General features: G+C 43.2%; 1 protein-coding gene across 2 annotated transcripts; it reads left to right on the top strand.

The window, feature by feature from the left end:
* The first annotated feature begins 19,961 nt into the window (after positions 1 to 19,961).
* Positions 19,962 to 57,264, top strand: tmem183a (transmembrane protein 183A). Of its 2 annotated transcripts, XM_055654517.1 has the most exons (8): positions 19,962 to 20,168; positions 31,725 to 31,814; positions 37,088 to 37,255; positions 38,670 to 38,826; positions 45,653 to 45,833; positions 51,264 to 51,344; positions 52,388 to 52,543; positions 53,695 to 57,264. In XM_055654517.1, exons 1-8 carry the CDS (start codon positions 20,108 to 20,110, stop codon positions 53,878 to 53,880), a joined length of 1,080 nt encoding a protein of 359 aa, XP_055510492.1. In that variant the 5' UTR covers positions 19,962 to 20,107; the 3' UTR covers positions 53,881 to 57,264. The 2 variants fall into 2 exon arrangements, with proteins under 2 accessions (XP_055510492.1, XP_055510493.1); XM_055654518.1 differs by lacking the exon at positions 37,088 to 37,255.
* The last annotated feature ends 14,825 nt before the right edge of the window (positions 57,265 to 72,089 follow it).

Genomic DNA, 72,089 nt, shown 5'->3' with positions numbered 1-72,089 from the left:
CAAACCAAAGGCAACACAGCTTTAGCATTTCCAAAGTATATTTTCAAACCATATTAAGGACACTGACAGGTCAGTAAAACCACTCACAGTTTAGTAGACATGTGTTCAGTGTTATTCACAGCTCAGACTGAGAGACGTGACCCTCTCATTCCCCCATCTTGCAGAGACTTACTGAGGCACTCAACCCTTCCGGGTTTTATAGTGCATCGAAGGGGCATGGCCTTCAGGAGAGAGAATCTCAATATTTTTTAAACACTAATAAATCATTTATTTGTCATCAATGGGAAAAATCCTCTTGTCCTGTGCAGCGGAGGGGGACTCAGAGTAAGATCGCCAAAAATCACAGCCGTAAGTGGCAGCGTTTATTCTAAAATCAATATACAGAACAGCAGGAAGTGGTCAAGATCAGACTTTTAGTAATATAGATAACCACTAACATATTCCCCAACCATTTATCATATTCTCTTTACTATATGTGTATCATGCAATTACTTTAGTTTCATTGAGAGTTAACACTACAGTTTTTGTGTGTGCTTTTGCTCCATTTGGTGCAAGCTGTCATCAGGGATTCATTGTAAACATGGTGTTCCAGCTCAAAATAACTACATTAATTTTACTTTCAATAAACCTTACACAAAATAAATTATTCAAAGATAAGCTCAATTATATTATGACAATATTAAGAATAATCTGCTAAACACGATGAGGCTCCATGACTGTAACTGCATAGAAAATGTCTCATTAAAATTATATATAAAAATGACACTGCAGTATGATCAATAGGATGGACCTTGATTATGTTAGTATCACAGATCAATCATTTCTGAACACGAGTGAACGTAGGACTTTCTAAAACACAAGTTTAAACATACCCAAATTTAAAAAATGGAAAGAAAATAGGCAATTATTTGTAATCTTAAATAAATCTGTTCTTGTTGTAAGACTCAAGCCCCCTGGTGGTGATGTGCAAACACACTGCGGCCAGGTATTTAACAGATTCAAACCCGTTACGTCTCATCCTCCTTCACCTGAACACAGGTGCAAAGACTCATTGAAACCGCGTTCAGAGTTTCCAACATATCACAGGCTTTAAAAAAAAAAAATCAGTTTCACTTACATAATTAACCTAGAAACCGCACTCCGTTTAGTAACATAAACCGGTGCTATCAATAGTCAAGGATGCACTGCTTTATTACATTCAACACTCATATTATTCGCTGGCAGCCCATGTTGACCAGATTGTAATGAGTACACAACACAAGACAATTTAAGTATTGTGTCATTATTAACCGACACGCAAATAACAAAATAATTCCCTTGCGATCCCAGCACCCGGTTACAATCCCAAGAGAAGGTTTCACTCAGCAGAACTCCGCAATGTTGGTTGCTTTCCCATCTCTGTGGTTGCTTTCCCCTCTGTTCCCCCCTTCTCTCCCCGGTGCCTCTCCGCCCATTACCTGAGGTAGAGCCGAATTCAACTGGCGCTGCAGCAGATCCCTTTCGTGTGCCACCTCTTGCATCTTCTCCTGATTGACGGACAAAGTTTCCTGCGTTTCCCGCAGGTTCTCCATCAACTTGTCCCGCTCGTCCAGCATGTTGACCATCAGCTGCTCGAAATTGGCGTCCTCCGAGCCGTTCTGCGAGCCCCTCTGGTTGAGGGTATCCTCGCTGATGGTCGGCATCACCTCGCACATCATCCTCCACTCCCACACTCGGAAAACCAACAAGGTGAGATCTTTCTTTTTATTTTTCCGCCCCCCCCTCCCAAAAAACAATAAAATACAAAATTATGATGACAATAATAATGATGATGACAACGCCGGCGGCTCTACATGGATTGAAGCACCGGTCAGTGAGCTGCCGCAAGGCCGCCGCCGCTCCCAGTCACTCGGGCAACCGGCGCTCGCGCTGCTCCCGGGCTCTGCCGCCACCAACTGTCACTGCGCGTGCCGCCCGCCCGCCCGCGCCACTGCGCCTGCGCTCACCTCCCCGGTGCGTCACCATCGCCGCCTTCTGCGCAGATCACACACTCCAACCCTCCCCGTAGACAGAGCAAATGGATGGGTAAGGAATGTGCTCATTGACTTACCAATTGGAGGAGGGGAGGAGGGGGGGAGAGAGATAATCTCTGCCAACGCCTGGGAAACAAAACAATTCTATCAGTCTCTTCTCCCTATGCCCTACAAATTATTTCCCATTTAACGTATCTATCTAATGCTTCCTTAAAGTATCTCTCGACTTTCCTCTTAAAGTATCTATCCAACCCCACCCCCCTACACCAAAGAAAGATAAAATGCTGGAGTAACTCAGCGGGTCAGGCAGCATCTCTGAAGCACATAGATAGGTGACATTTTGGGTTGGGACCCTACTTCAGACTACTTTCTATCCTTTACTCCAGATGCGTAAGGAATTAAAAGTATTGTATTTGAATGCGCGAAGTATAAGAAATAAAGTAGATGAGTTTGAGGCTCAGTTAGAGGTTGGTAGATATGACATTGTGGGGATTACCGAGACGTGGCTGCAGGAGGATCGGGCCTGGGAACTTAATATTCAGGGTTATACATCCTATAGAAAGGACAGGCAGGCGGGCAGAGGATGGGGTGGTAGCTCTGCTGGTGAGGGATGGAATTCAGTCCCTTGCGAGGGAAGACATAGGGACTGACGAGGTAGAGTCACTGTGGATTGAGTTGAGGAATTGCAAAGGCAAGAAGACACTAATTGGTGTTATCTACAGACCCCCCAAATAGTAGCCCGGATGTAGGGTGTAAGTTGCAGCAGGAGTTAAAACTGGCATGTAGCAAAGGTAATGCCACTGTGGTAATGGGGGATTTTAATATACAGGTAGACTGGGAAAATCAGGTTGGTTCAGGACCCCAGGAAAGAGAGTTTGTAGAGCGCTTTGAGTGGATTCTTAGAGCTGTTTGTAATGGAGCCGACCAGAGAAAAGGCAATTCTGGATTTGGTGTTGTCCAATGAACCAGATTTGATAAGAGAACTCGAGGCGAAGGAACTGCTCGGAGGTAGTGATCATAATATGATTTGTTTTAATCTGCAATTTGAGAAGGAGAAGGATAAATCGGAATTGTCAGTGATGCAGTTGAACAAAGGGGACTATGAAGGCATGAGCGAGGAGCTGGCCAAGGTAGACTGGAAAGGGATCCTAGCAGGAATGACAGTGGAACTGCAATGGCAGGAATTTCTGGGCATAATCAGGAAGACGCAGGATTATTTCATTCCAAAAAGGAAGAAAGATTCTAAGGGGAGTAGGAGACAACTGTGGCTGACAAGGGATAGAATAAAACTAAAAGAAAAGATGTATAACACAGCAAAGAGTAGCCAGAAGCCAGAGGATTGGGAAACTTTAATAGGACAACAGAAGGAAACAAAATGGTCAATACGAGCTGAAAATATGAAGTACGAGGGGAAGCTGGCCAGGAATATAAAGAAGGACAGTAAATGCTTCTTTAGATATGTTAAGGGAAAAAAAAAGTCGAATGTGGGTCCCTTGAAGGCAGACACGGGTGAAATTATTATGGGGAACAAGGAAATGGCAGAAGAGTTGAACAGGTACTTCGGATCTGTCTTTACTAAGGAGGACACAAACAAATTCCCAGAAGTACTGGAGGGCAGAGGATCTAAGGGGGTAGAGGAACTGAAATAAATGTTCATTAGGCAAGAAATAGTATTGGGTAGGCTAATGGGACTGAAGGATGATAAATCCCCTGGGCCTGATGGTCTGCAGGGTCCTCAGGGAGGTGGCTCTAGAAATAGTGGACGCATTGGTGATCATTTTCTAATGTTCAATAGATTCAGGATCAGTTCCTGTGGATTGGAGTATAGCTAATGTTATCCCATTTTTCAAGAAAGGAGCGAGAGAGAAAACAGGGAGTTACAGACCAGTTAGCCCGATTTCGGTGGTGGGAAAGATGCTGGAATCAATTATTAAAGAGGTAATAATGGGGCATTTGGATAGCAGTAAAAGGATTAGTCCAAGTCAGCATGGATTTATGAAAGGAAAATCATGCTTGACTAATCTTCTGGAATTTTTTGAGGATGTGACAAGTAAAATGGATGAAGGGGAGCCAGTGGATGTAGTGTATCTAGAATTTCAGAAAGCCTTTGATAAGGTCCAGCACAGGAAACAGGTGACTAAAATTAGAGCACATGGTATTGGGGGTAGGGTGTTGACATGGATAGAAAATTGGTTGGCGGACAGGAAGCAAAGAGTAGGAGTGAACGGGTCCTTTTCAGAATGGCAGGCAGTGGCAAGTGGAGTGCCACAAGGCTCGGTGTTGGGGCCGCAACTGTTTACCATATATATTAATGATTTGGAAGAGGGAATTAGGAGCAACACTAGCAAGTTTGCGGATGACACAAAGCTGGGTGGCAGTGTGAACTGTGAAGAGGATGTTAGTAGGTTGCAGGGTTACCTGGACAGGTTGAGTGAGTGGGCAGATGCGTGGCATATGCAGCATAATATAGATAAATGTGAGGTTATCCACTTTGGTAGCAAAAACAAGGGGGCGGATTATTATCTCAATGGGGTTAGGTTAGGTAAGGGGAAGGTACAGCGAGACCTGGGTGTACACCGGTCACTGAAAGTTGGCGTGCAGGTACAGCAGGCAGTGAAGAAAGCTAATGGAATGTTGGCCTTCATAACAAGAGGATTTCCATATAGGAGTAGAGAGGTTCTTCTGCAGTTGTATAGGGCTCTGGTAAGACCACATCTGGAGTATTGTGTACAGTTTTAGTCTCCTAATTTGAGGAAGGACATCATTGTGATTGAGGCAGTGCAGCGTAGGTTCACGAGATTGATCCCTGGGATGGCGGGACTGTCATATGAGGAAAGATTGAAAAGACTAGGCTTGTATTCACTGGGGTTTAGAAGGATGAGGGGAGATCTTATAGAAACATATAAAATTATAAAAGGACTGGACAGACTGGATGCAGGAAAAAAATTCCCAATGTTGGGCGATTCCAGAACAGTCACAGTCTTAGAATAAAGGGGAGGCCTTTTAGGACTGCGGTGAGAAAAAACTTTTTCACCCAGAGAGTTGTGAATTTGTGGAATTCCCTGCCACAGAGGGCAGTTGAGGCCAAATCACTGGATGGGTTTAAGAGAGAGTTAGATAGAGCTCTAGGGGCCGGTGGAATCAAGGGATACGGGGAGAAGGTAGGCATGGGTTTTTGATTGGGGACGATCAGCCATGATCACAATGAATGGCCTCCTCCTGCACCTATTTTCTATGTTTCTAATGTTAAAATGTCACATTCTGTTTCTGCCAATGAGAATAGCTTCATTTGTCAAAAGAGCATTGCTGTTAAACAACAGAAACAATCCGATTAAATGTTATTTTTGGCTGAATTATATTTAAATATCTGAATTTTCAATTTTTCTGAGTAGAAATGTACAAATCATAACAGGTTTAGATAAGACAGGAAGATGGAAGCTAAAGCATTATCCCACTAGCAGAATCAGAGGGCAAATGTATATCCTATCAGCCCCTTCTCCCTGCTCTCCCCCCATTGTCCTGCAAATTACTCACCCTCAAGATCCTATCCAATTCCCTTTTTAAGAAGACTGGAGACACTACTCCCTTTTGCAGGCATTGATTAACTCTTGAAACTCAGCAACTACTTTGTATCCTTTACCCCAAATATTAAAATGCCACCCTCCGATTCTTCTAATGAGAATAGCTTCTCTCTTCAAAAGTGCATTACTGTTAAAGAAGAGAAACAATCCAACATTTTACTTTTGGCTGATTTCTATTTAAACCTCGCAGTTTTCATTTTTCCCCCACGAGTAGTGGTGTACAATTTACATCAGGTTATGTCGGACAGGAAGTGGCAAACTGTTGGGTTGCATTAAAGAATGGTTTGGAAATAGCTCTGCCCAAGACTGCAAGAAATTGCAAAGTTGTGGATGTAGCCGAGTCTTCAAACAGACCAGACTTCCCACCATCGACTCCATCTACATTTCACATTGCCTTGGAAAAGCAGCCAACATAATCAAAGACTTGCCCCACCCCAGTCAAGTCAAGTCAAGAAGTTTATTCGTCGCATACACATACGAGATGTGCAGTGAAATGAAAAGTGGCAATGCTCGCGGACTTTGTGCAAAAAGATAACAAACAAACAACCAAACAAACTATAAACACAATAACATATTCTTTTACATATTAAATATTGTGGGCGGATGGAAAAACGTTTAGTAAAGTTAGTCCCTGGTGAGATAGGAGTTTACAGTCTGAATGGCCTCTGGGAAGAAACTCCTTCTCAACCTCTCCGTTCTCACAGCATGGCAACGGAGGCGGTAGCCTGACCGTAGCAGCTGGAACAGTCCATTGCAGGAGTGGAAGGGGTCTCCCATGATTTTATTGGCTCTGGAGTTGCTGAACCTAGCCACACAGTGTGTACAGGGAGTACAATAGGGGTCTGAGGACGCAACCCTAGGGCGATCCTGTGCTCAGGGTGAGGGACTTCGATGTATTCCCTCCCATCTTGACTACCTGGGGCCTGGCAGTGAGAAAGTCCAGGGCCCAGGCACACAGGGGGGGGGCGTTGAGCCCTAATTCCAGTAGCTTCTCGGCCAGTCTGGTTGGGACTATTGTGTTGAAGGCTGAACTGAAGTCTATGAACAGCATCCATCTGGCTGTCAAGATGAGAGAGAGCGGTGTGCAAAACTTGGGAGACCGCATCATCCGTGGATCTGTTCGGATGGTATGCGAACTGCAACGGGTCCATGTTACGAGGGAAGAAGGCGCAGATGTGTTTCTTCACCAGCCTCTCAAAGCATTTCATGACTACCGAGGTAAGGGCCACCGGACGGTAGTCATTCAGACAGGCTGGGGAGGCATTTTTTGGTACCGGTACAATGATGGATTTTTTGAAGGTCATTCCTTCTCTCTGCTCCCATTCAGCAGGTACAGATGTTTGATGCTGGACAATACCAGATTCAGGAAAAACTTCTTCCCTTCCATTATTCCGAACATTGGACTTTGGCTAAGGAACCAATATGTTACAACTGGACTAAGTGGGACCCGTTGGGTCCTATGTTCACACGGGAGGACTGGTTCCCCAACATAATATTCCACCTCTCCACCAATTCCAATATTGGGGCCGTGGGGCGAGGCTTTCAGGAGCGCTAGTATGGGTGTTGTGGGCTGAAGGGACTGGTTTCCAGAGGGCTAGTATGGACATTGTGGGCCGAATGAATACTTGGGCTGGCAGAGTCACTCAGGCCTGGTGGGCTGGCAGCCCAGTCACTCATGGCTGGTGGGCTGGCAGCTCAGTCACTCATGGCTGGTGGGCTGGCAGCTCAGTCACTCATGGCTGGTGGGCTGGCAGCTCAGTCACTCATGGCTGGTGGGCTGGCAGCTCAGTCACTCATGGCTGGTGGGCTGGCAGCTCAGTCACTCATGGCTGGTGAGCTGGCAGCTCAGTCACTCATGGCTGGTGGGCTGGCAGACCACTCACGGATTCAAGCAGAGAGCAGGCCACCATATTCAATTTCACAGCATTTCAGGCAGTGCACGCCACCACATTCAATTTCATAGCATTTCAAGCAGAGTGCAGGCCACCAACTTGCCAAACAACTCATTGCATTGTCATTAAGGGCTAACAAATCATTTATTGCAAGTACATTGCAGACTCACAGTTCAGTTGATTCACAGCTTAGAATGACAGTTGTGGCCTCTCCCTCGCGATCTTGCAGAGTGACTGACTCACGTCCAGGCATTCAGGGTTTGTCGTTCTGCCCCACCCACCCGGAAGGGGCGTTACCTTCATCTTGGTAATTGACAGGTGAGAGGACCTATCAGCTGATCTCAAGATTTTTTTAAAAACACTCATAACCTTTTTATTATTTATCGATCGGAAAAATCCTCAGGACCGCTTCAGCGGAGGAGGACTGAGTAAAATGATAAAAAAAATCATGGCGATATAGGGTAGCATTTTTTTCTAAAATTAATATACAGCACAGACAGGAAGTGGTCAAGATGAGACTTTTAGTTATATAGATGTGCTACACTGTTGAATACTATATTGTGCACTCTGTATCTTCCCCTTTGCTTTATTTATTGTACTTGAGTTTCAACTGATTATATCTATGCTTGGTATATCTGATCTGTTTGGATAGCCTACAAAACAAAGCTACTCACTGTACCTCAGTAAATGTGGCAATAATAAATCTAAACCTAACAATGAGAGGGTGAAATTTTAGTATTATAGTAAAGGTTGCAAAGTAGTTGCTGAGTTTCAAGAGAATCAATCAGTTCCTTTGAAATGGAGTATTTTGTGTCTAGCCCCAAAGGGAATTGGATAGATACTTGAGGGTGAATAACTTGTACGAGTTTCAAGTGGCTCGTACAACTTGAAATGGGCTGAATGGCCACTTTCAGAATCATAACAATTCTAGTATTATGTTCGCTTTTAAATCTTTGAAATCCATATCCCTTAGAACCTACAAATATGTAAGGGGTGGCATTAAGTATAGAGAAGTTGTGAATCGGATATGATAAAGAATTCTAAAGATTTAGAACCATTTCAGGAAATAAATTTCTCCACAGTTGGTTGCCAAATCCTTATCCTGAGACTATTCTAAATTCTCTAGTCTGATACAACAGCATTTCATCATCTACCCTGTCAAATCATTGTACAGTAAACCTTTTTCTCCAAACTCCAATGTTTCGACCTGTTTGACTCGATCTCTTCTCCTGGAATGACTTCTTCATCTCGGGCATCAATTTGGAAAATCTCCTTTGCCCTAACGTGTCCTAATAGTTTCCCCCCCTTCACATAACAGACCAACATTCTAAGTATTTTGTTGTTTAAAAAACTGTTCGATTTTTCTTCCAACCAAAGTGCACATTCTTGCATATTCCTCTCTACCATATGCTTGCTATTTACTTTGGCTCTTTTCCCTTTGCAGACGGTTTGTGTTCTGCTCCGAGTCCAGTCTCATAACAGCATGTTATCTTAAGTCTGCAATTCACACAGAGTGGCGAATCTCTGGAATTCTCTGCCGCAGAAGGTAGTTGAGGCCAGTTCATTGGCTATATTTAAGAGGGAGTTAGATATGGCCCTTGTGGCTAAAGGGATCAGGGGGTATGGAGAGAAGGCAGGAACAGGATACTGAGTTGGATGGCGGTGCAGGCTCGAAGGGCCAAATGGCCTACTCCTGCACCTATTTTCTATGTTTCTATACCCAGCTTTATATCATCGACAAAGTGGAGTATATTGTATTGTCTTTTCATCTTTTATATAAATTATGAATAACTGAGAGCCCAGTCCTCAGGGGCATACACCCAAGAAGATACATTTCCCAGCTTTTGGAATTGTGTAGACTCCAGCATTATGCTATGAGCATGTGCACACATATTCATATACATTTTCTTACAGCTTATTGTGTCTATGCCCAACAATCATCCAAAGTCTGTACAATATGAAGCTTATATGTGTTATACTTAGACTTTGGATGATTGTAGGACATGGGCACAATACACCATAAAAATATATTGTCATATTCTATGTTTTGGTCCTTTCTCCCTTCCTCTACAATAGTAATATGGTCCTATCTACACTGGAGAAAACAAACACTAATTTGTGATTACTTTGCACAGGTGTAGTGACTCGAGGATTATAGTTACGTGTCCCTTTCATTCCATCTCCGCTCGGACTGCTTTCACCAGTCTCTTGCACTTTTCCAATGAAGCTTGCGGAACAGAATGTTATCTTGAGTTAGGGCACTGCAGCATTCAGGTGTCAGTATCAAATTCAACAAATTCAAGTGACTTGCATTTTTGTACCTCTATCAGATTTGGCCAGTTCATCAGTAACATTATCAATCTATTATATTAACTCCGTTTTTCTCTGCCCAAGAATCTTGTTGGACATTTCCATTTCCAGTTTACCCCTTTTGGTGTCAGGTTCAACAGCCACACTTATCTGCAATGTCATTGTCAATGTCATTGTCAACGTCAATCTCTCTCTCACTCTCTCTTCACGCAGAGCTCTTAATTACCTGCATTTTGACTCGCATATTCTTCCTGAATGTATGATTCATACGTTTGCAGAAGAAAGAGAGATTCCTGTAAAGTTGCAAGCTGGTTTTCATGTGCTGTTCGTAGCAATATTACAAAATTTTGAGATTTAAAAAAATTAAGTCTGCAATTTATTCCATCTGATAAAACACAAAAAGAAGTTTAATTTGACACCTTATTCACTTTCATATCTTCAGTATTAAAAAAAGTTATGGCCATTTTCATACTCGGAAATTAGCATCTTGTTCCCTATTGCTTTTCCATTGACTTAACTCAAAAGCTGTGATCAAGGACAGTCAAAAGTCCATAACTTTCTTAAAAATTAAGAGAACTGAATGACATTTTCAGTTATTATAGATTGAAACATTTTGAAACAAATATGAAACAATCTTACTTGGATGACCTGAAATTAAAGCATATAATTAGTTAGTTACCTAATTGTAGCTAATTACAAAATTCAATTACTAGATCTAAACATCTATCCATTTCTTAAGAAAAGGTTAACATTTTTAAATAGCCTAAGTGTCCAAATAACATTCGCACAAGAATTCACAATATAACATGATTTTTAAATCTCAGTCATGAATTTATAGGCCAAATGGAAGGAATTTAGTGTTTAATTCCCGTAAATTAATGACCATTTAAATCATCTTTCGAGTAGGATTTTGTGGAACGCGATTGTTTGGAACGTTGCATTTGCAGTGAATTTAAACTCCATATCGGAAGGAAAAATACTGCCGTTTTGTATGGGGCCTAAGTCACCTTTTCACAACGTGAAATTTTGATTAAAGGCATCCTAAGAAGCACGTTTATATGTAAAATAAACGACTTTTCTTTACCTGTCCCGTACATGAAATCCGTCCCCGTTGTCAGCGTTGACGGCTTTAGAAGATTATTTTTAATTTACTCCTGCTATTAAAATATCCAGTGCAGTTTAAAAAAACTTAATAAAACCGATGTCGGAGCGATTATTCTTCAGCAGCTAAACAGCCTGACAAAAATCGATTTGAACAGGCTGGAGAAAAACGGCATTTTAAACCCGTCCCCCCCCCTCTCAAAGGCGCCAAAGTCTTCCACACGGGCAGTGTCAGAACTGCAGCGCCGCTGAAGGTAAGTTTTGTAACATACCTACTGTTAGAATGTCTGCATTTGAAAAATTGTATTTTACAGGAAAGTGCACATTATAAAGATTCCTTCATACAGTAGAAAGCATGAACCCTGTGAAGTACATCAAAATGCTGAAAAGTAGAGCTGCATTCATGATTTAGACAAACATATTATTTTATTTTGTTAAAACACACCTGCAAAACTGTCCAGTATGGTATCCTCGTGTAATGTTATTAAGCTATGAAAAATTAGTACTGAAGGGTCACAAGAATGCTTTCCAGGTTTAAACAATTTATCTGGTTACATAGGTTTACAAAGTTGGATCAATAATTTTATAAGAATTTTTGGCAATACTAATTGAGTGGCCAAGTCAATCACCCGATCTGAACCCAATTGAGCATGCCTTTTATATGCTGAAGAGAACACTGGAGGACCAGCCCCCAAGACAAGCATAAGCTAAAGATGGCTGCAATACAGGCCTGGCAGACTGGTGATGTCCATGACTCGCAGATTTCAAGCAGTCATTGCATGCAAACGATATGCACCAAAATACTAAACATGACTACTTTCATTTACATGACATTGCTGTGTTCCAAACATTATGGTGCCCTGAAATGGGGGAGACTATGTATAAACACTGCTGTGATTTCTACATGGTGAAACCAAAATGTATAAAAATGGTCTTTATTAAAATCTGACAATGTGCACTTTTAACTACATGTGATTTTTCCTATTACCAATCACAAATTGTGAAGTACAGAGGCAAATAAATAAATGATGGTTCTTTGTTCCAAACATTATGGAGGGCACTGTACCTTTTAATCTGCACTTTATCTGTAGCTCTGGCACTGTATTCTGCACTCTATTTAGTTTCTCTTTAGCGTAGTTGATTGATTTGTGAAGGACCATGTGCTTCTTCGAGTTCAACATCAAGTACACGTTAAACAAACACATGCACAGGCGTCTTCATTCTGTGAGCAGCACATAAGCCACCTGAGAGTCCATAAAAACAACAGAATGTAGACCATCATCCTTGACCTCGAGGGATAACCACCACGAGGAGCGTGACCAGAGGTACGTGTATAGTATGATTTGCCTGGTGAGCACGCGAAACAAACTTTTTTTACTGTACCTCAGTTCATGTGACAATAACAAGCCATTAGAAATAACAGGGAATATTTTCTTAAAGTTATTATATGGAAAAGATTTAAGTTCTGAATCCAACAACTAATCCTGGCATATGCTTGCAACACTGGACATTTCAAACACTTAGAATTTTATCATATGGTATAGGCAAAATGTATTTATTTTCAATAATGAAAAGAAATACTGGCTTGTTAAATTGGCAAAATTAATTAAGTTAAAACAAACTGGAAGATGCTCATCATTCTAAATTTAGGACGTACAGCTTTGACCATTCATTGCTGGAAAAGATTTATTGTTTTAATGTAAAATGTTTAATGTAGAATTGCCCTGAAGAATGGTGGTTCAGGATCATAAAACAAAAACAAAAAATATTTTTGATAAAAGGCACTCTGTTTATTGCAATAAACAAAAGCTGCGTTACTACGTCATTCATATTCCATTTCATATCCTATGATTACAATTTTAGTTTTTGTTATAAAATGTATGAATAATGAATTTAAAAGCATTAACCTATACTCACAATGTAGCCCTGAGACCTTTTGTCATCCATATTTTAAATATGATCTGTCTCTTCCTCAATATGCACCTTTATACTTTCAGAAGATGAATAGTGGTCTGCTTCAACCTTTGTAAATAACGTTAGATTTATTGATGATGACAAAAAATGATTAATAAGTACCATGTCACATCTTGACTGCAATTATAATGGTATATATGACAATATCAAATTTAAGTTTACATCCAAGTCTTATTCACCACTCCAACTAAAGAATTTCCAATTCAACAGATTGACATAGAAGCTGAAAATAAAATTCTCCGAGAGAAAAAAAACAGGTACAGGTAAAACATTTATTTATAAATATCTGAATTCAAATAATGAAAACTTGACTTATTAAGAATAACAACTGGAAAATGTACATGTTTTCTTAATGTTTCACATCAAAACTTATTTCATATTTATTTTCTGATGACAGAAAAACAAGTAGAAAGCAATTTCAGAACTATTTAAATAATCCATATTTTCATATTGTGTTCATTACGCAATATAGTGGCTGGTGAAAATATAGATTATTGTATTATTCAAGGAATAGTTAAATATAAGAAAATGTTTACCACGCAATTAGTTAGATAAGTAGGTAGCCTCCAGAAAGTATGTGCTTTGGGGCAACATTTTCACACAATGGTGGTAGGTATATGGAATGAGCTGCCAGATGAGATAGTTGAGGCAGTTACATAAACAACATTTAAAAAACATTTTGACAGTTACATGGGTAGGAAAGGTTTAGAGGGTCTAGTGTAGATTGGGCACCTTGGTTGGCATGGACAAGTTGGGCTAAAGGGCCAGTTTACATGCTTTATGACTCTACGACTATGAGAACATAGAACAATACAACATAGGTACGATAAAGCAACAGGCGCGATTCAAGGATGGTGTGTTGCCTCCCTGGTTCCAGAACGTCACGGACCGATTGCAGGGTATCCTCAAGGGTGAAGGTGAGCAGTATGTATGTCGGCACAAATGATGTCGGGAAGAAGAGGAAAGAGATTTTACAGCGTGACATTAGAGAGCTTGGTAGAAGGATGAAAAGCAGAACCTTCAAGGTGGTTATCTCCGGCTTGCTTCCAGTTCTTTTTGCTGGTGAGGGCAGGAACAGGGAGATAGGGGATCTGAATGTGTGGCTGAGGAGCTGGTGCAGGGGGATTTAGATTCTTAGACCACTGGGATCTGTTTTGGGGTAAGGGTGAATTTTACAAAAGGGACTGGTTGCACCTTAACAGGCGGGGGACCAGCATTCGGGCAGGCAGATTTGCCACTGCCACACGGTTGGGTTTAAATTAAATAGTGGGGGGCAGGAGACAAATTGGAAATTCAAGGATGGAGTTAAAGGGAAAGAGAGTATAGGAAAAGTTAAGAAAGACACCAGAATTAATGGGGCAGAAAGCTCACGAAGGGATAGGAGAGTATGGCCAAGTGAAATAGGAATTGATGTGAAAGGTGAGGTGAGTTATGGATTAAAAGTCTTATATATGAATGCGCAAAGTAAAATAAGTAAAGTGGATGAGCTTGAGGTTTGAGATTGATAGATATGACTGTGGGAATTACAGAGACATGGCTGCAGGAGGATCTGGACTGGGAACTGAATATTCAGGGTTATACGTCGTATAGAAACGACAGGCAGGTGGGCAGTGGGGTAACTGTTGGTGAGGGATGAAATTCAGTCCCTTGCGAGGGGTGACATAGCGACTGACGATGTAGAATCGCTGTGAATAAAATTGAGGAATTGTAAAGATAAGAAAACACTAATGGGAGTTATCTACAGGCTCCCAAACAGTAGCCTGGATATAGGGTGCAAGTTGCAGCAGGTTAAAATTGTCATGTAACAAAGGTAATGCCACTGTGATTATGGGAGATTTCAATATGCAGGTAGACTGGGAAAATCAGGTTGGTTCTGGACTCCTAAGAAAGGGAGTTTGTAGAGTGCCTCCACGATGGATTCTTAGAGCAGCTTATACTGGAGCCTATCAGAGAGAAGGCAATTCTGGATTTAGTGTTGCCTAATGAACCAGATTTAATAAGGAAACGCAAGGTAAAGGAACTGCTAGGAGGTAGTGACCATAATATGATACATTTTAATCTGCAATTTGAGAGGGAGAAGGTTAAATCAGTGTTGCACTTGAACAAAGGGGAATATGAAGGTGTGAGAGAGGAGCTGGCCAAGGTCAACAGGAAAAGGATCCTTGCAGGAATGACGGTGGAACAGCAATGGCATAATCCAGAAGATGCAGGATCATTTCATTCCAAAGAGGAATGAAAAATTCAGAATAAGAGGCACCGTGGCTGACAATGGAAGTTAGGGATGGAATAAAAATAAAGAAAAGGTGTACAACATAGCAAAGAGTAGCAGGAAGCCAGACGATTGGGAAACTTTCAAAGGACAACAGAAGGTAACAAAAAGGGCAATACGGGATGAAGTACGAGGGTAAGCCGGCCAAGAATATAAAGAAGGATCGTAAAAGCTTCTTTAGGTATGTTGAGAAAAAGATTAGTAAAGACAAATGTCGGTCTCTTGAAGGCAGAAACAGGTGAAATTATTATAGGGAACAAGGAAATGGCAGAAGAGTTGAACAGGTACTTTGGTTCTGTCTTCACTAAGGAAGACATAAACAATCTCCCAGATGTATTAGAGGACAGAGGATCTAGGGAGACAGAGGAACTGAAAGAAATGTGCATTAGGCAAGAAATAGTATTGGGTAGACTGATGGAACTGAAGGCTGATAAATCCCCAGGGCCTGACGGTCTGCATCCCAAGGTACTCAAGAAGGTGGCTCTAGAAATCGTGGACACATTGGTGATCATTTTCCAATATTCTATAGAGTCAGGATCAGTTCATGTGGATTGGAGGGTAGCTAATGTTATTCCACTTTTCAAGAAAGGATTTAGATGATGGGATTGAAAGTAACACCAGCAAATTTGCAGATGACACAAAGCTCAGTAGCAGTGTGAACTGCAAAGGGGATGCTAGGAGGTTGCAGGATGACTTGGACAGGTTGAATGAGTGAACAGATGCATGGCAGATGCAGTATAATGTAGATAAATGTGAGGTTATCCACTTTGGTGGAAAGAACAAGGAGGCAGGTTATTATCTCAATGGTGTCAGATTAGGAAAAAGGGAAGTGCAAAGAGACCTGGGGGGGTCCTGTACACCAGTCACTGAAAGTAAACATGCAAGAACAGCAGGCAGTGAAGAAAGCTAATGGCATGTTGGCCTTCCAAACAAGAGGATTTGAGTATAGGTCCTTCTGCAGTTGTACAGGGCCCTGGTGATACCACATCTGAAGTATTGTGTGCAGTTTTGGTCTCCTAATTGGAGGAAGGACATCCTTGCTACTGAGGCCGTGCAGCATAGGTTCACAAGGTTAATCCTCTGGATGGCGGGACTGTCATACGAGGAAAGATTGGAAAGACTGGGCTTGTATTCACTGGAACTTAGAAGGATGAGATGGGATCTTATAGAAACATTAAATTATAAAAGGACTGGACAAACTAGATGCAGGAAAAATGTTCCCAATGTTGGGGGAGTCCAGAGCCAGGGGCCACAGTCTAAGAATAAAGGAGAGGCCATTTAAAACTGAGACTAGACTAAGTGGGACCCATTGGGTCCCAGGTTCACACGGGAGGGCTGGTCCCCCAACACAATATTCTACCTCTCCATCAATTCCAATATTGGTGGCCAGTGGGGGTTCTGGAGCTCTAGCACGGGTGTTGTGGGTCAAGTCATGCACAGGGCAGGCAGGGTCAGCCAACAATACAATCCATTTGCTTTCATTTCAGGTGAGGTCAAGCAAAGCAAAGGCAAAGCAAAAGTACAGGGCAGGCCAAACAACTCATTTCATTTCCATTTCAATTTAAAGCACAGGGCAGGCCAAACAACTCATTTCATTAAGGGCCTCCAAATCACTTATTGCAACCACTATAAGGGTTAACAAATCACCATCGTTGCAAGCACATTGCTGGCTAGCAAATCATTTATTGCAAGCACATTAAGGGTTAACAAATCATCATTCATTGCAAGCACATTGCTGGCTAACAAATCATTTATTGCAAGCACATTAAGGGTTAACAAATCATCTATCATTGCAAGCACATTGCTGGCTAACAAATCATTTATTGCAAGCACATAACCACATAAAGGGTAGACTCACAGTTCAGTAGACTCACAGCAGGATCACCGTTGTGGCCTCTCCCTCGCAATCTTCCAGAGTGACTGACTGACGTCCAGGCATCCGGGGTTTTATAATCAATATACAGCACAGACAGGAAGTGGTCAAGATGAGACTTTTAGTTATATAGAAGATAGATAGATGAGGAAAATAAAATTCACCCAGTTGTGAATTTGTGGAATTCTCTGCCACAGAAGGCAGTGGAGGCCAATTCACTGGATGAATTTCAAAGAGAGTTAGATGGAGCTCTAGGGGCTAGCAGAATCGAGTGATATGGGGGGAAAGCAGGCATAGGTTACTGATTGTGGATAGTTAGCCATGATCACAATGAATGGCGGTGCTGGCTCGAAGCCAAATGGCCTCCTCCTGCACCTATTTTCTATATTTCTATAAAAACATGCCCTTTGGATCACAATGTCCATGCAGAACATGATGCCAAGTTAAACTGATCTCTTTTGCCAGAGGAAATGGGAAAATTTTGCAGCGCCCTTCACCACCAATTTCCATTGGGAAACTGAAACCACTGCGGGTGAACAAGGAAAAATAGACTGATGGAAATCCCATTGCAACCTCATCAAGATTAGCATTTATAAGCCAAATATAGTGAAATCATCAGTAAGGTGAATTGCAAGCACTGGCATTTGTTTGATATGCAGCTACCGACACGGGATCTTTGACCTCAGACATGAATGCTATTTATCTTTCCACAGATGCCGCCTGACCCACCGAGTATTTCCAGCGCTTGCTGGTTTTATTTCAGACTTTCAGCAACTGCAATGCTTTGGCAATGTCCTGCGCACGCGCCCTGCGCCGGTCTCGGGGGCTGATGGGAGGTTTACTTCCAATCAAAGATCTTAGAGCGAAGCAAGATAGGTTACTCTCACGCAAACGTGAGGTTCGCTCATGGGCGGTTTCATGGGTGATTACAGGACACATTTTAGCAAGCTGACTCCGCCATCTTGTTCCGCCATCTTGCTCCGCTTTCTTGCTCCCGCCTTCTTGCTTCCGGCCAAAGATTGGATCCGCAGCGGGGAGAAGGAGTGCGGGGCCCGGGGCAGCGGGGAGAGAGAGTGCGGGGGCGGGGCAGCGGGGAGAAGGAGTGCGGGGCCCGGGGCAGCGGGGAGAAGGAGTGCGGGGTCCGGGGCAGCGGGGAGAGAGAGTGCGGGGCAGCGGGGAGAAGGAGTGCGGGGCCCGGGGCAGCGGGGAGAAGGAGTGCGGGGCCCGGGGCAGCGGGGAGAGAGAGTGCGGGGCCCGGGGCAGCGGGGAGAGGGAGTGCGGGGTCCGGGGCAGCGGGGAGAGAGAGTGCGGGGCAGCGGGGAGAGAGAGTGCGGGGCCCGGGGCAGCGGGGAGAGAGAATGCGGGGCCCGGAGCAGCGGGGAGAAGGAGTGCGGGGTCCGGGGCAGCGGGGGAGAGAGAGAGTGCGGAGTCCGGGGCAGAGGGCAGAGGGAGTGCGTGGGAGAAAGAGTGTGGGGCCCGGGGCAGCAGGGGAGAAGGAGTGCGGGGCCCGGGGCAGCGGGGAGAGAGAGTGCGGGGCCCGGGGCAGCGGGGGGGAGAGAGAGAGTGCGGGGCCGGGGCAGCAGCGGGGAGAAGGAGTGTGGGGCCCGGGGCAGCGGGGGAGAGAGAGTGCGGGGCAGCTGGGGAGAAGAGTGTGGGGGCCCGGGGCAGCGGGGAGAAGGAGTGCGGGGCCCGGGGCAGCGGGAGAGGGAGTGCGGGGCCCGGGGCAGCGGGGGAGGGAGTGTGGGGCGCGGGGCAGCGGGGGAGGGAGTGGGGTGCGGGGCCAGCCCGGGGCAGCGGGGAGAGAGAGTGCGGGGCCCGAGGCAGCGGGGAGAGAGAGTGCGGGGCCCGGGGCAGCGGGGAGAGAGAGTGCCGGGCAGCGGGGAGAGAGAGTGTGGGGCCCGGGGCAGCGGGGAGAAGAGAGTGCGGGGCCCGGGGGCAGCGGGGAGAGAGAGTGCGGGGCCCGGGGCAGCGGGGGGAGAGAGAGAGTGCGGGGCCGGGGGCAGCGGGGAGAAGGAGTGTGGGGCCCGGGGCAGCGGGGAGAGAGAGTGCGGGGCAGCTGGGAGAAAGAGTGTGGGGCCGGGGGCAGCGGGGAGAAGGAGTGCGGGGCCCGGGGCAGCGGGGAGAGAGAGTGCGGGGCCCGGGGCAGCGGGGAGAGAGAGTGCGGGGCCCGGGGCAGCGGGGAGAGGGAGTGCGGGGCCCGGGGCAGCGGGGAGAGAGAGTGCGGGGCCCGGGGCAGCGGGGAGAGAGAGTGCGGGGCCCGGGGCAGCGGGGAGAGAGAGTGCGGGGCCCGGGGCAGCGGGGAGAGAGAGTGCGGGGCCCGGGGCAGCGGGGAGAGAGAGTGCGGGGCCCGGGGCAGCGGGGAGAGAGAGTGCCCCAAGACAATGTTTCTTATTTACAATGTTTCTTATTTAATGTCCCTTGTCTAGTCTGAAATAAAGTTCATTATTGGTTTAGAATAAATATAAGTGTGTGTGTTATATACATTTATATAATTTTCATGTATGTGTGTTTATAAACATTTTATTCCTTAACAAGAATCAACAGAATTATGAATCTAACAGAATTATGAATCTAACCCTATATCACGCACAAAAAGTCCCCCCTGTCAATCACCCTGCGAGTCGGGTCGGTTCCGGTTACTACAAAATCAACTCAAACACGGCTTGTGAGCCATTTAAAAAGAAATGATTTAAAAAACATTAAAAAAGACAATTACCAGAATCAAATTTTATTCTTGACAAGAAGTTTGAACTGACAGATTTATGAATCTGACCCACACAAACTGTTGCCCCGCAACATTGATTACAGTGCGAGTCGGGTCGGGTTAGGTAGGCTCAGGTTGCTAAAATGGGCGTGGAAAATGCCCATGATCCTCTCCATAGCGTACTACACGTCAGTCCATTGCATTTAGCAGGAGTAGCCTATCTTGCTCCGCTATAAGATCTTTGCTTCCAATATGGCTGAAGATCCCGGAGGCTTGTATTTTATTCACCCAGTAATTTTCCCTTTTCTTTTCGTTTTCCCTGTTGGCTCTGCAACATGGAAGGAGTCTCGATAGCGTGTTTCGATCCCGTGTCCTCGTCTCCGCCGCCGCCATGCCAAAGAAAGGGAACAGAAAACGGCTGAAATACCGAGGAAACATTTCTTCTGAAACAGGTCGGTGGATCGGTCGGCAAAGCGAATTGAATCAGCGCGGCAGCGCAACCTAACCGCCCCCTCGCCGCCTGGCCCTGAATGGTTCATCCTCCCCTAGCTCTCTCCCGCAGGGCATCCGATCTCCGAACCGAACAACTATCAAGTTCGTCCAAGCTGGATCGGACATTAATTCCCTTTATCACCAAAGGGGGTCATCTTCTGTCCCAAGATAGACACAAAATACTGGAATAACTCAGCGGCACAGGCAGCATCTCTGGAGAGAAGGAATAGGTGACTCGAAACGTCACCCGTTCCTTCTCTCCAGAGATGCTGCCTGTCCCGCAGAATTACTCCAGCATTTTGTGTCTATCTTCGGTTCAAAACAGGATCTGCAGTTCCTTCCTACATATTTCATCAGCTTCTGTCCTGTCAGCAGGGGTGTAACATGGGCGGGAGACACACAATGCTGGAGTAACTCAGCGGGTGAGGTTATATGTTGCACCGCGTGTAGAGCCCCTGATGATAATCGTACCCTGCTCCAATACGTCGCTGCAATTGCGTGGATATGAACAATCAAAGTCCGGTTTGAATGCAAGTCCCCACCCTGAGAGACTCTGAAACCGCGTCATTTTACCTCCCTATCCAATGGGATATATCGAAGCGAGGGAGGAGAACAGTTCCTGTCCCCCATCATTTATTTATTTGTCTCTGTACTCCACAATTTGTGATTTGTTATTAAAAGAAAAATCACATGTTGTTCAAGTGTACATTGTCCGATTTTAATAAAGGCCATTTTAATACATTTTGGTTTCACTTTGTAGAAATTCCAGCAGTGTTTATACATAGTCCCCCCCATATCAGGGCACCATAATGTTTGGGACACAGCCATGTCATGTAAATGAAAGTCGTCATGTTTAATATTTTGTTGTATATCCTTTGCATGCAATGACTGCTTGAAGTCTGCAATTCATGGACATCATCAGTTGCTGGGTGTCTTCTCTGTTGATGCTCTGCCAAGCCTGTATTGCAGCCATCTTTACCCTTATGGTACACAAAATTGCTGGAGAAACTCAGCAGGTGCAGCAGCATCTGGAGCGAAGGAAATAGGCGACATTTCGGGCCAAAACCCTTCTTCAGACTGATCGGGGGGGGGGGGGAGAAGGAAGGAAAAAGGGGGGGAGGAGGAGCCCGAGGGCGGGGGGATGGGAGGAGACAGCTCGAGGGTTAAGGAAGGGGAGGAGACAGCAAGGGCTAGCAAAATTGGGAGAATTCAACGTTCATGCCATCAGGACGCAAGCTGCCCAGGCGGAATATGAGGTGCTGTTCCTCCAATTTCCGGTGTTGCTCACTCTGGCAATGGAGGAGACCCAGGACAGAGAGGTCGGATTGAGAATGGGAGGGGGAGTTGAAATGCTGAGCCACCGGGAGTTCAGGTAGGTTATTGCAGACTGAGCGGAGGTGTTCGGCAAAACGATCGCCCAATCTCCGCTTATTCTCCCCGATGTAAATCAGCTGACATCTAGAGCAGCGGATGCAGTAGATGAGGTTGGAGGAGATACAGGTGAACCTTTGTCGCACCTGGAACGACTGCTTGGGACCTTGAATGGAGTCGAGGGGGGAGGTGAAGGGACAGGTGTTGCATTTCTTGCGGTTGCAACAGAAAGTGCCCGTGGAGGGGGTGGTACGGGAGGGAAGGGAAGAAATGACAAGGGAGTTGCGAAGGGAGCGGTCTTTGCGGAAGGCAGACATAGGGGGAGATGGGAAGATGTGGCGAGAGGTGGGGTCACGTTGGAGGTGGCGGAAATGGCGGAGGATTATGTGTTGTATTTGCCGGCTGGTGGGGTGAAAAGTGAGGACCGGGGGACTCTGCCCTTGTTGCGAGTGCGGGGATGGGGAGAGAGAGCAGTGTTGCGGGGTATGGGCGAGACCCTGGTGCGAGCCTCATCTATGGTGGCGGAGGGGAATCCCCGTTCCCTGAAGAACGAGGACATTTCCGATGCCCTGGTATGGAATGTCTCATCCTGGGAACAGATGCGGTGTAGGCGGAGGAATTGGGAGTAGGGGATGGAGTCTTTACAGGGGGCAGGGTGGGAAAACGTGTAATCCAGACAGCCATGTGAGTTAGTTGGTTTGTAGTGTATGTCGGTCAGAAGTCTGTCCCCTGCGATGGAGATGGTGAGGTCAAGGAATGGTAGGGAAGTGTCGGAAATGGTCCAGGTGTATTGGAGTGCCGGATGGAAGTTGGTGGTGAAGTGGATGAAGTCAGTCAGTTGTGTGTAGGTGCAGGAGGTGGCCCCAAAGCAGTCATCAATGTAACGGAGGTAGAGGTCGGGGATGGGGCCCTGGTACGTATTGAACAAGGATTGTTCAACGTACCGGACAAAGAGGCAGGCGTAGCTGGGGCCCATGAGTGTGCCCATAGCTACGCCTTGTATTTGGAGGAAATGGGAGGAGTCAAATGTAAAGTTGTTGAGGGTGAGGACCAACTCCGCTAAGCGGAGGAGAGTGTCAGTGGCTGGGTATAGGTTGCTCCTCTGTTCGAGGAAGAACTGGTGGGCTTTGAGGCCATCCTGGTGGGGGATGGAGGTGTAGAGTGACTGGACATCCATGGTGAAGATGAGGGGGTGGGGGCCTAGAGAGTGGAATGCGTGAAGGCGGCAGAGAGTGTCTGAGGTGTCTAGAACATAGGTGGGAAGGGATTTGACCAAGGGGGATAGTATGGAGTCAAGGTATGTGGAGATGAGTTTGGTGGGGCACGAACAGGCAGAGACAATGGGTCTGCCGGGAGAGCCGGGTTTGTGGATTTTGGGGGGAAGGTAAAAACGGGCCGTGCGGGGCTGGGGAACGATGAGGTTGGAAGCTTGGTCGGGCAGGGCGTGGGAATTGATGAAGTCGGTGATGGTGCTAGATATGGTGGCCTGGTGCTCGTCAGTGGGGTCATGGTCCAAGGGTAGAAACATAGAAATTAGGTGCAGGAGTCGGCCATTCGGCCCTTCGAGCCTGCACCGCCATTCAATATGATCATGGCTGATCATCCAACTCAGTATCCCGTACCTGCCTTCTCTCCATACCCCCTGATCCCCTTAGCCACAAGGGCCACATCTAACTCCCTCTTAAATATAGCCAATGAACTGGCCTCAACTACCCTCTGTGGCAGAGAGTTCCAGAGATTCACCACTCTCTGCGTGAAAAAAGTTCTTCTCATCTCGGTTTTAAAGGATTTCCCCTTTATCCTTAAGCTCTAAAAGACACCAGTAAGTAGGAGGAGGTGTCCGAGAGTTGGCGCGTGGCCTCAGCTTTATAGAAATCGACGCGCCAGACTACCACGGCACCTCCCTTGTCGGCTGGTTTGATGACCCAATCTGGGTTTTTGCGGAGTGATTCAATGGCAGTGCATTCAGAGGGGGAGAGATTGGAGTGAGACAGGGAAGTGGAGAAGTTGAGGCGGTTGACGTCGCGGCAGCAGTTCTGGTTAAGAGTTCCAGAGCCGGGACGTTATGAGGGGAGTTCCACGAGGAGGGTGTGCGTTGGAGACGGGAAAAAGGGTCATCATTGGGGGGCGAGGACTCCTTCCCATGGAAGTGCGCTGTGAGGCGGAGGCGACGGTAGAAGCGCTCCAAGTCAGGGTGGGCGCGGAACCCATTGAGATGGGGACGGAGGGGGACAAAGGTAAGACCTCTGCTGAGGACAGACCGTTCAGTGTGGGGGAGATCGGGGGATGGTGAACACCCAGCAGGGATGGGAGTTGGGGCCAGAGGAAGGCAGGTGGGTGGACTGGGGACGGGGCGAAGTGTCGGGGGGGGGGGGGGGACTGTGGGTGGGGGGGGGGGGGTGGTGGTGGGTGGTCAGGGGGTGGGGGGTTGAGAGGGCTGTAATGTGGGTGGGGAAGAGCCGGGGTGACATGGTTGGAGGGGGATGGGGGAGAGTCAGTGGAACAGCCACTGAGGTTAGCAAGGCTAGGCAGACGGGCACTAGGACCCAGTGGAGTTGAGCCCAGGAGAGAGGGAGTGAGCAGCGTGGAGGCTCCAGGCCCAGTGCAGAGTCCAGGCTCCAGGTAAGGCGACGGCTGTGGGTTGCTGGAGGGGGGTGGAGTGGCGCGGGTCAACGGACCCGATGGTCGGAGTCCAGTGGCGCGGGTCAACGGACCCGATGGTGGGAGTCCAGTGGCGCGGGTCAACGGAACCGATGGTCGGAGTACAGTGGCTCGGGTCAGCGGACCCGATGGTGGGAGTCCAGTGGCAGTTGAGTCGGGGTCCGCGGGCAATGTGTGAGAGGTCCCGGTGGGCAGCGGGTCGGCGGCGAGATGAGTCGGGTGCGTTGTGGCTGCCATGTTGGGGGAGTTGGCGGCGATGCTAGGCGGGCCCATTGCGGAGGCCCGGTGCGGCGATGAGGCTGGGCGGTCCCGGGGGGCGGCGAGGGTCGGAGGAATCAGCAAGGGGGAGAAAGTCCAAGTTACCGTAGAAACGGCGAGGCTGGGCATCATCGGTAGGCAGGTGAGGGTCGGCGGCAGCATCGATGTGGAGGTCGGTGAAAGCGGCGTCCTGGTGAGTATTGAAGGCGCTCCTCGTGGCCATGATGGTGTTGCGGGACTCGGGCAGGCGATGCAGGCCAGAGCAGGTACCCTTATGCTTGTTTTGGGGGCTAATCCCCTTCAGTTTCCGTTTCAGCATATAAAAGGCATGCTCAATTGGGTTCAGATTGGGTGATTGACTTGGCCATTCAAGAACTGACCATTTTTTAGCTTTGAAAAACTTGTTTGTTGCTTTAGCAGCATAGGGCCTGTCCCACTTGGCAATTTTTCGGCGATTGCGGCACCATTGATTGACGTATCAGGTCACTGAAAAAGGCGTGGCATGAATATGTATTGACGCGGGGTATTTCCTCAAGTGTCACAACATTTATTTTGTCGTCGCTGGATTTTGAAATGTTCAAAATCTTTTGCCGACCGAGATACGTCAGTCACAGAAAGAAATTGGCAAGTAGGACAGGCCCTTATGTTTGAGATCATTGTCTTGCTGTAGAATGAACCGCCGGCCAATGAGTTTTGAGGCATTTGTTCGAACTGGAGCAGATAGGATGTTTCTTTACACTTCAGAGTTCATTATGCTACTACAGGTGCACAACCTTTTATCCGAAAGCCTTGGGACCAGACACTTGTCGGATTGCGGACATTTTCGGATTTCCGAATGGAAGATTTTTAGCGTAGATTAGGAAGGTAGCGCGGGCGGCTTGAAAAGTCTGGAGCGGCTGCTTCCTCCCCGGAGACCGGGGAATCATTGTACATCATTGCATAAATGTTAGTCAGTTAGTTTGGAGGGAGTTTATGTGGTGGTGGTGGGGGGGGGGGGGGGTAAAGGGGGAAACTTTGATTCTTAGTCCCCTACCTGGTTGGCGACTCCCAACATCGCGGGGCTGGGGGCTCCGTCCGGCCGCGGGCGGCGCCGGTTGGAGCTCCGACCCCGGCAACTCTACCCCTGGCTGCGAGGCGCTCCAAATCCAGCGCCGCCCGCAGCCCCAGCTCCGCGAATGTTGGGAGTCGGATGCCCGCAGTCCCAGCTCCGCGAATGTTGTGTGTCGGCGGCCACAGCGCTCCGGAGCTTACCGCACGGTGACCCGGTAAGGCATTGCCCGCTCCCCGCTGGTATCCCAGCGCTGCGACGCCGACGACTGCCAACATTCGCGGAGCTGGGGCTGCGGGCGTCCGGCCACAGGCGGCGGTGGATTTGGAGCGCCACGCAGCCAGGGGTAGAGTTGCTGGGGTTGGGGCTACCACCGGCGCCGCCCCCGGCCGGACGCCCGCAGCCCCAGCTGGGAGTTGGCCACAGCGCAGCAGAGCTTACTGCACGGCGACCCGGTAAGGCATTGACCGCTCCCCGCCTCTCCGACCAGGTAGGGGACTAAGAATTAAAGTTTACCCCTTCACCCCCCCTTCACATAAAAGCCCTCCAAACTAACTGACTAACATTGAAGCAATGATTTACAGATGTTTAAGTGTCTCCCCGGTCTCCGGGGAGGAGGCAGCCGCTACAGTAGTACAGACCTGGGTTGACCGTGGGTCGTTTCGGGTCAAGTTTGGCGCCAAACGCGAGCTTTGGTGTGCAGACGATATCCTGGAAAAAATGGCCGGTTTTCGGAGTTTTTTGGTTTCCGGAACTCCGGATAAAAGGTTGTGCACCTGTACCATCAGCAATTGTATCATCAATGTAGATAAGTGAGCCAGTACCTTCAACAGCCATACATGCCCAGGCCATAACACCCCCACCACCATGTTTCACAGATGAGATGGTATGCTTTGGGCAGTTCCCTCTCCCCTCCATACTTTGCTCCTGCCATCACTCTGAGAAAAGTTAATATTTGTCTCATCTGTCCACAAGACCTTTTTCCAGAACTGTGTTGCTCTTTTAAGTACCTCTTGGCAAACTGTAACCTGGCCACCCTATTTTTGCAGCTAACCAGTGGTTTGCATCTTGCAGTGTAGCCTCTGTATTTCTGTTCATGAAGTCTTCTGCGGACAGTGGTCATTGACAAATCCACACCTGACTCCTGTAGAGTGTTTCTGATCTGTCTTATAGATGTTTGGGAATTTTTTCTTTATTATAGAGCAAATTCTTCTGTCTTTAGCTGTGGAGATCTTCCTTGGCCTGCCAGTCCCTTTGCGATTAGTAAGCTCACCAGTGCTCTCTTTCTTCTTAATGATGTTCCAAACATTTGATTTTGGTAAGCATAAAGTTTGGCTTGTGATGTAAATCCTGGCCAAAATAGCCGGAATAGAGCCAAAATAAAGCAGATTTGTGCATTACAAGGCCTTTTTTGTCCAATTCTGCATTTCTGTATAAGAAATCACAGACTGCTGGCTGGTGCTGGGAAGTCTAGGTCCCAGATCAATGTTGCAGATAAGAAAGGTATAAGTATCTTTGCAATTGTCAATATGTATGAGAATCTTGCAGAGGGCCTCCAAAGTTTTGTAAATGCATGAGTTTGATTGGATTGCTGCACAGGGATTGTAAATAATGTTGCAAGACAGTTACCCTGCTGTTTGTTGATTGGCCAAAGTGTTAAGCCCTAGCAGAATTGTTTTAAGTTCCAGGGTAAATGTTGCATTATTCAGTGCACTAGCTTCCTTCCAGAAGTTTCTGTAAGAAACATTGTTTTAGATGCTCTGTAATTGGAATGGGGAAGTGTCAATAATGTATTGATGTAATTAATATATTTGATTGGATTGTAAGGGGACCACCCCTATGTAGTTCGGCCCCTCAAGGTTTGTGGACCTATAAAAGGTAGCCCCATTTTGGATCGGTGTCGATCTTCTGGAAGGGCGCTTGGGACTGTGTGACCTTTTGGGCAGTGTCTGCTTGCACAAGGCTGAAGGGCTTGGCCAGGCAGAGACAAGGATCTAACCCGCGGTGGTTTAGGTTGAAGGGGAATTTGCTGTTCATTCTAGAAATAAAGTTTAGTTGGTCCAGTGCTTGAGTCAGTGTTTTTTACTGAACTAGACTGGGGGAGTTTCGCAATTTCGCGATCTCCTGCAGCTGCGTGAGCCCCAGACTTTAAAATTTTCCCATGCTGGCTGGAAATCACCCGACCCGACTGAGGAACCCAGGTACGGTACCTGGAGACCCCGGGATGACCCCCAGAGCCGACGGGCTGGATCTTCCAGGAACAACGGGGCTGCAGCTGCCGACTTTGAGGGAACCCCCGTTCGTTACGGAACTGGAGCTGCCGTCTGTGAGGGGATCCCCGTTCCAGCGCAGGTCCGCAGAAACAGCAGGTGCAGCAAGCACAGTACCTGGAAACAAAGGGGAAGCCTCCATTGTGTCCGGAAACGTGGCCGAAGGGCAGGACTTCAGGTCAGAATGAAGCGCAGGGGACTTCGGCCCCCTATCCCTACTATCCTACTGGCCAACGTACAGTCCCTTGAAAACAAAGTGGAGGACTTAAGGGCAAAGCTGCTTTATCAAAGGGATCTGAGGGAATGGTCTGTGTTCTGTTTCACAGAGGCATGGCTCACCCCCAGCTCCCCAGACTCAGCGGTCCAGCCTGAAGGGTTCTCCATCCACCGTATGGACCGTACCCTGGCATCTGGGAAAGAGAGTGGAGGGGGCGTCTGCCTCATGGTCAACTCTGCGTGTATAGTAGATATTATTTTCTGTATTGAATGTATCTTATTTAATCTGTATTTAAAAGTGGACGTTCTCAGGTTACAGGCCATTTGGTCAGTCACAGACCACATGCTTTTTCATGAGGACACATTCCTCAGCTCTTCTGTAACACAAAGGACTCAGTGTTTACGACTGACAACTGTTTATAGATGCTGTCTTAGATAGCAAGGCGTCTCAGGATCTGTGAGCTAGTCTGAGAGTTGGGTGAGGGGTATGTGACCTTTGTATGTTGGATTTCTTATGTTTATAAATCCTTTGAATAATGTTGTCAGTGTGATGGCAGTCATAAAGAGGCCCAAGGATGAAGTTGGAATGCCATCCCCTAGAGATAACAAGAAAGGGGGAGGTAGTGTAAGATAGCTAAGAGACAATTATCATTAGTCAAGTTAGACATTTTTATGATCCTTTCTATGTTGGCAAAATAGGAGATGTGAGTTTGCAAAGACAGAGTAAATTTCTATTTTAAAGTGTGTAAATATATGTAAGAGTAAATATATGTAAAAAAATGTAAGAGTTTAAATATGATTTATAAAGAAAATCATCTGGGATATATATATTGTCTTTTAAATAGGGAAATATATATGGTATTTTCATTTTACATTAGATCTTAGTGTTTGGATCTGTAGTTTATTTCCCAAGATGTATAGGTTTAATGGGGACAATGTCTTGTATATATAAATTGTGTGATCACTTTATCTTTGGTATTTTGAGAAGTGGGTTCTGGGAATTGTCTAGTTTTCGTGAATTTCTCTTTGTTGGAATGAAATCTGAACAAAGGAGTTAAACGCACATGGCAAGGGAAGGGGCCACAAGGAGTCATGTGAGACCTACATCAGTTGCGAATGTGGAAATATACTGGGAAGTGAGAGCAAGTGATTGGCTGGTAATAAGGGAATGTTAGCAAATGATTGGATATGGAAATGTAACGGGTGGGGCATGCTGATTTGAAAATGGTATAAAAAGCGATGATCCTTTGTCTTGAGAGAGAGCGCGGGAGAGAGCTCCATGTGGTTTGATGATGTGGAGAACTCCAGCTTTTATTTGCAAATAAAGTTTGAACTTCTTGAAGAATTCTCCACGTGATCTGAATTAATTTGAGCATTGGAAACCACAACACGTGGTGCTCAGACGTGGCAGTCCTGTCCAACTCCTCGAACATCTGGTGGTGAAGTGCCGTCCCTTCTACCTCCCAAGGGAATTTACCTCCATTATCCTGACCGCGGTCTACATCCCACCCCAGGCAGACGTCCGTCTGGCACTGGAGGAGTTGCATGCCGTGGTCAACAAACACCAGACGTCTTACCCCGAGTCATTTACCACCATTGTGGGGACTTCAATAAGGCAAACCTAAAGAAATCACTCCCTAACTTCCATCAACATGTCTCCTGCTGCACCAGAGGACTTAACACCCTCGACCACTGCTACACCACCATCAAGAATGCCTATCGTTCTATCCCTCGCCCTCACTTCTGTAAATCCGACCATACCGCGGTGCTGCTTCTTCCTGCCTACAGGCAGCAATTGAAGAGCGCACCCCCAGAAGTGAGGACAGTACAGAGCTGGTTGGGGGGGGAGGGAGAATACTGATATGCCTTCCCGATCCCCCATTCGCTGTGATGGCATTTCAGTCTCAGTCACAGAGGCCGACGTCAGGAAATCCTTCAGAGGGGTGAACCCCCGAAAAGCACCTGGACCTGATGGTATACCCGGTCGTTTTCTAAAAACCTGTGCGGACCAACTGGCTGGAGCTTTTACGGACATTTTCAACCTCTCACTTCTGAGGTCTGAAGTCCCCACCTGCTTTAAAAGGGCATCAATTATTCCAGTGCCCAAGAAGAGTAAGGTGACGTGCCTCAATGACTATCGACCAGTGGCACTAACGCTGGTGGTGATGAAGTGCTTTGAGAGGTTGATCATGGAGCAAATCAACTCCTACCTCGACAAAAACCTGGACCCACTGCAGTTCGTTTACCGCCACAACAGATCAACGGTGGATGCGATCTCGCTGGCCCTCCACTCCGCTCTGGACCACTTGGACAACAAAAACTCATATGTCAGGCTGTTATTCGTCGATTACAGCTCGGCATTTAACACAATCATCCCCTCCAAGCTCGTTACCAAACTCGCAGAACTGGGGCTCTGCGCACCCCTCTGCAATTGGATCCTCGACTTCCTCATTCACAGACCACAGTCTGTTCGTATTGGTGGAAATGTGTCAGCCTCGATAACAATCAGCACGGGAGCACTTCACGGCTGCGTGCTCAGCCCCTTGCTGTACTCACTCTATACTCATGACTGCGTAGCCAGTCACAGTGCGAACTCCATCATCAAGTTCGCTGACGACACCACTGTTGTGGGGTGTATCACTGATGGGGATGAGTTTCAGAGTATAGAAGAGAGATCGAGCAACTGTCCATATGGTGCCAGCGCAATAACCTGGCCCTCAACACCAGCAAAACCAAGGAACTGATTGTGGACTTTGGAAGGAGTAGGAGGGGGACCCACAGCCCCATTTATATCATGGTTGAAAGGGTCAAGAGCTTCAAATTCCTGGGCGTGCACATCTCTGAAGATCTTTCCTGGTCCGAGAACACTAATGCAATTATCAAGAAAGCTCATCAGCGCCTCTACTTCCTGAGAAGATTACGGAGAGTCGGTTTGTCAAGGATGACTCTCTCTAACTTCTACAGGTGCACAGTAGAGAGCCTGCTGACCGGTTGCATCGTGGCTTGGTTCGGTAATTTGAGCGCCCTGGAGAGGAAAAGACTACAAAAAGTAGTAAACACTGCCCAGTCCATCATCGGCTCTGACCTTCCTTCCTTCGAGGGGATTTATCGCAGTCGCTGCCTCAAAAAGGCTGGCAGTATCATCAAAGACCCACACCATCTCCCTGCTACCTTCAGGTAGAAGGTACAGGAGCCTGAAGACTGCAACAACCAGGTTCAGGAATAGTTACTTCCCCACAGCCATCAGACTATTAAACCTGGCTCGGACAAAACTCTGATTATTAATATCCCCATTTTCTGTTATTTGCACTTTATCAGTTTATTTTTTCATGTGTGTATATATTTATATTATGGTATATGGACACACTTATCTGTTTTGTAGTAAATGCCTACTACGTTCTGTGTGCTGAAGCAAAGCAAGAATTTCATTGTCCTTAATTGTAATTTCTACATGGTGATACCAAAATGTATAAAAATACCCTTTAATAAAATCTGATAACGTGCACTTTAACCACATGTGATTTTTTTTTTTCTCTATTACAAATCTCAAATTGTGGAGTAAAGAAGCAAATAAACAAATGATGGGTCTTTGTCCCGAACATTATGGAGGGCACTGTAATGTATGTTTACATTTTTCTTATTACGAATGTGCTTATCAAGAGTTTTAAAAATGTTTAACTTCTGGTTTTCAGTTACTGTGGCAGATTATGCCGATTCAGACCCAGCAATTGTGAAGACTGGGAGAGTAAAGAAAGCTGTCGCGAATGCAATTCAAAAAGAAGGTTTGCTTGGAAATATTTTTTACATTACAAATTGATTAAACTTTTCAATGCATAGTTTTAGGTTTACAACTCCGCTTTCTGCTCCTAATTGTTACATTTTATTCTTCTATTTAATGTTATTCAAGCTCTGAAATGTGCATGCAGATTAATTCCATTTAACCATGTGATCCACATGTCTCGGGTTATGGTAAATTTGAACAAGTGGACTATCCACCCGAGAAGCATTCGGTGTTCACTTCTTGCAATTAATATACTCGTAACAGGTCATAACCCAGAAAGAAACAACTGTACTTCTGCAGGTATTTGGGCAGAGCAAATTCCCTCAATAAACTGTGGATTAATACCAAGATAGTTTAAAAATATATATATTATTGAAGTGTAGAAAGATATACTACAAAAGGTGTCCTCCCTTCCATCCAACGAGTGCAGGCTGACTATCAACCGTCGACAAAAATGCTGGAGAAACTCAGCGGGTGAGACCGCATCTATGGAGAGAAGGAATAGGCGACGTTTCGGGTCGAGACCTTTCTTCAGACTGATGTCGGTGGGGGGGGGGGGGGGCGGGAAAAAAAAAGAAAGGAAGAAGCGGAGACAGTAGGCTTGTGGGAGAGCTGGGAAGGGGAGGGGAAGGAGGGAGAAAGCAAGGACAATCTGAAATTAGGGAAGTCAATGTTCCTACCGCTGGGGTGTAAACTACCCAAGCAAAATATGAGGTGCTGTTCCTCTAATTTGTGCGGGGCCTCACTCTGGCAATGGAGGAGCCCCAGGACAGAAGGTCAGATTTGGAATGGGAAGGGGGAGTTGGAGTGCTGAGCCACCGGGAGATCAGGTTGGTTAGTGTGAACTGAGCGGAGGTGTTTGGCGAAGCGATCGCCAAGCCTGCTCTTGGTCTTGCCGATATAGGGAAGTTGATATCTTGAACAGTGGATGCAGTAGATGAGGTTGGAGGAAGTGCAGGTAAACCTCTGGCTCACTGGAAAGACTGATTGGGTCCTTGGATGGAGTCGAGTGCGGAGGTAAAGCGACAAGTGTAGTATTTCTTGCGGTTGCAAGGGAACGTACCCGGGGAGGGGTGGTTTGGGTGGGAAAGGACAAATTGACCAGGGAGTTATGGAAGAAACAGTCTCTGTGGAAAGCAAAAAGGGGAGGAGATGGGAAGATGTGGCCAGTGGTGAGATCCCGTTGGAGGTCGCGAAAATGTCGGAGGATTATATGTTGTATGCGACCACTGATGAGGTTGAAGGTGAGGACAAGGGGGACGCTGTTATTGTTACAAGTAGGGGAATGGGGAGTAAAAGCGGAGCTGCGGGATATAGAGGGGAACTCCCGTTCCTTAAAGAATGAGGACATCTCCGATTCCCTGGTCTGGAACACCTCATTCTGGGTGCAGGTGTGGAGTAGACGGTGGAATTGGTAGTAGGGGATAGAGTCGTTACAGGAAGCGGGGTGGAAAGGAGTGTAATCCAGATAGCTATGGGTTTGTAGTAAATGTCGGTCAGTTGTCTATTGCCTGCGATGGGGATGGTGAGATCAACCACTCATTTATACAAATCCTACATTATTTCCATTGTCCTCAAGTTTTTAGATCAGGCTTAAATCCTACATCTATGACCACCTCATTAAAGTGACTGTGCTGCAACATGGCAATTGTTGTCTGGCTTTTATACTGTGAGTCGATTACTATAATGTAAAAATGACTTGCCCTTCCCATCACTACTCTTTTCAATCAAAGGTTCAAAGGTCAGTTTATTGTCACATGTACCGATTAAGGTACAGTGAAACCCGAATTACCATGTTGTAGATTAATCCAGAATGTTGTAGATTAAACCAGAATATCTAGGGATGAGCATAATTGGTATGGACATGTACTCTGCTATTTGCAGTGAGATGTATTGTTGAATGTATGCACTGATGTGCCAAGTGGAATTTCAATGATCATTGTTAAAGCCAATTTCTTACCAGCTTCTCTGTGCTTTTCTCTATCCGCTGCCCCACAACAATTGATATTAAAATGTATGGATGGGTGCTTTTCCATTTTGGACATTTCCTCACCCTTGGGCATTATTGAAAGCCAAAACTTTTGACCAGCAGTAGAATAAATGTGCCATCTTTGCACAAACCGTGAGTGACTTCAGGTCTGCTCTAGATCTTGAAGAAATTGACCAAAGCAAGGGGTTCTTGCTCAGTGTCGAAAACTAAAGTGCATTCTCAGTTTGCTTAAGACCATTCAGATGGCCATTCATCATGGGGACTTGGAGATAGTTGAACACTTCATAATATTGATATTCATCTTTGCTTATCAGTAAACATCGATGATAAGACTCCGTACAAGATTCAAGTACTGCTGTCTCCTTTGCGACTGTCTTTACCGTCAGTAACCTTCAGAATGACAACAGGATCTTGGTATGACGCTTGGCTATCTTTTTTTTACACATGAGAATTGGATTTAATATCACCAGATGTATCTGAAAAGCATCAGCCAATTACCCCCTAGAAAATTCTTCAAATCAATTGAAAAGGTGACTGTGATGAAATAATGCTCAGATATCAAATCCACTGAAATGAATTGTTTAGACACAAAATGCTGGAGTACCGCAGCAGATGAGGCAGCATCTCTGGAGAGAAGGAATGTGTGATTCGGGTCGAGACCCTTCTTCAGATTTATTTGGAATACCATCGCTTCCCGGACAACATATTAGTTCCTGGTTTGATTGTGACCAGAGATTCTATGACAAACACAAAACTAAAAGCACCCTGTGGGCATACAACACGAAGAAAATATATTTTCATCAATCACTGATGTCAATGGCAACATGGTTTCCATCCATCAATTGAAGAGAAGGTAGGAAACAAACTCAAATCAATAAGCAGTTATCTCACATGAAAATAGTTTCTGCAACTGGATCTGTAGCTCTCGAATCAGACAACAGAATAACGTTGCAATTCTTTGATGAACAGCAATAGATGTTGAGATCTTGAGTCAAAAAATGCTCTAATGCTGGTGGGATTAGTCCATGAGACTGGCTCTTGAGTGGCTTAAAGGCATAGGCGTATATGAAATAACTTTGCCCTCTGATTACCTAACTGTTTTGTAAAGTTAACATAACTCGCCCATTGTCCACATCAATCCGTGAGCCTCCTATCCATCAAGGTGATTGGACCTAGCCTCGTGGATTATAGACGCACAATGAAAACAAAAAGATTTTCTTGAGGGAAGATGACATCTGTTTATATAATCTATAACCAAAAATACAAAGATAAAATAATGGATGAACTCATAAGTGAGTGTTCCTAACTGATTTATATAACCTTGTTCATGACTCCAAGTTCCTTGCCAGAATGATGCCAAGCAAGACTAGTTCTGTGAACCTGAACCAATACACACACAGATTTAAATTCTGTGTGTTCAGATGTGTATTTGGAATAGATATGCGTAAAACTGGAATGGATTATTACTATCTACTAATTTATTACAAAGCCATTCTTAGATTTCCTTTCATAAGTTCTCATTCCAAAATGCAATTGCCTTGTGAAATAGAGCTGAGCAACCAAAAGATCGTCATGATTTACTGGATTTGACACTGAACACTTATTTGTTAGGATTTACCTAACTTTGAGGATTAATTTAAAAAATTCCAACAGAGGTGGATTAGGCAGACTAAAATTTGAAATAATAAGTTATCAATTATGTTACTGTGTAGACTTCATTTCAGGGTGGTGAAGGCTAGAGGATCAAATGTTATATTAGTTAATAAAAGCATTTCATATTGATTTGTGATTCTTGTTAAGAGTCAGTTGTCTTCTGTTTTGTCTCAACTGTCATTTCTCAGTGAGGATTAGATTGGGACTCAATACCTCTGCCCTGTTGGTCGGTTGCGGGCGCTGCGAGTGAGCTGCCCTGCCAGCAGCGTGTTCGTTATTTCTACTTTTTTGTGTGTTTTTTTTAGTGTGTCCAAGTGTTTGTTTTGGTGCCTCTCGGTGTGTCACCTCCTCATGGAGAGGCGATATTTTTTCCATGTCGCTTCTCCGCCTCCCTTCTCAAGGCCTAACTGCTTGGATTGGAACGGCCTTTCCCAGAGTCGGGCCCAGAGCCTCAGCAACGGGCTCAGCGTGGACTTTTCCATGGCGGAGCCGAGGCGAACCCTTGCCGGGGGTCGCCAGAAAGTAGTGCTCCGATTGCTGGCCTGGTGACTTTGATATCATGGGGCTGTGGTCTGCGGAGCTTCTAGCCACGGGCGTGGCGTCGACTTACCATCCGGAGTCTGGGATCCCTTGCAGGGGATCACCGGAGAAGAGCTCCGACCGCCGGCCTGCAGCCTATAACATCCTGAAGCCGCAGTCTCCGGTAGGAAAGTGGCACTCCAAGAGTGTGTTTGACCGTCCCAACGTCAAGAGTTTCGATCATCCCGATGAGAGGGCTTGTACATCGAGCCGTCGGTTGTGGCGACTACGGAGGGTTTACGGCCCCGACCACAGATGAACAAAGGAGGAGAACTGACCGAACACTATTGCCTTCCACCACAGTGAAGAACGTTGATTCCATTATGGTAGATGTTCATGTTATATTCTTTTGTGTATTGTGCTCCATTTGATTGTATGACTGCATGGTAAATCAAATCCTACTCTATCTTAATTGGTGCATGTGGCAATAAATGTGAACTTGAACTTTGAACTTTTGTGAGATGGGTGGGGCAGTGGGAACGGTTTCACTTCTCGCTGTCAGGCTGGAGAAATCAGTTGGTATCTGATGTATACTAATATGTGACAGTAAGTAGGTTTGTCGGGAAATGAGCAGTGTAGCTTTGAGCACTGATAACAATGACAAAAAAAAGTTGCACCCCAAGCATAATGTAATGGAATCTTAAATTTCAAGAGGACCTTGCTTAAATATTACCACATTTTACATGTTTATGTGTTGCTCTGGATAAATGGTTTAATTTTATCGTATTTCATTACCGTCCATCATTAGTGGCAGCCCCACAGCTTCCAAAATTTGTTGTAGTTTCAGATATTTTATTCTGGATCGAACCCGAGAAGGGAATATTTTAAATTGCACTGCTTTGGTTTTCTTTCCAACATACATTTTTCCAACATAAATACTTAACGTAGATTTAACATTGCCTTTATGCATTACTGAAACTTTGATACCAACACTAATTTAAAAAATATATATCTCATGTTGTTATTAAATACATTGCAATATCATAGAATCACAGTGCTGTACATCTTAATGTCAAACAAGCACAAAATACTAATTTTAGTCTTTGTTTTAGTGAAGTTACTATGTGGTTTGGAGGCATCTCAAGTCCCTGTAACAGAAGAAGCTCTTTCATCTGTGGTTGAGGATCATTTGGACTGTGACAGCAGTGATCAAGTAGATGCTGATGGCCACTCAAATGAGCTGAAGGTCTCTAGGAAAAAGAAAAGTAAAAGACAGCAAGGTGGGACTTGCCTCTAAAATTAAATATTGAGATTGCAAATTCTGCTGAATATTTTTCCTAGAACCCTTTGGATGTATTTTAATTGCAGTAAAAAAACCTTTGGCGTTTTAATTTGTGCTGTTAATGTTCAAACTGAGTTGTCAGCTTGACCACCACCCAAAATTGCCGTTTATATTATCATACAGTAGTTTACGTTGTTCTGCACGTTGTTTTGAATTTGCAATTGGTCACCTTCTCGAGTCGATCGTTTTACTTCTGCCATTCTGCAACATTGTTGAGTATCAATGTGTTGGAGGGACTAAACACTTGATTCGTATGCATTATTTTACCTACTTTTCCCAACCAACGTCAGTACTCCAAAGTACATTTCAGGAATACAAATTAATTCAATGTCTACCCCTGTCTAATCTCATAATTTAGACAGTAAAACTGTTTGTAAATCCTGCCAGTTCAGTATCTGATTCAACGTTTCCCACACTCCCCTGGAACTCACCAGGGCCTCATTTTCCATGCTCTCTTTAAACTCACTGGAGCCCGTGGGAAATCTATTATGCTAATGTGTTACATCTTTGAAGTAAAATTAAAGGTGTTTTGGGATAATAGTAATAATTTCCAGTAGTCTGAAAAAAACTGTCATACTAGTATCACAAAAGTATCGAGTATGCTGGGTTATCTGGGTTTCACTGCATTTAGTCTGAGTGATAATCTAGTTAAATGGTTCATCTTGTACCACTATAGTTCTGCATTAGCCACTTAAAGTTGTGTTTCTTTGACAAACTATTTACTGTAGGTAAAACATCTATCGAAGAACATAAATCATTCCCACAAGTTTTGGCCTTTGATGGTTCTGTTGTCTCAATCTAATTTTTATTGTGATCAGTTATTAATGCTTAATTTTACTGTACCTCCAAATCACAAGTAATCTAAATTGTGCCAATTTTACTGCAGATTTATGGGATTGGGAAAATATGCATGATGCACCTCACAATTTGAGCTTGTGCATTTGGTATAAGAGGCCATTTAAAACCATACTTAGTATTTCATCCTCCTATTTTAAAAACAAATCTATATCTAGCTTTAATACATTAAAAAAAACAAAGTGCATGAATTGGATTTCCTATCTATTTTGTTTGTGCCACATTTCAAGTGCCAAGTTGGAATGGCTATTATACTTCAGGAAAATATAAATTAATAGGAATGGTCTTTTAAATTGTGATCCAAAGTATCTAACTAAGTGCCAAACAGTCACAATTGGTAGTTTGTGATTTAGTCAGCAATGCAAATAACCGATGTAATCCAGGCCATAATGAATGTTATTATTGTGGCAAAAGGAAAATATATTGTCAGAAAATCTGCAGTCACATTGAATAACTGTATTTACTGTAATAAGCTCTCTTTTTACCTTTCCTACTAGAGGGTGCAGAGGACTATGGAGAACAGTACCCTATAGATATTTGGTTATTTCTGGCATCTTACATACGCCCTGAAGATATTGTGAAGTTTGCTCTAATTTGTAAAAGTGCCTGGGCTGTTACCTGTACAGCTGCATTTTGGACCAGATTATACAAGAGGTGAGTTTCTTTGATTACTTTTTTTTTAAATACTGTAAATTATTGTTAACTGAAAGTAAACATGCAGGTACAGCAGGCAGTGAAGAAAGCTAATGGCATGTTGGCCTTCATAACGAGAGGATTTGAGTATGGGAGGAAAGAGGTCCTTCTGCAGTTGTTCAGGGCCCTGGTGTTACCACATCTGGAGTATTGTGTGCAGTTTTGGTATCCTAATATGAGGAAGATCATCCTTGCAGTGCAGCGTACGTTCACGAGGTTAATCCCTGGGATGGCTGGAGTGTCATAAGAGGAAAGATTGGAAAGAGTTGGCCTGTATTCACTGGAATTTGGAAGAATGTGAGGGGATCTTATAGAAACTTATAGAAGACTGGACAAGCTAGATGCAGGAAAAATGTTCCCAGTGATAGGGGAGTCCAGAACCAGGGGTGACAGTACAAGAATAAAGGAGAGGCCATTTAAAACTGAGATGAGAAAAAAACATTTTCACCCAGAGAGTTGTGAATTTGTGGAATTCTCTGCCACAGAAGGCAGTAGAGGCCAATTCACTAGATGAATTTAAAATAGAGTTAGGTAGAGCTCTAGGGGCTAGCAGAATCAAGGGATATGGGGAGAAGGCAGGCATGGTTTACTGATTGTGGCTGATCAGCCATGATCACAAAGAATGGCGGTGCTGGCTCGAAGGGCCAAATGGCCTCCTATTTTCTGTTTCTAGGTGCTGATTCTGACATTTTTTATTGATGCATTAAAGCAGTGCTTCTTAAACTGGTGAATGGTTCACTCAAGGGTGAATGAAATTATTTTGGGGTGAATTAAACTAGAGGGGTGAATGATTTAATTTATTCAGATATTTATATTTTTTTCTATACTTAAATAAAGCATTGCCATTAAAGTGGTCAGTAAGCTCTTATTGGTTTTAATGGCATTGGAGCTAGAAATGTGATATGTGTTTTTCTCTCTACCTATGGTTTTCTAATTTCAAAGTAGCAGGATATTTCCCAAATTTACTGTAATATAACCTTTTAGGGAAGACCAGACGAGCTAGTGGGATCATAAATGTATAAATGGCCACACTGGAGGATCGCCGAAGGTAACTGTTGAACTGTAACTTTACTTTGTGTTGCCAATTTAGCTATTTGTCTGCTAGAACCAGAATTCTATATATATTTACTGTACTTCAATCTACCAGCACTTATTTCCATCAAGCAACTTGAATTCTAGCTATATTAAGGAGAATTGAGCCCTGTTTTTAGGCGATCTAAAGTTAGATTGTGTCATTTTCTTATAGTGATATTTTGCATTTTCTATTCTTGCGACTTCAGTATTTTGTGAGTTTGATTTGGTAACCCTGGTTACGCCAACACTGCTGCAGACATGGCCAGGGTAGCGTGGGAACAGCACGTGGGTCATTGTGTTCTAACATTAAGGTCAGCATATCCGGTATATCAGTTATGGCTACAAAATCCTTGGTAGAACTGAAATCCAAATAACGGAATTCACTTCAGTATGTTGATTCGGTAATGCGGGTTGCTTTGGAGAAGGAAATTGAACCTTGGTTTGAGAAGCTTGTCACAGGAGTACAGGAACATCCTAGTCATTGATGATGAAAAACGTACATGTAAGTATAGAAGTATACTACAGGTGCACAACCTTTTATCCGAAAGCCTTGGGACCAGACACTTGTCGGATTTCGGACATTTTCGGATTTCAGAATGGAAGATTTTTAGCGTAGATTAGGTAGGTAGCGCGGGCGGCTTGAAAAGTCTGGAGCTGCCGACTCCTCCCGGGTGACCGGGAGACTCATTGCATAAATGTTAGTCAGTTAGTTTGGAGGGATTTTATGTGGTGGTGGTGGAGTCGGGGTGAAGGGGGAAACTTTAATTCTTAGTCCCCTACCTGGTCGGCGACTCCCAACCTCGCGGAGCTGGGGGCTCCGTCCGGCCGCGGGCGGCGCCGGTTGGAGCTCCGACCCCGGCAACTCTACCCCTGGCTGCGAGGCGCTCCAAATCCAGCGCCGCCCGCGGTCGGACGTCCCAGCTCCGGGAATGTCGGGAGTCGGCAGCGTCGCAGCGCTGGGATACCAGCGGGGAGCGGGCAATGCCTTACCGGGTCGCCGTGCGGCAAGCTCCGGAACGCTGTGGCCGCCGACACACAACATCGCGGAGCGTCGCTGGATTTGGAGCCGCGGAGTTGGGGGCTCCGTCCGGCCGCGGGCGGCGCCGGTTGGAGCTCCAACCCCGGCAACTCTACCCCTGGCTGCGCGGCTCCAAATCCAGCGACGCTCCGCGATGTTGTGTGTCGGCGGCCACAGCGCTCCGGAGCTTGCCGCACGGCGACCCGGTAAGGCATTGCCCGCTCCCCGCTGGTTTCCCAGCACTGCGACGCTGCCGACTCCCGACATTTGCGGAGCTGGGGCGTCCGGCCGCGGGCCGCGCTGGATTTGGAGCGCCTCGCAGCCAGGGGTAGAGTTGCCGGGGTCGGAGCTACAACTGGCGCCGCCCGCAGCCCCAACGGCCACAGCGCTGCGGAGCTTACTGCACGGCGACCCGGTAAGGCATTGACCGCTCCCCGCCTCTCCGACCAGGTAGGGGACTAAGAATTAAAGTTTACCCCTTCACCCCCCTTCACATAAAAGCCCTCCAAACTAACTGACTAACATTTAAGCAATGATTTACAGATGTTTAAGCGTCTCACGGTCTCCAGGGAGGAGGCAGCCGCTACAGTAGTACAGACCTGGGTTGACCGTGGGTCGTTTTGGGTCAAGTTTGGCGCCAAACGCGAGCTTTGGTGCGCAGACGACATCTGGAAAAAATGGCCGGTTTTCGGAGCTTTTCGGTTTCTGGAACACCGGATAAAAGGTTGTGCACCTGTACTTGTCATTTATTTGTGGTAAACATACACAATAAGAAAAAATTGTTTCGAATAATCTAATTCTAAGTTCTAAGACAGTTGTTTACTAACTTTATGTAAACTAGAAAAATTCTAATAATTTTTCTGTTCTTAATTTTTTTGTTACTCCTGGGTGGGAGGGTGCTAGATATTCAGAACTGAGCAACAATGTTATGATGATGTTTTGAGCATGCACGTGACATATTCATGTCAGGACAGTAGCACAACTTTTAAAATATATATCTGGATTTGGAAGATCCAGCTTGTGGAGAGAAGAAAACCAAATATGGCTAGTTGATATTTGGTGATATTGTGAGCTTTGGTCGGGGGGAGTTATAGAGAGTTATATTAGTTGGATACCACTGTATTAAATCACATGCTCCATGGTTCTTTTAGCTAGTTTTCCAAGGAAAAGAAAGTACAGTAATCAAAGCCCGAAAGGGTAGGATCGGGCTGAAGTTCAGTGTTGAGACGGTGGAATGTTTTTATCATTCTAATATAATTATTTTCCAACTTCAGTGGTAATTAAACTTTTTTTTTCCACTCCTAGTTTTCTTTACATATTTTTAGGATGTTCAAAAAGTTGAATAAAAAAACACTTAAGAAATTAGTTCATTTATTTTTTTTTTCGCCCATGTGACAAAATACATTTTATATATATAATTATACACAAGCGATAAAAAGACGAAAATTACCAAAAAACATAAGAAAATTTAGTCGTGGGTGAATGAAATTTTGTGATAAAGACTCAAGGGTGAATGACTGAAATAGTTTAAGAAGCATTGCATTAAAGGATGTGAAGGTATCCATTTTACAAATGGAGCGTGCACCCCATTTTAAAATAATATGCTCAACCATTCAGTGCAGGCCAGGAAACATGCAAACCCCATTTGAAGATGTCTCATTCAACTCATCTTTGTTAACCATAGTTTATTGCTTTGAATTGATATCAAAGTGCAGCAATGGTGAATATTTTCATGATAAGTTCTGCACATAAAGCATTTTCCTAGGTTCCTACATTCACCTTTTGCTTTAGTTTCAAGGTTTATGATAAGTTGTTGTGCTAAAATGTATTAGAATTTATTAATGGCAAAACCTAAGGCATTGTATTTATCCCTGCACTAACTTCTCTGCACCATTTACACCTTCCCATCCCTTTCAAGGTTGCACCGTTGGGATCAAGTTATCTATGAATGTCAATCCATGGCGAATTTCAAATACAGCAAACCCTTGTTTTAACGGATCTCTTATAATGGATTTGGTTATAGCGGAAAGACCTACAAATGTCTCTGATGCCACCTCCGGCTTGCACTGTCTCCCTTGCCGCTTATAACCCCAGCAGCTCATGCCACCTTTGGCTCGCACTGCCTCCCTGGCCGTTTACAGCTCCAGCTCCAACTTCCTGGCCACTCGCATCCCCAGCTGCCCACGTCACTTCCCGGCTCGCGCTGCAGCCGGGCTGGGTGTTCTGTCGACACCGCCAGCTAGCTTCCATGCTGCGCCCGCCACCGCTGGCCGCCTGTGGACCGTGAGCAATGTCTCTGTCGATCCTCTCCTTTCCCACGACTGCCAGCAGGCCAGGGCCTTTGACTCACCAGGATTTCATGCCCAGTTCTGGACCGTGAAACTTCACCTATCTATGTTCTCCAGAGATGCTGCCTGACCCACTGATTTACTCTCACACTTTATATCCTTTCGTGTATTAACCAGCAGCTGCAGTTGTTTGTTTCTACTGCTTATAAATGATAATACCTTACTTGGTTGTGGCGTCAATTGGCAATAACGAACACTATTCCCGCTCTCCCACTCTCCCATTGTCCACTATAACGAGGGAGAAAGCAGTTGTCTAGATCCGTTTGTCATGAGTAGAACTGAATTTCTTCAATGTTCTTCATGCGCGCTTCCACTCTGAACAATTCATTTGAAATGCTATCACCTGTCACATGATCATCATTACGAATGTTACTGACGTATATTGATACTTTTTTTCCCCCCCCACCCTACTTGGTAACTTCACGTGTAGGCAGATGATGTGTAACTGAACTTGACCCAAATCCAACCCGGCAGTAATGCTAGTCAAGGCTCACAAGATACAACAGATAAGAACAATCTACTATCCACTTAACTTTAGGCTTTGTTCACACGCACAATTGAACTCTTTCAAATTTAATTTACACCAGTGATCACTTGAACTATAGTTCCTTATGCATAGAAGATCAAATGCGTTGTGATTTTTGTAATGCCCCTTCTTCCCCCACTATTGATTCTCTTGGTGCTATCTTAATCTTGTCTCTTTCGGCTGAGTACAAAATATGGTAATTTCTCATGCTTGGGTCATCCTATTTGATAATTTGACCACAAAAAAATGCTCCACATTTATAAGCACTTTGAAAGGGTGATGGACTTCTTCATTTTTTGCAAATATTGACTAATATTTCCAAAGGCTTATGAAACATCCAGACTTTTGAAACCATGGTTGTCATGTTAATTTGTAAATTTAGAGATCAGGGAGGCAGGCCACAGGCTTAGCGAAGAGGGGAGCTATATCCCAACAAACATAGGCTATCATTGTCTCATTTATTTTACTTATTCCCTTAAATGTGTATATACTTAATTGTATTTTTGTCTTTGTGAATCCCTGCTACTGGATTCCTTTAATCTCAATCTGTTTTTACAAGTCCCATAGTTTCTCCTGGCAAGCTGGGTTTTGTAGTTTGGTCATTTTTTATGATAGTGTCACAAAACTGCCTTTACAGTAGAACCACCTGATCCCATTAGTTCTAGATCTTTTCCAGTTAAATGCATTTTTGTGGGCTTGGCTACAGTCACTATTCATTCCTTTGGTACTGAACGGAGAACAGCTGACTAGCTGCAATGCACTTTTCATCTTGTTATGGAACATGTGCCCTGCAGTGTGGAAGCATTGAACACACACCTGACCACGATCCCTGGATCTGTCATTAAGTACTTAGGATTTTCATAATGTTCTGAACTGAGGGGCTGGATACTCTTTTCATCTGATGCCTCAGTTGTATCCCAGCAATAGTATCACATGTGCTATTTAACCACATGTAACCTCATTTATTGTGGTTATTAACCTTTATTAAAAAAAATTGGTTAAGCTCAATTCATTATACTTTTTATTTTATTGTATTTTTACAATTTTAATTAACAGTAGTGTTTTTTAAATACTTTTTATATTTTTAAATACTTAAATTCAGCCACTAATGTTTCATGTTTGATTGTCATTCAAAAGTAGTGGCATGGGTATTTTGTCAACGAGTTTTTAAAGATTATTATGGGTTTCTGGGATGGAGATGAACATATCTGGGTCAAAAATGGAGGCCAGGTCATCATTAGGGTGAAGGTGTTGGAACTGCCTTGACCACTAGGGAGCATGTGACTGCAGAAGAGCATAAGAGGTGCCCATGGGAAGCAGATTGGGTTGAAGATGATTTAAACCCAATTTTTCTGTGATCAGTGAGTAATGGATACATTATGACAATGCACTTCGCACTCTTTTGATGCAAATTTAGAATTTAAAAACGTTTTTCAGTTATCTCCGTTATGCATTGCAGTATTTAGTCTGACCTTTGTAAGGCATGGTGGTTAATATCAATTCATTTGCGTTAAAAGTTTTGATTTGTAATTGGGTAATTTCAGTTACGTAAATTTCGGATGAGTAGAAATTGGTTTGGTAAATCTGATAAAGCAGTCTTTTATTGAAATATGAGATTATAAAATATTAATAAACTGCATTGTACTCTAAACCTATAAATAAACATCTGAGTAAAACATTCAATATGGTTTTTTTTCTTCCGTCTTTCTATTGCTTCAAGGTTCACTGTAAATATATCTCAATCTATAATTTTTAACGTGTCAATATCAAAGGCAAATTTACAATGCTCTTAACTAATCCATAATCGCTCTTCATTTGTAGATATTACTGTTCAGATGTGTACTTGCCTGAACGTTTGCAACGTGAGGTCATAGGAAGGTTGAGTTCGCTGCGAGCCTGTGTAATTCGTTCTTTGTACCTCATGTATGAGCCATTTCATTCTCGTCTGTCGGAGAAACCATCAATTCCTGAGTCGACTCCAACCACGTTGCAGAATTGCAGTGTAAGTGTCCTGTAATTTGCCATTGCTTGGATTGGTAAAGTTAGAAATCTTTATTGTAATACACAAATCAAAGTTACTCTTAACAGGATTAGTGTTGCACAAAGAATTGTGAAATTCAGCTTTCCCAGTCTTTCTACATCAGATCATAAAAGCAGACATAATCTGTTTGATGCAATTGCACCTGATTTCATGGCAAATATTTTATGTCTGCCACTTTCCTGAATTCTATCCCTTGATTCCTTTAATATCCGAAAATCATTTGATCTTTGACTTAAATATACACCAATTGAGCCTCCATAACTTTCTCATAGAAAATTCATTAATCCCTGGGTGAAAACTTTTTCACCTTGGTCCTCAATAGATGTCCCCTTATTTTGAGACTCTGCCCAATGGTTTTAGAGTCTGCAGCACAAAGACAATAATCTCCGTCAAGCCACAAAAATAAAATCACATTGAAGTTGTAAATTTCCATTGTTTACCCTTCCAATTACTTATAAGCTTTGTGAATTTTAATAACTAACGTGTCATGTTAAATATTTGACTATTGAGCATAAGCAAATGTTTTCTTTCTACTGTCCGGACACACCCATTGTTTCTGCTTGTTCATGTCCCGCCGAATTAATTTGCACATACCTTGACTCTATCCGATCCCCTCTGGTCCAATCCCTCCCTACCTATGTCCAAGACACCTCACACGCCCTTCGTCTCTTCAATGACTTCCGTTTACCACGCCCCCACTCCCTCATCTTTACCATGGATGTCTAGTCACTACACCTCCATCCCCCAGCAAGAAGGTCTTAAAGGCCTCCGTTTCTTCCGCGACCGCAGAACCACCCAATTTCCGTCTACTAAGACTCTCCTCCCCCCTGGTCCTTACCCTCGCCAACCTTTGACTCGTCCCACTTCCTCCAAATCCAGGGCATAGCTATGAGCACTTGCATGAGCCTCAGCTATGCCTGCCTCAATGTAGGGCACATCGAACATTCACTGTTCCAGGCGTAAACTAATCGCCGAACTCTACCTCCGCTACACTGACGACTGCATTGGTGCTGCCTCCTGAACACATGCAGAACTCACTGCATCCTGCACTCAAATTCACTTGGGCCACCTCCGCCATCTCCCTGCCTTTTCTCGATCTCACCGTCTCCATCACAGGAGAGAAACTTTTGACTGACATCTATTACAAACCTACTGACTCCCATAGCTATCTAGACTACACTTCTTCCCACCCTGCTTCCTGTAAAGACTCTATCCCCCACTCTCAATTCCTCCATCTACACCGCATCTGTGCCCAGGATGAGGTTTTCCATACTAGATCATCGTAGCTGTCCTAATTCTTTAGGAAACAGGGGTTCCCCTCTTCCATTATAGATGAGGCTCTCACTAGGGTCTCCTTGAAATCCCACAGCTCCGCTCTTGCTCCCCCTCCCCCCATTCGCAACAAGGACAGAGTCCTCCTTGTCCTCACCTTCCACCCCATCAGTGGTCGCATACAGCATATAATCCTCCAACACTTTTGCCATCTCCAACGGGATCCCACTACTGGCCGCATCTTCCCATCTCCACCCCTTTCTGCCTTCCGCAGAGACCGTTCCCTCCGCAACTCCCTGATCAACTCGTCCCTTCCCACCCAAACCACCCCGTCCCCAGGTACTTTCCCCTGCAACCGCAGGAAATGCAACGCCTGTCCCTTTACCTCCCCCCAATTCCATTCAAGGATTCCAACAGTCTTTTCTGATTAAGCAGAGGTTCACTTGCACCTCCTCCAACCTCATCTACTGTATCCGCTGTTCCAGGTGCAACTTCTATATAAGTTGAACAGGGTGCAAGTTGAATCAGGAGTTAAAATTGGCATGTAGTAAAAGTAATGCTAAGGTTGTTATGAGAGATTTCAACATATAGGTAGAGTGAGAAAATCAGGTTGGTACTGGACCCCAAGAAAGGGAGTTTGTGGAGTGTCTCCGTTATGGATTCTTAGAACAGCTTGTATTGGAGCCTACCTGGAAGAAAGCAATTCTGGATTTAGTGTTATGTAATGAACCGGATTTGATAAAGGAACTTGAGGTTAAGGAGCCATTTGGAGGTAGTGACCATAATATGGTCAGGTTTAATCTATAATTGGAGAGGGAGAAGGTTAAATCGGAGGTGTCAGTGTTACAGTTGAATAAAGGGAACAATTGAGCCATGAGGGAGGAGCATGTCAAAGTTGACTGGAAAGATACCCCAGCATGGATGACAGTGCAACAACAAAAGAAAATTACAACGTAGCAAAGATGAGAGGGAAGAAAGAGGATTGGGTGATGTTGAAAGAGCAACAGAAGATTACTAAAAAGGCAATACGGGGAGAAAAGATGAGGTGCAAAAGTAAGCTAGCCAAGAATATAAAGGAAGATATTAAAAGCTTCTTTGTGAAGAGGAAAAAATTAGTTAAGACCAAAGTTGGACCCGTGTAGACTGAAAAAGGCGAATTTATTATGGGGAACAAGGAAATGGCAGGAGTTGAACAGGTACTTTGGATCCGTCTTCACTAAGGAGGACACAATCTTCCTGATGTACTAGTGGTCAGAGGATCTGGGGTGATGGAGGAACTGAAGGAAATCCACATCAGGCAGAAAATTGTCTTGGGTAGAATGATGGGACTGAAGACTGATAAATCTCTAGGGCCTGATGGTCTGCATCACAGGATACTTAAGGAAGTGGCTCGAGAAATCATGGATGCATTGGTGATAATTTTCCAATGTTCTATAGATTCAGGATCAGTTCCTGTGGATTGGAGGGCAGCTAATGTTACCGCACTTTTTAAGAAAGGCGGGAGAGAGAGAAAACAGGGAATTAGAGACCAGTTAGTCTGACGTCGGTGGTGAGGAAGATGCTGGTCAATCATAACAGATGAAATAGCGGCACATTTGGATAGCAGTAGCAGGATTGGTCCGAGTCAGCATGGATTTACGAAGGGGAAATCATGCTTGACTAATCTTCTGGAAATGTTTTGAGGATGTAACTGGGAAAATGGACAAGGGAGAGCCAGTGAATGTAGTGTACCTGGACTTTCAGAAAGCATTTGATAAGGTCCCACATACGAGATTAGTGGGCAAAATTAGGGCACATGGTATTGGGGGTAGAGTACTGATATGGATAGAAAATTGGTTGGCAGACAGGAAAGAAAGAGTAGGGATTAACGGGTCCCTTTCAGAATGTCAGGCAGTGACTAGTGGAGTACCGACCGCTAGGGTCGGTGCTGGGACCACAGCTATTTACAATATACATCAATGATTTTGATGAAGGAATTCAAAGTAACATTAGCAAATTTGCAGATGACACAAAGCTGGGTGCAGTGTGAACTGTGAGGAGGTTGCTATGAGAATGCAGGGTGACTTGGACAGGGGTGAATTGGGCAGATGCAGTTTAATGTGGATAAATGTGAGGTTATCCACTTTGGTAGTAAAAACAGGAAGGCAGATTATCATCAAAATGGTGTCAAGTTGGGAAAAGGGGAAGCACAACGGGATCTGAGGGTCCTTGTTCATCAGTCAATGAAAGTAAGCATGCAGGTACAGCAGGCAGTGAAGAAAGTGTGTTGGCCTTCATAACAATAAGAGTTGAGTATAGGAGCAAATAGGTCCTTCTGCAGTTGTATAGGGCCCTAATGAGACCACACCTGGAGTATTGTATGCAGTTTTGGTCCCATAATTTGAGGAAGGACATTATTGCTATTGATGGAGTGCAGTGTAGGTTTGCAAGGTTAATTCCAGGGATGGTGGGACTGTCATATGCTGAGAGAATGGTGCTGCTGGGCTTGTATACTCTGGAGTTTAGAAAAATGAGAGGGAATCTAATTGAAACATATAAGATCATTAAGGGTTTGGACATTATTATCTCAATGGGGTTAGGTTAGGTAAGGGGGAGTTGCAGCGAGACCTGGGCGTCCTTGTACACCGGTCACTGAGAGTTGGCTTAAAGGTACAGCAGGTAGTGAAGAAAGCTAATGGAATGTTGGCCTTCATAACAAGAGGATTTCAGTATAGGAGTAAAGAGGTTTCTTCTGCAGTTGTATAGGGCTCTGGTGAGACCACATCTGGAATATTGTGTTCAGTTTTGGTCTCCTAATTCGAGGAAGGACATCCTTGTGATTGAGGCAGTGCAGCATAGGTTCACGAGATTGATATCTGGCATGGTGGGACTGTCATATGAGGAAAGATTGAAAAGACTAGGCTTGTATTCACTGGAGTTTAGAAGGATGAGGGGAGATCTTATAGAAACATATAAAATTATAAAAGGACTGGACAAGCTAGATGCAGGAAAAATGTTCCCAATGTTGGGCGACTCCAGAACCAGGGGCCACAGTCTTAGAATAAAGGGAAGGTCATTTAAGACTGAGGTGAGAGAAAACTTTTTCACCCAGAGAGTTGTGAATTTATGGAATTCCCTGCCACAGAGGACAGTGGAGGCCAAGTCACTGGATGGATTTAAGAGAGAGTTAGAAAGAGCTCTAGGGGCTAGTGGAGTCGAGGGATATGGGGAGAAGGCAGGCACGGGTTATTGATGGGGGACGATCAGCCATGATCACAATGAATGGCGGTGCTGGCTCGAAGGGCCGAATGGCATCCTCCTGCACCTATTTTCTATGTTTCTATGACATGCTAGAGGCAGAAAACATGTTCTCGATGTTGGGGGAGTCTAGAACCGGGGGCCACTGCTTAAGAATAAGAGGTAAGAAATTTAGAACGGAGATGAGGAAACACTTTTTCACACGGAGAGTTGTGAGTGTAGAATTCTCTGCCTCGGAGGGAGAATTAGATAGGCCTCTTAAAGATAGTGGAGTCAGGGAATATGGGGAGAAGGCAGGAACTGGGTACTGATTGGGGATGATCACATTGAATGGCAGTGCTGGCTCGAAGGGCTGAATGGCCTGCTCCTCAGATTCAGATTCAGATTCAATGCACTCCTGCACTTATTGTCAATTGTCTATCGGCGAGACCAAGCGCAGGCTCGGCGATTGTTTCACTGAACTCCTCCACTCAATCCGCCTTAACCTACCTGATGCCGCAGTTGCTCACCACTTTAACTCGCATTCCCAATCTGACCTTTCTGTCCTGGGCCTCCTCCATTGTCAGAGTGAGACCCAGCGTAAGTTGGAGGAACAGTACCTCATATTTTGCTTGGGTAGCTTACACCCCAGCGGTATGAACATTGACTTCTCTAACTTCAAGTAGCCCTGGCTTTCACTCCCTTTCCATCCCTTCCCCCTTCTCAGTTCTCCCACCAGTCTTACTGTCTCTGACTACATTCTATCCCTGTCCAGCCCACTCCCCTGACATCAGTCTGAGGAAGGGTCTCGACCCGAAACGTCACCCATTCCTTCTCTCCAGAGATGCTGCCTGTCCCGCTGCGTTACTACAGCATTTTGTGTCTATCTTGTGTTGTTTCTAGTGCTTGCTGTACTGGTGCAAAAAAGGAAGTGGAAATAGAACAGACCAAAGATGGGAATTCAACTATAAATTCAAAAAGCAGGTATGCACTGAAGTTTTAAGATGATAATTAGTGTTTTGGCCCAAATACATACAGAATATTTTTATTTTTTAATATTTTAACAATATTATAGCTGTTTGTGTTTATGTTGAAGCTGCATTCTCATTTTTATGACTTCCAAATGAAAATCTGCATCCTTATATGGCATAGTCCCAAAAATTAAGGGGACTTGTGTGAGTTAATTTAGTTATTAATTAATTAAGTTCCCACTTGCAGCTATAGTTAGTAAATGCCTAGCTAAGCCAAATTTATTCCCATAGAGAAATAGTTTGTTTTTATTAGACGCTTCCTAAGGACAATATATTTTTGGTTAAAACATTTGCATGGGAAAATCTAAAGACTAAAACAATATATACTTCCGGGGTAATCATGATTGTCAAAGCGACCAAATTAAATTGCAAAACTATAAGTGGCAGGCCTTTAGAACTTAACTAATGTAAGAACGATTTCTGTAGTCGATTACTTCATGTATACGTCTTGAATTTACTTGTTATTTCAGTCATCTTGTCCCCTTTCTCATTTGTTTAGGCAGGCTCCAGGTTTAATGAACCAAGTCATGCCTGATCCCACCTTGTCTAGAGTAGAGGATAATGAGATTGACCTTGACTTCTCTGGGTTAGAAGGCAAAAACTGCCTTTTGTTTTCTTATCATTATATGGAAACGGTAACTTGGTGAAAATATTGGTTGCAAGCAAGACTAAACTCTTATTTTTACCAAAGACCATGGAAATATTAATTGAAGGGTCATGATACTTTGATAGATTGTCGGAGGGTTAGTTATACCTGTGGGTTTCTCGCACAACAAAGTATTAACATCTTCATGAGAATTGAGAATTTTTTGATGGAATTTAATATTTAATTGGCATATTTTTTATAGAAGCTAAAATCTAATTCCTCATTAATTATTTTGCTTTTAAAGCTTTGTTTTGCTTCCCATATTTGCTGTCAGAACTGTTTGCAGTAGAAGAGTCTGTTGGTAGTGTTTGGTTTATTTACAAGTAATTTCAATAATGTGTATCCATCAGTCTCCTAAGTTGAAGAATGGCTGTCGAAATGGACTTCAGTTTCCTAGACAGTATGAACAAGTGCACAAGAACCCTGACCAAGACTGCTACTTATTGCAGATCACCACTTTCAATTTCATCTTCACACCTGTAGTTATGGGAATGACATTAACATTGGTAAGTTGAATGTTCTAAATAAGTATTCCAATGCTAAATAGTACATGTAATTTATGTGGTTTAAATTCACTTTGATTTCTTTCCCGTCAGCACCAATTATTGACAGCACCACATCAGCCAGTGAAGGGGGTATGGTGGAGTTGGATAACTCCCATCCACTCTGGATAACTATTACAATGTAGCCATACATGCATCCATAAGATTAATCAAAATATGAAAAATGAAACATACACTGGCACAGTGGCGAAACAGTAGAGTTGGTGCCTTATAGCGCCACGGACCCGGGTTCGATCCTGGCACCGGGTGCTGTCTATGGGGAGTTTGTACATTCTCCCTGTGACCATGTGGATTTCCTCTAGGTGCTCCAGTTTCCCTCCACATCCCAACGACGTGCTGGTTTGTAGATTAATTGGCTTCTGTAAATTGTCCCCAGTGTGTAGGAAAGTGCTAGTGTACGGGGTGATAGCGGGGCGGTGTGAACTCGCTGGCCTGAAGAACCTGTTTCCACGCTGTATCACTAAAGTCTGAAGGAACTGCAGATGCTGGTTAACAAAAAGGATAGAGTGCTGGGAAAGGTGTGGGGTGGGGGAGGGTGGAAGGACGTTGGGTATTGGGTACATAAAAGATAGATTAATTCACTGGCTACAATGTCCGGGGAAGGTTTTAGGGTAAGGTATGGTCAAATACTTTTTCAAGTAAGAACCCTTTTTTCAATCATCTATAGTCTAATTATTTGTCACTCAACAATTGTTGTTTCAGGGTGAGAAAAATGTGGGAACATTATAATGTTTATATAAGCATGGACTAGAAAATAATTATCTTGTACTAATCTGTGGAAAATATCTTGTGACGAATATTTATCTTGCAGATGTCTTCCATAAACAAAATCATTTATTATTTGACATTGTATCCCAAATTATTATGCTTAAGAACCATGGAATTCTGTTGGGGCTGAGACTTTTGTTGGGGAATCTGTGGAAATCCAAATTCTAACCATTGATTTCAGCTGCTGCTTTATAGCCATGCGCTTCCTATTTATTGAACATCCTTATGTTGCTATCTTGCAAATTTTTATCTTACAAGATTGTATGTTTAAACTTTCTTAGTTTAGATAAAGTGGCATAAAATTAAAGTTTATTTTTCTTTTACAGTTTACAATAAACGTGAGCACTGATATGAGGCACCATCGTGTCAGAATGCTATTTCAGGACTCCCCACTTCCACAAGGCAGGAAGCCTAAAAAGGACCAAGGACTCCTTGTTATCTTGGATCCTGTGCATAGCGTGCGTTTGCTGGACTGGTGGCATCCACAGTATCCCTTTTCTGCTAGTATTTAATACTATTTTCCTTTAAAACAATTGCAAAATTGAGAGGCAAAAATTGGACATAAAATTGAATTGCATGTTAATATGGAGAATGAGTTCAGTTTTTAGAGGAGTGACATGGAATGTAGACAGTTGTGATTCATATACGTCATAAGTATTTGCAACTGAAGTGCAAATGTTGAGGGCTGAAATGTTAGCACCATTTGGAACCCTGGATCTGAGAATCAGGGAAAACTAATCTTGTAATTGATAAAAAGGCAGTTCAACTTTAGATGTTTCTGATTATTTTATACATAGAAATTTAGCAGAATGCTTGACGCGGCAGGAATCGATTTTCTCTTACTTGGACAGTTTGAAACTTAAATATTAGCAGTGATGCTCAAGGGGTAGGAAGTTGTAGGCACAGGGTACCCTTGTCATTTATAACACACTCATGGAGTGTGCAGTGGTTTTTAATTGTTGTTAATAGTAACCAATAAAATATTGGTAGACAAAAATGCTGGAGAAACTCAGCGGGTGTGGCAGCATCTATGGAGAGAAGGAATAGACAACGTTTCAAGTCTCCAGCATTTTTGTCTACCTTCGATTTTTCCAGCATCTGCATTCTTTCTTAACCAATAAATTATTGCTCTCTATAATGTATTTCCGCAAAAGATCATTGCGAAAGCAGTTCTCTGCACAAACTAGAAATAGAACTTCATTACCATTAAACACATGGTGAAATGTCCAAGGGCATCATGATCATCATGAATCATAAGAAGACTTTGGAGCTGGAACTTAATTATTTACAAAGAGAACCTTTGTATTGAACATTGTCCTGAAGTTCCTATTTTCTCTGTTCTAAATCTGGACAATTAGAAATGGATTAAACATGAAGCTCATTAGTTTTGTTTTGAGTAATTTGATGAAGTGATTTAGATTGCCATTTGTTGTAGTCAACATTTCCAAATGTGCAAAAGAATTTTGAATTGTACTTGGAAAAGCAAAAAAAAAAAATGCAGGCTGAAATTTGAATTGTATGTTGGCATCCTGAAACCTTACCCACTCAATACATCTGGGATATTTTTGAATCTCTGCAAAACTTTGAAGTGGATTAACATTATCCTGATAAGAATTTAGTACATTCATCCCATCGCATTTTTGTAGGTGGGATTGCCAATACATTTCTTCATGTCAAACAGAGTGCATTTAAGAATTGGCAGCTTGTTCTTTGATAAGAAACGTGCATAAAACATGAAAGGCACTTTTTTTTACTGAAGAGTTTTCAGAACATTAAAAGTGACTGATCGTGTTAACTGAGGATCTTGTTTCAGTTATATACTGCTTGGTATAGTTCAGTTTTTGAATGAGGAAAAAAGTGGAGCTTGATTTGTTTTGAATCAATCTTTGCTATCTTTAACGAGCTGCCTCATTCCTTAAAAGACATAGTTGATAATTGAATGATTTTGTTGATCTGAGAATGAAAAGAATAAATACAATCCCAAATCAACCTTAACATACTAAGCAAGATAAAATTCAATACTATGTCATGGATTGCAGCAGCTCGGGTAGTTCTGGTTAACAGATTAAATTGTATTATTTTTTGCACAGTGCATGGCACCTTATTAAGTTTAGTAGCATATAATTTGCTGCCATGTGAAGCTTAGAGCATTGTTCATTCCAGCAAAGGCACTTAAACCAAAGTATGAAAATAACTGTGAAGATTTTACAATTATCCTTCATTGGTATTTTATGAGCTCCTTTGTATTTGCGTTTCTGTAAACACATTTTTAAAATGTGCGCATACATGTGAAAATAATTTGAGAGTTTGTAGATGCATTGGTTCTAAAATAGAACTTATGATGCACAAAATTCAGATATTTATACATTTTCAATCTTTTGGGGAACTATTGGGACATTGCTAATATATTGTGTCCAAGAATCTTTTGTGAAATTGTTGGAGTAAGCCTTTAATTGTGGCTGTTTAGTTCAAAGCTTACATTGATTTAATATAAGTATATGTATTCAAATGATAGAAAATGATTTGCCAATTTTATTTTTAAAGCCCGTTATAACCATGGAAAGCAAAGTCAAATTTTCAACTAGGAGTGATATATATGTGGAACAGAATCACAATGCTGTGAAAATACTAACTTGCTATTGTCCTACATTACATTTTTGTTTCTATGAGCAAAATCTAGTATGTTTGTGAAATATAACTGATCATTCACTAATGAGATACCATGTTCCAGAAAATTCAGAAATCTTGGGTAACATTAAGATAATCTTTTAATAGATGTAACGGTGATTGTCTTCTTAGATTGGTGACTGCTGTCAGAACCAGCATCTCATGTGTAGTAGCACGTCCAGGATAGAATATTCCGGTAATGTATTTCAACTGAAGTTTGTTTCCCTTCAGAATAGCAATCAAAAGTTTACATGAGGGTGATGCATTAGTTTTATACAATGAAGGGAGTCTATTGACACTGAGCTAATGAAGTTCATCTGATTCCAGAGATCAGTTATTGAGCTATCATTCAACTTTTCAGATGCATATTGAAACCATGTATTTAATTTGTTCCCCTGGTAATTTACAGAAATGCAGAAAACTAAACTAGCCAGAGGTTTTTCAGCATATGCCAAGTGCTGCTAGTTACAGGCATCATATTGAATTACAACTGTGATGAACTAGATGATTTCTGTTAAATTCAAAAACTTGGACAGAAGTTAATGATTTATCCATCTGTATCGTGAGTAGGAAAATCTAATGAGTAGTGGATCTTAAATATTACTAAGAAAATAATTTGCCTTTAATTTTCTCTGTATTCTGGCTCTTTGTCCTCGTACAGTATTTGAGTAAATACAAGCCCAGTTAGACATATTATGAAGACATTGGAGAATAATCATGAAGCTTTATCATCAAATATAACAGAATCAAATTGTTAATATTGTTGCGATGTGATTTTAAAATTGAGATCTGCAAAATTTTGTAAAAGCCCTGTTTTCAACTTGAGATGAACTATTTAAAGTATCATTGAGTAGACGAAAAACGTGTGGATTTATTCTTGTGAAGTGCTGATGATATCTGAGATTGAACATACGTTATAATTGCAGCAAATCAGAAATATTTGAATTGTATTTCAAACTGCTCAATTCTACTTGGTTATCATGGTTATTTCAACTGGACTATATATGTGAGTGATGAACTAGATGTTGGTTGACAACTGATGAGCATGACTCCTGAATTCATTTCTTGGATGTTTCTTGGATAATTAGAATTACCACTTAAAAATGTAGAACATCAATTTCATGAAAATTTAATTAGAATACTTGCTGAACAAATCAATTTTTCAAATGACATCACATTCATTTTTAGACTGTAGAATTTCAGCCCCCAATAAAGTTCATGAAAGAGAATTGGATGTTTTAGACTCTTTATTTACTACCAGTTGTGTTTATGAGCTTCTAAGTTGAACGCCATGTGAATAGCTTCATTGGGAAATCAGAGAAACTATCAAGACTGGCAACTAAAGAAAAAAATAGGTATTCACTTTTGAATTTTGTTTAGATTAGGGCATTTTCCTTTTCTGGGCGTGATGCAGGTTTTGAGGATTCTAATCAGTGATGGAGGAAGAACACTGCAGGGTTACAAATAAATTATGTTTATTGAAATACAGTGAAATACAGTCCAGGGTTTAAATAAGCCCCAAACCTCATGCCCTTCTGATCATTGGTTCTCCATTGAAAAAAGCAGTGGCTGGAAGCAACAAACCTCATGCCCTTCTGCCCATCGAGAACTCCGGCTTGCGATAGTTGCTCTGGAGAACTCGAGAGCAGGTCAAAGGCTCTTAACAGGACTCCTCATTTATACACCAAGACTACACTAAGGAAAATAAAATAAAATGGTTGGCATCCGAGAGGTCACGTAGGTAAAGAGAGACCAAGCGCAAGTGTTCAGCAAAACAGTCGGTAAGTTTACATTTGGTCTCGCCAATGTACAGAAACCCACATTTGGAACACCGGATACAGTAGATGAGGTTACAGGAGGTACATGTCAACATCATGTAACCTGAAATGACTGTCATGGTCCCTGGATGGAGTCGAGGGAGGAGCTAAAAAATATGTGTTGCACCTCCTGTGGTTGTAGCGGAATGTACCTGTGGAGGTGGTGATATGGGTTGTTAGGGGTGAGTGAACTGAGGAGGGAGCGGTCCCTGCGGAAGGCGGAAAGGGTGGAGATGGGAAGCCAACCATTTCAACTCCTTCCTATTCCCATACTCTCCTTTCTGTCCTGGGCCTCCTCTACTGCCAGAGTGAGGAAACACACACATTCTTGTGCGCCTCATACCTTGGGTACCTTACAACCCAGCGGTATGAACATTGAATTCTCTAATTTTAAGTAACTTCATCTTATACTCCCCTCCCTCCTTAGTCCTCCTGAGTTGTTTTATCAGTTCCAAAATTGTCCATTTTGTTTCTTTTGAGATCCCACCTTCCATTGCCAATTATGGATCTCGGGCAACGCCCTGTCCGGGGACATTTGTGGCTAACCCTGATTGGTCCTGGTTTTTAATTGCTTTTAACTCGTCACCATTTCCACCCCCTGCTTTTAGTCTGAAGAAGAGTCCTGACCCAAAACATCACCCATCATTTTTCTCCAGAGATGCGGTCTAAACCGCAGAGTTACTCCAGCACTTTGTGTCTTTGGTATAAACCAGCGTCTGGAGTTCTGTGTTAAATGGGAATATTTGTCGTGGGTGATAATTCACTAATTCTCAGAATAAAGCTTTGTCCATTTGGTCGATAGATCAGGATAATTGAGGTTGAATGACATTGTTGAATTGATTACCAAAAATAATGTTCAAATCCGCTCGAAGAGACATTGAGAGCTGCAAGACTATTTGTGATTGGTTTCTTCAACTCAACATTGTACGTGGTGAACACAATACAGGTATGTCACAGATTTTCTGACAACTGATACTAGATGGCATAGCTTTAAAATGACAAGCAAGTTTTTTTTAACAGGGTGGTGCCAGGAATGTGCAGCTAAGGGTGGCTCTTGAGGCAGATACGATAGTGGCATTTAAAAAACTTTTGGATAGGCATATGAATATGGAGAGATTAGTGGGATATGGATTATGTGCAGGCAGATACGAGTTGGTCTTGGCATCATGTTCAGCACAGACATTGTGGGCCAAAGAGCTTTATCTTGGACTGTACAGTTCTATGTTCATTACTCTGGGTGTAAGCTATTCTAAGTGATGCCTCAACCATTTTTAGCAAGAAATCTGAATGGGTTATGGCACAAATCTTTCAGAACTTAAGTGAAATCCAATTTATAGGCAAATATTCTATGATGTTACCGATTATGATCACTAGGTGGCAGTCTATTACTGTTGTACATATCTTGCTCTGTGTTTTCAGAACTACAAAACTTGATTTCACCAAATCCAGCTGAACTGTGATTATTTAATCACTATTAAAAGATTGGAATATTGTCTATAATTTGTTTTGCATTTTGTACCTATAAATTCAACAACATAACATGAGCAATTTCATCAATGCAGATACTGTTTAAAAACTTATTTAAACGTTTAGTGTAATCTTGAATTTCATGCCATGAGATAATGCAAAACTAAGAAAATACCTGAATTAATCTTAGTCTTTTGAACATAGTTAGTAAGGAGCTTGATAGTATTCCAAACCATGTAAGGAATATATCTGAATAAATAAGAGAAAACAATTAGTAAAGTAAACCTCTGTTATAATGGGGGTGGGGGTTGGGGGGTAGGGGGTGGTTATTGCTATCGTTATTGCTGATTGCCGTTATACACAAGTAAGGTATTATCATTATATGTAGCAGAAGCAAACAACTGCAGTTGCTGGTTAATACATAAAAAGACATGAAGTGCTGGAGAGACTCAGCAGGTCGGGCAGCATCTCTAGATAGGTGAAGTTTTGGGTCGGGACCCTTCTTCAGACTCAGTCCAGAACTGGGCCTGAAATCCAGGTGAGTTGATAGCCCTGGCCTGCTGCCGGCCGGGGGAATGGCAATGGTCGGCGGAGTCAATGGTCGTGGCCCGTGCAGGTAAGAGTGGGCGGGTGTGTAGCGGCAGGAGTGGGGGGGCGGGCACGTTGACAGCCGTCAGTAGGTCTGTCCACTATAACCAAAATCCATTATAATGAGGTCCATTAAAATAAGAGTTTACTGTACTTGGGTCATTAAATATAGCATTTACAAAGAAATACATTTAGCACTTGAGGTTGAAGAAAGTATTGTCCACCATTTGTAAGGCAAGAGATTTTCCTTCCAGCATTAGTGATTGAGGCAGAAGTGATTGTAAATAAATATTTAAAATTAACCTGGATGGCTGAAGTAAAAGAGAATGAATGGCTTTGGGAGTGTAATGAGATTTATAAATTTTGCAAGTTTGTTATGCAAGAATGCTATTTGGCCTTCTAGTGTAATAAATAATCTAATCCTCCCTACCCTTCAAGTCCCTTAACAATATCTCTTCTAAACATAAGACGACTAACTTCTTTAAACACAATTTATCTTCCTCATCACTTGGTTGTTTGCTGAGGTTCACTGTGAAGGCATGGCTTGTAGCTTTAACATTTTTAACACTTGCATTACCCTTTGAGGAAATACTGGTTCCTTATCTAAAGAAATTAGCTTTATTTATACAGGAGTTTCGACTCCCTTGGATCGTCTCAAAATGCCATCCAGCCAATGCAGTATTATTAAATTGCAGTACTGTTGAAAATCACATTTCCCCCCTTTGTATTGTATTTTTATCTGTGAATACAATTTATTTTTCAAAAGGGCGTGCAAAGCAGCAAAAAGCATTATCTATAAGTTAAAAAACCCTCAAAGTGCTGGAGTAACTCGATGGGTCAGACAGCAATTTTGTATTTGCTGGATAGATTACATTTTGGATCTGGACCCTACTTGGATCAAGATCCACCGGGTGGTGCCAGCAATGGCTGCCTTGCCAACAGTCTGTCTGTCCTCCCCTTCTTTGTTGTTTGTATGTGTTAAATGTATGTTTTTAGTGTTCTTTAGCTTGTTTTATGTGGGTGGGGCGAGGGGGTTGGGGGAAACTTTTTCTAATCTCTTACCTCGACGGAGATGCAATTTTTTTCCGAATTGTATCTCTGTCCGCACTGCGGCCTAACATCGATGAGTTGGCGGCCTTTGCTGGAGACCGACTTCGAGAGCTCCACCACGGGAGCCTGCCGACTTAACATTACGGAGCTCGCGTTCCCTGTTGGGGGTCGACTTTGGGGCTCCAAACGCGGGTGCCTGTGGACTTTAACCTTGCGGTCTCTAGTTAGAGACCGACTTCGGGAACTCCAAGCCGCAGGAGCTTCAATCGTCCCGAAGCGGGAGCTTCGACCGCCGGCTGCGGGAGCTTCGATCGCCCCAACTGCGGATGGTTCGACTGTCCCAACAGCAGGAGAATAAGAGGAAGAAGTTGGACTTTATTGCCTTCCATCACAGTGAGGAATGTGGGGAATCCACTGTGGTGGATGTTTATGTTAACTCTTATGTAGTTGTGTGTTGTTGCTTTTTTTTTAGTGTGGCTGTATGATAATTTGAATTTCATTGTACCTTAATTGGTACGTGTGACAATAAACTGACCGTGAAACCTACTTCAGACCTGAAACGTAACCTGACTATGCTCTCCAGAGATGCTGCCTAACCCGATGAATTACTCCAGCTCTTTGTGTCTTTTTTGTAAACCAGCATCTGCAATGCCTTGCTTCTCCATCATCGTTATGTACTTAATTAAAATGATCACATATACAGGCAAATAATGAACAAATGTTGCCCTAATATCAAAAATTACATTTATGTTTCTTCTTTGCAAGAATGCAGGTAACCCTAGTTTATAATTAGCTTGTAGCTAATTTGCTAACAGCCCCAATTCTTGCTTTCGTCATTCTTTTCCTTGGATTCAGATGTCAGAACTATCTGAGCTGAAGGACCTCCAGTTTAAATTCCATTTGAAATATTTTGTAGGACCAAGAAACCAAGAACCAAGAATAAAGCATTGTGCAAGTATGGGATATTTCTCTGCTCCTGCAATCACGCCATACCTCTGACCTTGTTGAATGAGATGAGCAAAGTCGAGTAGATGCCTCAAATCTCAGTCATGAGTACAGAGGCATAGGGAATCTATGCCAGAGGTTTAGAGGTTAGGTCCATGCATCCATACCGCCCCATTGGCCTTAGATGAGGCTCACAACTAGGGAAACTTCATGATCGCTCTTCATGCAAGAGAGCCATCTGCTGATGTGGAGCATCTTTACTAGGGACCAGCTGGCTAGATAGAGTGGATGTGGAGAGGATGTTTCCACTTGCTAGGATCAGAGGTCATAGCCTCAGAATAAAAGGACGTACCTTTAGAAAGGAGATGAGGAAGAAATTCTTTAGTCATCGGGTGGTGAATCTGGAATTTATTGCCACAGAAGGCTGTGGAGGCCAAGTCAATGGATATTTTTAAGGCGAAGATTGATAGATTCTTGATTAGTACTGGGGTCAGGGGTTATGGGGAGAAGGTATGGTAAAGGAGTGGTCTAGGAAAGAGTGGGATAATGGAATCGGGTAGATGGAATAACCGTGTGAATGTGTGGTTCTCATTCCTGGAGATCACTCCAGCCACGTGCCTGATTCCTTAGCTCGTAACAGGTTTATTACGCTAGTTAATGTAGAACACCTCCCTTGTTGCATATTTTACATTGATTCACACTTACAGTGCCCTCCATAATTTTTGGGACAAAGACCCATCATTTATTTGCCTCTACTCCACAATTTGAGATTTGTAATTGGAAAAAAATCACATGTGGTTAGAGTGCACATTGTCAGATTTTATTAAATAATATTTTTATACGTTTTGGTTTCACTATGTAGAAATTACAGCTGTGTTTATACATAGACCCCCATTTCAGGGCACCTTAATGTTTGGGACGCATGGCTTCACATGTGTTTGTAATTGCTCAGGTGTTTGTAATCCTTCATGCAAGTATAAGAAAGCTCAGCACTGCGTTTTTCCTCCGGTCTTTCCATCATCTTTGGAAACTTATTGCTGTTTATCAACATTAAGACCATTAAGTTGTGCCAATGAAAGTCAAAGAAGCCATTATGAGTGAGAAACACGAATAAAACTTAGAGACGTCAGCCAAACTTACCAAAATCAACTGTTTGGAACATCATTAAGAAGAAAGCGAGCACTGGTGAGCTTACTAATCGCAAAGGGACTGGCAGGCCAAGGAAGACCTCCATAGCTGATGACAGAAGAATTCTCTCTATAATAAAGAAAAATCCCCAAACACCTGTCCGACAGATCAGAAACACTCCTGAAGAGCCAGGTGTGGAATTGTCAATGACCACTGTCTGCAGAAGACTTCATGAACAGAAATACAGAGATTACACTGCAAGATGCAAACCGCTTGTTAGCCGCAAAAATAGGATGGTCTGGTTACAGTTTGCCAAGAAGTACTTAAAAGGGCAACCACAGTTCTGGAAAAAGGTCTTGTGGACAGATGAGACGAAGATGAACTTGTATCAGAGTAATGGCAGAAGTAAAGTATGGAGGGGAGAAGGAACTGCCCAAGATCCAAAGCATACCACCTCATCTGCGAAACACGGTGATGAGCATGTATGGCTGCTGAAGGTACAGGCTCACTTATCTTCATTGATGATACAACTGCTGATGCTTGGAGCATAATGAATTCTGAAGTGTATAGACACATCCTATCTGCTCAAGTTCAAACAAATGCCTCAAAACTCAATGGCCAGTGGTTCATTCTACAGCAAGACAATGATCCCGAACATACAGCTAAAGCAACAAAGGAGTTTTTCAAAGCTAAAAAATTGTAAATTCTTGAGTGGCCATGCCTATCACCCGATCTGAACCCAATTGAGCATGCCTTTTATATGCTGAAGAGAAAACTGAAGGGGACTAGCCCACAAAACAAGCATAGTTAAAGATGGCTGCAATACAGGCCTGACAACATCATCAGAGAAGACACCCAGCAACTGGTGATGTCCATGAATCGCAGTCATTGCATGCAAAGGATATGCAACAAAATACTAAACATGACTACTTTAATTTACATGACATTGCTGTCTCCCAAACGTTATGGTGCCATGAAATGGGAGGACTATGTATAAACACTGCTGTAATTTCTGCATAGTGAAACCAAAATGTATTAGAATGGCCTTTTTTTAAATCTGACAATGTGCACTTAAACCACATGTTATTTTTTTCTATTACAAATCTCAAATTGTGGAGTACAGAGGCAAATAAATAAATGATGGGTCTTTGGCCCAAACATTATGGAGGGCACTGTATGTGTCCCTCTCAAACTTTCATGGATTGCTTTTTCTCCTCATGTCAGGGGCCACTTGTGTGTCACAGTTTGGCTGGTATGAAAAGTGCCTTTAAGGGTAGTTTATCTTCTCTGCTGACTGCCAAGTGTTGACAGCTGAGCCGGATTGAGTGTGTAGCCATTGGAAGCTGTACGTTACACATTCCTTCTCTGCAAACTACCCTTACGCTGTATTAATTTTGTTTTGACCAATTTGCTAGCTTTTTGAGTGCAACCCAAATTTGCACCAGCAATAAACGTAACATACTGACAATATCCTGGATAGAGTGGATGTTAAGAGGATGTTTCCACTAGTGGGAAAGTCTAGGACCAGAGCCCATAGCCTCAGAGTAAAAGGAAGAACCTTTGGAATGGAGATGAGGAAGATTTTCTTTAGTCAGATGCTGATGAATCTGTGGAATTCATTGCCACAGAAAGCTGTGGAGCCCGTCGATGGATATTTTTAAGGTGGAGATTGATAGATTCTTGATTAGTATGGGTGTCGGAGGTTATGGGGAGAAGGCAGAAGAATGGGGTTGAGAAGGAAAGATAGATCAGCCATGATAATGGTGGAGTAGGCTTGATGGGCAGAATGGCCTAATTCTGCTCCTATAACTTATGAAGCTATGAATAGATGAAAAACAATCTTTAGGCACCAATAAGGAATGTTGTATGAATAATAATGACTACATTTTAAAAGGTAATTTGCTGTGGTAAAAATAGCACTGGGCGCATTATCCTGAAATTACCCTGGCTAGGATTTTGCTGAGTATGGGCACTGTCACCCACACTTGCAATTCTATTTTCCCAATATCCTACCTGCTCTGGTTTGGAATTCATGGACATCACCAAATTGCTGGAATCATGTCTAGACTTGGGCCTCATAAAGGGCCAAAGCAGTCAAACGTTACCCATAATATGACTGAGTGTGAAACCAACTGTCAAAGCTGCCATGCTTTTGAATATCCCTACAATCAGAAGCTGTCAAAACCATTAAAATTAAATCAATTATAACACTTTGAGAAAAAAAAGAATTATTTTTTAAATTAAATCCCATAGAAACAACTTCAAATCATTCAAAATATTATTTCAAGACCAACTAAATTAACCAAAATTAATCTATACAGTAAAATGGAGACACAAAAGATGTTGGAATCTTGAACAAAACACGAAGTGCTGGAGCAACTCGGGTCAGACGGTATCTGTGGAGGGAATAGATAGGCGATATTTGGAGTTGGGATCTTTCTACTTCAATCTGAAGAAGTGTCCCGACTTGATTCGTTGCCTATGCATCACCCACTTGACCCACTAAGTCACTCCAGCACTTTGTGTTTTTTTTAACCTATGCTCAACTTCCTCATTGCTGTAAATGTTTTTTTCCTCCCTCCCCTCCCCCCCCCACACCTCCCCCCCCCCCCCCCCCCCCCCCCCCCCCCCCCCCCCCCCCCCCCCCCCCCCTTACAGGATGGGTACAGGCAGTCTGGCACAAACAGGCTGGGAAACATTTGTTAGAAGTGTGGGTCTAGCATTAATTGCTGGTAAATGATCAAAAGTGTTTGATCCAAGAAAATATTATATTTCAGTGCACCTCACTTACACAATAAAGTTATTTAATTTTGTAAACAAACCTTCAAATATCCAGAGTAAACTCTATGGCAGAAGAGACAAGAAAACAGTCACTGTAAAGGAAATTGAAGTACACACACCATCCAGTTTATTAGTACAACATCTGCCAGAGAGACTCGGCAATTGGAGGATGGCACGGTGGTACAATCCGAGTGATTTTAATCATTTATCATCTTTATGATATCATTGCATCGGGTGTCTAACATTAAATTGTTCACCTTCCTGATTATCCTGGCAATCATTAATACTGGGTTCAGCTGTGACTTATACTTACACACATTAAATTAAAGCTAGTTTTGCTGTGTTTGCTGACAGAAATGAGAAAGTTAATAAGGCAATAAAATATCTTTCAAATATCTAAAGTGATGAGACTCCAGGCTTAGTGAACATGTCTGCTTGAGACGGGAAACCTCATTATTAAAAATGGATGGAGACCATTGGATGATAATGCTACAGAAAGTGTTCTATCCTCTTCTTGCTGTGATCGGGATTCCATGTGAGTATACTGAAGTACTTTAGACTTATTAAAATGATTTAGAGGCACAGTAGCAATATAATATTGTCCCATGCACATACGTTTAAAGCAGGGTTGCAAGGCTGTTTATCTGCATATTCTGTGATGATATTGTATTTCTGCTTGTGTCTGGTATCCACCATTCTCAGCTTTAATTCTAAAGTGAACAACAAAAACCTGATAATGAGATAATGATGATGCAGTGCAGAAAATGTCTGCTGCTAGATCGTAATTTCAGAGAACACAAATAGGTCAGCTTTAAAGCAGGGTTGTGAGCAGAACACCTCTCTACATTTCAAGTCATTAACTCCACCGAAAAGTCATAAGGAGAGGTCATCCAAAGCTTTTTGGATCATATTATCTCAGCTGCATCATAAACCATATAAATGGATAGATTTATAGTATTAAATAAATTGCATTAATCAAATAGTTCAATTAAGCAAACTATGTCTGAAGATATACTTTTGATTTAAGTGTCTGGTGACAAGGCTGCAGCAGGGAACGTGTTCAAAAATTATTAATAGAAGTAATTTGAGCATGAATTATAAATGCGTTTCATTATTAATACCGTTTTGCTTAAAATATTATGACAGTCATATACATTTTTTAAGTACTAAAGCACTGATGATCTCCGTAAACCCGAGGGATTGTTTGCAGACAAAGAAGATGGGGTTGAAACTGGGAGGAATGTATTATTAATTGACCATGTGGCCTCTTGACGACTCAATTACCACAGCTTATCCTCTGATCATGTCATCCAAGAGTAGAGATGCCTTAAAAAAACTTTTAACTGTTACAAATCAAAGACAGATGTTATCAAAAGTAATTTTCATCATAGTGAAGCTGGCACTTTGTCACAAGCAGGAGGCTAATGCTGGATAAAACCCATTATTATACAGCATCTTATTGTTATTCTGCATTCTAATATTTTAATTTAAAAATATATTCATAAGATTTTGAACATTGGAAAAGTCTTAACCTAAACAACATGTTTTTCTTACAAACTTTTATTTGTATCAAGTTTCCTATACACAATGCAAAGCATTTTACTTGCGTCCAATGATTTTTTTTGAAACATGATGACAATTCTTTTTGGTTTAGAGATGCAGCACGGAAACTGGCCCTTCGGCCTACCGAGTCCACACCAACCAGCGATCCCCACACACTATCATTATCCGACACACCAGGGACAATTCACCAAGCCAATTAGCCTATAAACCTGTACATCTTTGGAGTGTGGGAGGAAACTGGAGATCCTGGAGAAAACCCAGGCAGTTCACAGAGAAAACATACAAACCATACAGACAAACACCCTTAGTCAGGATCAAACCCGGGTCTCTGGCGCTGTCAGGCAGCAACCCTGCTGCTGCACTACCGTTCCTTCAAATAACAAGATCCCACAAGGAACGTTCTGAATAACCAACTGATCCTTTTTTTCGCTGATCTTGTTAGAAGAATGTTGGTCAAGACAGTGGAAGAATCCTTACACGTTTCCAAATGCCTTAGGTTCTTTACATGCATGTAAACCATTAATATAAACCAGATGGTGTGTGATATCAGTAAAGATCATTGATTGCATTGCACCATTCTGTTTTGCACTACTATTTATTGTTGTATTTATCATTCTTGCATGTATATTGTTTATTTAATGAGCTTCATGCGAACAAGGAATTTCATTGCACCCTGGTGCATATGGCAATAAATTAATCTAAACCTTGATCTGCATCTCATCCAAAGAAATTTGACAGTAGAGTTTGCTTCATTTCACAGGCTTTCAACTAAACTATATACTCAAAGCCATGACACTTGGTTTGATTTAATGCCTTAAAAAATAAAGTTATGCCGCATGGAAATGGACTCCTCGGTCCATTTTGCCCCCACTAACAACATGTCCCATCTACACTAGCCTCGTCTGCCTGTGATGGCCCATATCTCTCTAAACCTGTCTTAACCATGTACCTGTCTAAATGTTTCTTCAACGCTGCAATAATACCCGCTTCAACTTCCTCCTCCAGCAGCTCATTCCATACGGCCACCGCCCTTTGGGTGAAAAAGTAACTCTTCAGGTTCCTATTAAATCTTTCCCCCCTCACTTTAAACTTATGTCAACTGGTTCTCGATTCCCCTACTCTGGGCAAGAAACTCTGTGCATCTACCTGATTTATTCCTTTCATGATTTTGTACGCTAATATAACCCATCATCCTCCTGCGTTCCAAGGAAATCTAATCAAAAATTTTTAAATCTAAATTGCAAAATGTATTTCTGCAACAATGTGACTACAATAAATGAATGTGCTGTTAATTTGTTTTATTTTATCTTTCAGCAAACATTATGACGTTCCTAGTTTTATGGCAAAGGAATTGTATGATTTCTCGATCAAGTATTTACTACTTAATGGCAATATCGGTAGCAGACACCCTGGTGCTTTTACTAATTGTAATATTTGAGCTAGTCCTCAAGTTCCATGTCCATGAACCATTTTGGGCAAGAGAACCATGGTGCACTGTGAGAGACATTTTCAACTACGGTGCGTACAATGCTTCTGTCTGGCTTGTGGTGACCTTCACCGTTGAACGTTTCATTGCCATAAACAGCTTCCGACTCAAAACCAAATCATGCACCTCAAGAAGTACTATCATTGCAATAACGCTCACTTTTGTCTTAAGTTACTTGCTTGCTATTCCCTACTATTGGTCTAATCAATCTCAAGCCAGTCCTGGATCTATTAATGTTACTGAAATGCAGAGATTTCTACATGAATGTGTTTACAAACAAAACATCTCGCCTTTTTTTGTACATGGTCTGGTGTGTTTTCAAACAGTTTTTGATTATATTGTTCCACTTATAATCATTTTTACATTAAATGGATTGACACTAAGGCTGATTGTTCGGAGTAATAAGGTGCACCACTCTTGTGAAGTGAAGGGAGTTGGCAACTCAGCAAATTCGCTTTCTTTCAGGGCTCAGAAAAGAAAATCTATTGTCCTCTTAATTACAGTTTCAATGAGCTTTGCTCTCCTTTGTGTTACAAGGCTGGTCACGCAGATTATCCTTCGAATTGCATACTATGATATTGACAGGGAAGACTATTCATACACCATCAATATTGTTGCTGATATTGGTTCTATGATTACCTTGACTAACATGGCCATTAACATGTATCTGTATGCATGCACCCAATCCAAATTTCGGAAAGAGCTTCTTTTTTGCATAAAGGCCATGATGTGCCCTTGGAAACATTGCAGGCAACAGGACACAGACTTCCCAGCAGCCATCCATAACTTGTAATGACATGGATGGAACACTGCTAAGGGTAACAGATTATAATTGATTCTCAAATTCCAAGGAGGCTATAAAACTGTATTTCTTCAAACAGTGACATGATAATGAATACCTGACCTAACTATCAGAAAATTTAAGTTGAGGCTTAAATGAATCCTTAACAAAGCAGGTACAAGACCATTGGAAAGTCTATCATTGTGTCTCACAAAGACAGCACAGAAACGCCCTTCATCCCAATGTGTCCATGCCCATCATCAAGTACCTGCCTACTAATTTTAACTAATTCAATTACTCACACTTGGTCCATAACAATGCTGTGACAATTCAAATGCTCATTCAGATATGTCATAAATGCTGTGAGAGTATCTGCCTCCAACACCTTTTCAGGCAGTGTGTTCCAGATGTCACTGCTGGGTGAATATTGGCTTTTCCAGTGTGGAGGAAGCCACATGGAGGAGGCCACAGTATAGAGGGTGTCAACATGGAGGAGGCCACAGTATGGAGGCTACAGTATGAAGGAGGCCACTGTGTAAGCATTGACAGCAGTATATTAACTGTGAAGTACAAACAACAGACCGTAAAGAACATTGCACCTCCTTCTTTAGTAAGGCTTAGCCACAGACCGTCTTTAATGGAGTGACTGAAATGTGTAATTGATGGATTTTCCAACATTTTGCCATTGCTATGTTGGGTGCAACTTAAGCCTATTCACTCTTGGAATATTGAGGAGAGGTGAGATTTTATTTAAAATTTAAAAGTGGCCACTGTTTGCTTAGATGGCTTTAAAACAATATTATTTTGCTAAAAGAGTTGAAACGGTCACTGACCATGCTGATCTGCAGCCCCCTAACCCAACAGCCAATTGCTTGCATTTGCCACAAATACACAGGCTCCTCTGCAGTGTCTGGGGAAACTGCCACAGTTTAGAGATAAAGCGCGGAAACAGGCCCTTCAGCCCACCGAGTCCGCAACGACCAGCCATCCCCTCACATTAACACTATCCTACCATCCAATTAACCTACAAATCAGTAGGTCTTTGTAGTATGGGGAGAAAACAAAGATCTCTGAGAAAAACGACGTGGTCACTGGGAGAACGTACAAACTCCGTAAAGACAGCACCTGTAGTCAGGATCGAACTGGGGGCTCCAGCGCTGTAAGGCAGTAACTCCACCCCTGCACCACCGTGCCACCCTGTTATTGAAATAGCTTTCAGGAACTCAGCCATGCACCTTCAACTATAAAACTGGAGTCAACCTATGCACATTATTAAACTTTTTTTCTTCTTTGGAAATTCAATTAAATCCACAAAACGTTGCAGTAAAGTATTACCTTGTAAACATAAATGGCTTTTTTTTTTAACCTATTACTGGTATAACTGATGAATTGGCATCACCACTTCTGAATGTTATTGCTTTGCTATTTGATGTGGCATCTTAATATTACCTGTACATATTACAAATGCTAATAAATTGCAGGAGACAAACAGCATTATAGATGAAAGCACGTGTATGGATATTTTTATTCAAGATATATTATTCTTCAAAATGGAACAGGCAAAAAGTGCAAATTACAAATGTAAATTGTTTCTTTGCAGATAACAGGGAGTCTGAGAGGGATTCTGCATGAATTTGGAAAGGCAAGCAATAGTTAGGAAACACAAGGATGCTGCAATCTTTTCTCGGGCATTGATTAGGGATGGTCAACATTGTTTTGTGTATTGGAAAGATAGTTTTATAAATGTGATTGGGTTTTTTAAAAGAGTGTAGGAAGTCAAAATCGATTTTATTCGTCACATGCACCCGATGGTGCAGTGAAATGAATTTGCCAGCAGCGATACACTTAAAAAGAACACACAATACACAATAGAATTTAACACAAACATCCACCACAGCATTCTTCACTGTGGTGGAAGGCAACAACGTTCAGTCAGTTCTCCTCCTTTATTCAGGGCCATAAACCCTCCGTAGTCGCCACTACGGACGGTTCGATGTACAGGCCCTCTCATCGGGATGATCAAACCTCCAATGTCGGGACAGTCAAAGGAACTGCAGATGCTGCTTTAAACCGAAGATAGACACAAAAACCTGGAGTAACTCAGCGGGACAGGCAGCTTCTCTACAGAAGGGTCACACACCTTTGCCTGGTAGTTTTCTGGAGAATTAGATCACATGGGATTCAGGGCGAGCTAGCCATTTGGATAAAACATGCTGGTTCATACCAAAGGTAGACACAAAGTGTTGGAGTAACTTAGCAGGTCAGGCAGCATCTCTGGAGGAAAAGTCTAGATAACATTTTGGTTTGGGACCCTTCTTCGGACCAGACCTTCTTCCTTTTCCTCCAGAGATGCTGCCTGATCCGCTAAGTTTCTCCAGCTCTTTGTGTCTATCTTGTATTAAAAAATTGGTCTGAAGGCAGGAGACAGAGAGTGGTGGCAGAGGGGTT

The sequence above is a fragment of the Leucoraja erinacea genome, chromosome 24, assembly GCF_028641065.1.
Source record: "Leucoraja erinacea ecotype New England chromosome 24, Leri_hhj_1, whole genome shotgun sequence".
NCBI lineage: Eukaryota > Metazoa > Chordata > Chondrichthyes > Rajiformes > Rajidae > Leucoraja > Leucoraja erinaceus.
The sequence above is the reverse complement of the archived record's forward strand: the minus strand, read 5'-3'. Positions and strand labels throughout refer to the sequence as shown.

What these genes read in the sequence shown, in the direction of transcription:
- tmem183a (XM_055654517.1), top strand. Translation starts at nt 20,108, where the DNA reads ATGCCAAAGAAAGGGAACAGAAAACGGCTGAAATACCGAGGAAACATT. An exon ending in AAACATTTCTTCTGAAACAG is followed by an intron (nt 20,169 to 31,724) that starts GTCGGTGGATCG and finishes TCTGGTTTTCAG; the next exon opens with TTACTGTGGCAGATTATGCC. An exon ending in GAAAAGTAAAAGACAGCAAG is followed by an intron (nt 37,256 to 38,669) that starts GTGGGACTTGCC and finishes CTTTCCTACTAG; the next exon opens with AGGGTGCAGAGGACTATGGA.